General features: G+C 39.9%; 2 protein-coding genes and 1 pseudogene across 4 annotated transcripts; 1 reads left to right on the forward strand and 2 right to left on the reverse strand.

Moving 5' to 3' along the window:
* Window positions 1-256: 256 nt before the first annotated feature.
* On the reverse strand, window positions 257-26,192 carry LOC144530001 (ubiquitin carboxyl-terminal hydrolase 22-like). 2 transcript variants are annotated; one of them, XM_078269400.1, is made up of 14 exons: window positions 25,718-26,192; window positions 24,759-24,791; window positions 12,796-12,928; window positions 10,651-10,764; window positions 10,449-10,550; window positions 9,041-9,207; window positions 7,305-7,464; window positions 6,608-6,713; window positions 5,357-5,515; window positions 4,368-4,494; window positions 2,738-2,829; window positions 2,222-2,284; window positions 1,637-1,786; window positions 257-1,538 (listed from the first exon to the last, which is right to left on the reverse strand). In XM_078269400.1, exons 1-14 carry the CDS (start codon window positions 25,835-25,837, stop codon window positions 1,496-1,498), a joined length of 1,569 nt encoding a protein of 522 aa, XP_078125526.1. In that variant the 5' UTR covers window positions 25,838-26,192; the 3' UTR covers window positions 257-1,495. The 2 variants fall into 2 exon arrangements, with proteins under 2 accessions (XP_078125526.1, XP_078125527.1); XM_078269401.1 differs by lacking the exon at window positions 24,759-24,791.
* Window positions 26,193-37,428: 11,236 nt separating this feature from the next.
* med9 (mediator complex subunit 9) lies at window positions 37,429-38,328 on the forward strand. The gene is made up of 2 exons (XM_078269226.1): window positions 37,429-37,547; window positions 37,774-38,328. The coding sequence occupies exons 1-2, from the start codon at window positions 37,429-37,431 to the stop codon at window positions 37,991-37,993; spliced, it is 339 nt and encodes a 112-aa protein (XP_078125352.1). The 3' UTR covers window positions 37,994-38,328.
* Window positions 38,329-39,936: 1,608 nt separating this feature from the next.
* LOC144529954 (dexamethasone-induced Ras-related protein 1-like) lies at window positions 39,937-41,362 on the reverse strand (annotated as a pseudogene). The gene is made up of 2 exons (XR_013503067.1): window positions 40,962-41,362; window positions 39,937-40,843 (listed from the first exon to the last, which is right to left on the reverse strand). The product of XR_013503067.1 is annotated as a dexamethasone-induced Ras-related protein 1-like (transcript).
* Window positions 41,363-72,089: the final 30,727 nt, after the last annotated feature.

Here is a 72,089-nt window from a genome sequence, read left to right on the forward strand (position 1 = left end):
TTTACTGCACTGCAGAGGCAAGACACCACGAACCACACCGGTCTACACCAGCCACACACACAGTTGCCATGGAGAAGATTAACACTGATGGATTCAGAACCAGGCTATGGTCGCACAGTGCCCATATACGTGCAATCTGTTTTACCCTCTATATAGCTCACGTCTTCCCATCCCCAAACTTCAGAAAAGAAATCATGATTGGCACCAGGCCTTGGAGGTGTTGCTGAGGGCAAATTTTCAAATAAGATCATGAGAGCCCAGTCGCATGCAGTGTTGTTAAATGGGCTTTTTTTTTTTTTTTTTTGCACGGAGCATTCAAGGTGTTACATGAGAGAACACAGCATTCTCACATATTATAGGACCTCATTTGGAGTTCATGTATCGAGTCTTCTCTTCAGAATGCCATACGAAACCCAAAGCTCACATTCAACATACAATTCATAAACAGCAAAAGGTTAGCCAATTTAACCATCACCATCATAATACCAACAATTCCACAAGAATGAAAGTATAATACGTCCAAAAACATTTCCAGTACTAGAACAGCGAGGGAAATATGACTGTACTGAAATGTAAAAAGAAATCAAAAAGACACCGAAAGGAACAGTAAACAAAAATTCAATGAGTTGCTAAAAAAATAGATATTCCCTGCCCTCAACCAGACTTAAAAATAAAACAATCAACACAGTAAATAATGGAACAGGAGCACACTCAGGTCCAAATCCACTTAGTTTCCATGGCAGCACATCCCCAGCAACTGGCAAAGGCAGCGTCTCTAAGCTCTCCCATGTTGTTTTTTTTGCTCTTAAACAATAGATGTATACTAGATTTATACAGTATGTCTTAACTAAATTCACAAATGATAAGAATCATAACCATACCTTAAAAAAATGTTCTTGCAAAGTTCATAATACGTTGATTCTATATATTTTTTTTTTTTGCGTTCAGTCCCATATGCATATGACAACAAATCAAGTTAAATGCTTGGTCAGCATAATCAAGTTAAATGCGTGGTCAGTTGAAATGATAGCACCATGGGAGAGAAATGGAGTGTGTGTGTGTGTGTGTGTGTGTGTGTGTGTGTGTAGTGGAGGGGGTCAGAATACTGTAAGAAAAATCCAGATGTGCCCAATCAACACTCAAGACAGCCCCTGTCCCCCTAGGGGAAGGGAGAGAGCGTGAGGGGTGTGGGGCCTCTTCACTCTGCCCAAGCCTGGAACTGGCGACGCCTGACTCTTCCTCCTCGTACACTCCTCTTCATTCAGTTTTGTCAAGTAGATGCCAAGAAGTAGCTCAGTGCTTGTTTGTTTTCGTTTTCTTTTGAAAGGTTGCATGATTTCACACGTCTTTTTATTTTTGTCCTCCAGAGCTGGAGGAGCAGACTGGTTAGTCAAAGAGTTTCAGGTAGGTTTGTGTAATTGTGTTTCATCCTGTCCCCAGTCCCTTGGCTCTCTCATTAGAAGCAGTGGTTCTTCATGGTCAGTGGTCACAAAGACTACTCATACTCAAGGAACTGTTTATGGTAGAATAAGAGATACCTGACGGAGGGAGGGAGGGGGGAGAAAGAGACATTTGATTCAAATTGCATACTGTATAACATTTTGTAGCGCTGCCAATGTCTTGTTTCCATTCTTACCCTTCACTATCGAGTACATCCTTAATGCTGGCCTTGGTGATTATGGCATCATCACATTTGAACCACTGGTCTTTGTGCTGGCGGATGAAGCTGGTGTAGTGGCCACTCTCTAATGTGCCTTGGTGGTTGACCACCGCAAACAAGGAATACCTGGAAATAAAAAGACAAAGAGACGGGAATCTGTCTTTGTTCTGTTATGTGACTTCACTTAAACACAAGTATCTCATAAAGGCCCCACTATTCTCCCAATATATGGACACCTTTATTTCTTTTAAACCCCATACTGATGCTCTTTCAGGTCTTTCTTGTGCATTAGAGGCCTCATCAGGGAACACCTTGCATACTAACTTCTTCTTAAGAATGTCTGGAAAATGAAAGCTATTGTAACTGTCATGGATGAAGAAAACTAAGCAGCTTTTAATAGGCTTCAAATTGATTTAATTTGGGGAAGTCACAGCCGGATGCTTCAGGTCATTAGCATGTGCTGCTATGCTAGATGAGAAATTTCTACTATGTCAGTACTGCTGTGAAGCAGCAGTGTTAATAAATCAGTTTGCTGTGGTACACGTTTTCCAAGGTACTCACTTATTGTCGTTGTTTAATACATCAACCGTCTGTTGATACTGCCCATTCATTCTGCTCTCTTTGCTGTGGGAGACAGAAAAAGAATAGCAAGACATTAGCATTTTTAAAGCTGCATGCATGCGTAAACATGCTACACTGACACATAAATCCACTAGGCGGCAGAATGATCCTATCTATAAATGATCTTCAGGTCGCTGAACAGAGCTGAATGGATGCTACAGCCAGGGGTGGGGCAGTACCGCTAGTGCATGCTTTACTGACATCAATATATATTTATAGGGAGCATTTAATAATGCTGTTTTGGTAGCGATGCCGATATGTGCAATTCCTGTGAGTACAAAGTATGTAGTGTATCATATAGTATGTACAAACATTAAAATGTAATAAACCACTTAAATAAGTGCTACAGGGTTTTTTTTTTTTTTTTTTAGAAACATCTGTATATTTATATCTGGATTTGAAGACTGGCGGGACAAGATCCATTATATGGGTAGAAAAGCTTAGATGGAGGCTTACCTGGATGCCATGAATGGCGTCATGTCCAACTCTAGGGGGAAGGAAACGTATGTAGTGATCTTCCTCCGCAGTTTGGCAGAGTGCTCAAACCGCTGGAGATGGCCAGAGAGGGAGGATGAGAGAGGAGAGAGGAGAGAGGGGGGGGGAGGGGCAGAAGCATGGTAAGAGAGAAAGTGAGAGAGTGGGGGGGAGGGGAGAGGACACATATTTAGAAATAACAGGCATCATCATTACAACATACAAAATAAAACACAGCTAGTGAAAATGCATGTTTTCCACCCTGTGTCACACATTTACACATTCATAACAAGATAATAACAGGCTTGGATTGATCTTAAACAATCTTCTTGAAGCATGTTCCTATGAATATCATAAATACATTATAGGCCCCCCAATACTGTTGATAAATAAAACATGGCCAGCGGAGGGCGGCACGAGTCACTGAAGTCATGGGTGTCCTGGGACACTCGGTGAAAGGGCTACACAGTAGGAGGTAATGCACCAACAACTGAATTGAATTATGAACACAGTGTACTAGAAAGCTAAAGCACTGCAAAATCTGAACTTTGCCTCCATCAGATGTAAGACTGCATACACACAGGACAGAATTGGCATATATTACAGTATATAAATATATTTATTTATTGGAATATGTAAGGATGCTGTTCTAAAAAAATAAATAAAAAAAAAAAGATATCAAAACTAAATAATAAAATTAAAATTCTGAAAAAATAAGCATCTAGATTTGAATCATCGTTTAAGCCACGTCACGCAACCCTATTTCAGGATTTCTGCAGGTTTCAACAAGTCAAATTTAAGACTTTTTAAAAAGACCTTTTTGAAACCATTACATCGTCGGAAACAATTCCCCGATTTCCTCATTCGCATTGTAGGACTGGTGTCTAGTCACCTTGTGGAGGACCCAGAATACCTCCGCTCTTAGTGCTGGCTCTGATCCAAAAGCGACACGTAGGACGCTTACGGGAGTTGCGGAGCTGCAGTGTGGGTCTCGCCTAGGCCGTGTGGAGGTAGTGCTGGGGCCGGGGCTGGAGCCGGCAGATACTTGGCAGAACTGGCTGATGGTTTGGCTCATTTGCTGGAGACCCTTCACAGCAGTTAAATGTTTCTCACTTTTTGCATGAGACTCCAGCGCCCGTACACCCAACGATCCCAGTTTAATTGCTTTCTTGCATAAGAAGCAGTAGGCTTCAAATATGTTGTTAGCAACTGGCTTTAACCAAGCCCTACATTCAGTTTTAAGCCAAGTATCGCTAAACTTGCACTTCCCCATAGCTAAAGAATAGAATCCGTTTTATATCTGTGGTACAATCCGAAAGAGACGTGCGCCAAATAAAGTTGCATCTTGGTTTCATCTGAGTCGTTAGTCAGCGAAACATCACGGAATTTAAAAAATAGCGCAGAAGGAGCATTTTATTGACCATTAGAGGTAGCGTTACATGGACATAGGAAATTGAAGACCTGTTTGAAATAATTTAAGACCTAGATGGCTTCAGTGAAGACTTTTTAAGACTTTTTTTTAATTTTGAAGCTCAGTGTAGCCTGAAATAATAAAAGTGACAGATATTGTAACAAGTGATAATTGGCAGTACTTTGTCACTGGCTGACTCACTTTAAGATGGAAACATGCTACGATGGGGAGCTTCTTCATTGTCAGCTGTTTGGTGGATTCCTGGTAACTATGGCAACCGCCACACTTGATTTTGGCACTGCTTCCTAGATGCTCTGGCCGCGTAAACCTGCAGAGGGAGGGTTGGAATAAAAGAGAAGAAGAGAGGGTGTGAACGAGCAGAGAACATGTGGGACAAACAAGAGACAGGAAGTGAAAACTGGGAAAAAGGGGAAGAAAACTATCATGGTTATATTTTCTTTGGCTATGTTACATAATCCCTTTGATCTCACCTAGTTCTATTCCTACAGATCTGAAGTGAATCTGAAGATGTTATGAGGGCTTGTGCATCATGTCTGCCTGCAGAGTTTTGGTGCAGCCACTCTGTATGTCAGTCCACCCAACCCAAAGCCCTGCTGGTAATGCCAACGCCTCTATCACCACGGCAACAGCACCAACCAGTTCTGTACCTTTAAGAGACTTGCTGCAGCAACTAAGGGTGTGTGAGGTGCTGCAGTAAAAAGTCTGAAGGAAAGGAGGCGAGAGAAAGAGAGGGGGAGGATGAGACGAATGTGAGAGGTAGAGTGAGGGCACGGGGGAAATGAATTAGGTGGAGAGGAAAGGGAATGAAATAAGATAAGAGAAGGAAAAGAAATTGCAAGAATGAAGAGGCAGTAGAGGAGATATGAGAGGTCACATCTGCCCTGCCAACCTGGTGATGACGGAAGATGAGATCCAGGGATAACAGGGTTGTTGTGCCTGAGCAGACACAATAAGTGACCCTTAGTGAAATTCATTTCAAGTGGAGACGATTGACATCCATAAATTTGGAGAGGTGGCAGAAGGGATACAGGAAAATAAGCCAATTGAAAAAAAACAAGTAGAAAATGGCAGTCCCTCCTTTCCTTGCCAAATGTTTTTCATATAAAAAGAGAAACCTGACCGGCAGAAAAGACAGACATCTGTCTGATGTCAACTGACTGAAGCTGTACCTGCGTAGGCAGTCTGTGAGAGTGGTGGACCCTGACAGGTGGCTCTCTCCATTGACTGTGCTGCCATCCCCTCCCGGGCTGAGGGGCCAGAAAGGCGTCGATGAGCCAGGAAGGTCAAGACTGATGTCCCAGAATGGATCTATCGTCGTGGAAACCCCGCTAGAGAAAAAAAAAAAAAAAAAATGTGATTTGGATTATGAAGTTGAATAAATACTGTGTGGTTGTGTGTCCTTTATTACAGGTCATGATAAAAGGATGATGACATAGACAGCAATACAAAAGCTTAAATTCATGCAGCCTCTGAAGATTCTGAACATGTTTTTGTTTAATCCTGCTGGAAGATTGAGTGTGTGCATTATACACACAGGTCCATTTGCAATTCAATGAAGTATTACATCAGAGAAAATTGGCCTTACATAAGGAATTTGTATTATTACAGCCCAATGACTATAATGGACTGCAGCCCGGGCAAAATGGAGGCTTCTAGTGTAGAATACATGCAGTACGCATTATCACTGTTGATAAGATGAGTCATGGTGCTGTAACACCCAGTGGTACCAGCAGGTGGCTATTAAAGCAAGTAGGCATGCATTTATGATGGGTGAGAGAGCAACCCTGCAGTAATGTGGCAAAAATTATGCTACCATTTTTGTTGAAAAAGCCTTGAGGAATGCATTTTCTGTTGCTTAAGGCCTTACCCATGAGTAATCTGTAGTCAACAGTAGAGTTGTTTAATGACTACAGATAGGTTCAATTTATAGCAGTCTCTCAGTTCACTGTGGAGGCAGGTAACATGGCACAGAGCTGCGCTCGGCTTGCCTGCTAGACTGGGCGAGGTGCATTGCAGTTCAGTGCAGCGTGCTAGTGTTAATGTGACAGGACAGCTCTAGGGGAATGGCAGCACTTGGGTTGTGATGCAGTCTAGACAACCGCCCTTACAGCAGCTCTGCAGGGCCCAGGACTTTTAATAAGAGCAGTGTAGAGGACACATCGAGTGGTTCACCCACTCTGGGAGGACAGGTGGTGTCCACATCGATCAGCCCAGCGGTGAGAGTAGACTACGCAATCGGATTGATAGATGGATGATGGATGAATGAGTATAAATGTAGGAAAAGGAGGGGAATAGGTGGTCATGTGATGCTCCATCAACATGAATGGGCAGCAAAGATCTTACATGGGGCTTTATTTCGGTAAATTGCATTTTTACACTGTTTAGTCGCAAACACACAGGATAGACACACACAAACATACTGGCAAACTTGACAGGTAACATCTGATTGCAGGCCCCCAGTGAAGATTTGGTCGATGATGCAGTTACAGTGGTTTGGATTGTTGGCCTTCTTCCCATTGTCGTCTCCTGTGGACCACAAAGAGCAGAAAGTATAAATAGACGCACAGATAACACCAACAACCTGTTTAGCACCTCTGAAAGACTCTGTCTGGCCCTCTTTCTCACTTATCCATTACCCTGCAGAGCAGCCTCTCTGCCACTTCACAACTCTCTGGATTCTAGCTAGTAGTAGTAAGCATTACTGCAAGGTCTGTGGGTGAGTCAGCCTGTCATTGCACTGCAGCAGGGCCTATTGACATTCCTCACACTGCTTGCTTCCTGTCCCTTTGGTACACACTATTGCCAGTCTCCTTCAGTATGCTTCCAGTAAAGTAAGGTACTGTGCTCTGTGGGTAGATCTGAGGTATAACTCCACATGATGGATCAGAGGCAGTAGGTGGCCCAGACACACTCCTCTCAATCTCAACTGACACTGCTCTTTGCTGCGTTTCCCATTTAGTCTGACTTGAACAAGCTGCCATCCTGGGCTGACAGAAAATATTGAAGAACGCACATGCAAAAAAAAAAAATATTCTATAGTAAACCCTTCAAACTTACTTACACTCTAAATGCAGTATGCACGCTGGGAATGACATATGGATTCATTATATAGCTTACTGATGGTGTCCCCTTTGCAGTGCCTATGTAGTACATCTAACGCTGCGATGAGGAATTCGTGGGCGTCTTGCTGCTCGTAGCCTGCGAGGTGACGTGCATGAGTCCACACCAGGTGCAGCAGCCGGAAGGGAATGTGGGGTGAACGGTGGCCCGAGTAGAACTGAGAGCAGGGAAGAAAAATGGGAGAGGTGGTGGGGGTGAAGAGGAGCGTTTGGTTAGTCTATTCTCCAGGTGTTACTGGGTGCATTATGTTTTATCACATCTTTGCCAATCTCATAGCTACATTGCTCACTGTGATCTATAATTCATGGCTGAACCAGTCTGTCAGTCAAGGTGATTTTCTGACTCTTTCAGCAGCTACTTTCTACAATTCTAATTTTAAACTAATTTCTCCATGTGTCACCTAACAGCACTAGCTCTAATGACAGCACATCCATAGAGCAGAGACGGAGAAGACGAAGAACTGGTTGGAAAGCGGGAGCATTTGGAGCAAAAACATTCATCTGTGAAGAGTTGCGGAGTCTGTGCGTTGTCATGGGAATTCGAGTGAGTGACAATCCAGGTCAAGGTCAGGAGATGTGGGTAAGAAAGTAACAGAGCTGAGCAGAGAGCAAGAGTTGGCAGGGTGCAAACATTACAATGAAGTTCCAACCAGACCTCATTAATGCCAGGGAGGGCTCTAATTTCTCAACACCAAAATGTTGCACACACCTTGCTTTATTCTCCACAGCTCTCTCTGAAATCTGATTGAGCTGTGAGAGGGGAAAACATGCCACGCTGACATGTCTTTTGAATCTTACAAACTCTGCTCCTTTTCGGCAGTTTAAAAAAAAAAAAAAGTGTGTGTACGATTTGAGGGTGGGTTAAAAACAGAACAAAGGTGGGGGATGAAAGTAAGCAATGGAATTAGAGATTTGAGACAAGGCGTGGAGGTAGAAAGACTTGGGATTGATTCTGTGTGTGTTTGGGAACATTTAAATAGATTAATTTTTCTTGTATGACTGACCCTGAATTTTCTGTCTCACACAAAGCTGAATACTCAATCAATGTCTGCCTCCCTGGGTGATAGAGGTGAGCGATTACTGCATTCATACGTTATATAGCTGAATGGTTAAGCCAACTGAGACCGGGTAGGGATATGTGTGTGTGTGTGTGTGTGTGTGTGTGTGTGTGTGTGTGTGTGTGTGTGAGAGAGAGGGGGGGTGGGGGGTTGATGACTCAACCCATTATAGCACCACTTGCCATCTGTGGGCCCATATATATACTGGGAAGTGAGAAATGTAAGAAAAAAGCGAGGCAGTGTGGGAGCAGACCAGGCAGATATTACATAACGTCCAGGGCCAATGAGTTTGTTAGATGTAAAATGCCAAACTTTTGTATCAAAGAGCTGAGATTAAGTGGCTATAAGTGGCTGTGCAACATAATTCACATTGACAGACCAAGTTCAATAAAAGTGTAAGTACTGCATTCTGCTTATTCATTTGCATGTGGCTCTGTACATTCCTTTCAGGCAGGATTTTTTCCTCCTCTCTGCCTTCCTCTTTGGACTCAACAAAAGAGCTCAACAGTGACTCAGCCTTCTGCAGTGGGTTACACTGCGGGAGTATGTTCTGTATTATGTGGTTCTCAATAAAACCATGGCTCAGTTTTAACCAAAATTATGAATTATTCTTTTCTTTGTGTGATTAAATAAACCTATGTAACAAGTTCATACACACACAAACTGTGCAACATACCTCTTGAAAGAGCTGCGACATCTCACACACCAGACAGGAGTTTGATTGCATCTCGCACTTGTGTCTGTCGGAGAGAAAGAAGTCTCGAAGCAGCGGTGTGTGTGTTAGGGCCTGAACAATACAGTTCATGAAACATGTGTTGCCCAGGTTTATTAACCCTCGTAAACCTGCAGGACAAGAAGAGACAAAGCAAAGTGTGAGAGCAACATGGCAACGAGACAGTGCTTCGCATTCATACTGCTGCCAACGGAGGGCATTCAAATCTATGCTAAAGGACCTGATCTGTTTCTCTGGACACAGAGGTTTAGCTGTGCTCAACTTGCTTATTAGAAATCATCAAAATTAGAGAATAGCCAATACTGATACTCCTTAACACTAACTATTTTTAATTACTAATTAAGCATTTAAGTCACTTATCAAGCAAAAATGACCAATACAACCTAGTTACAGATTATCAATTGTGAGAATTTGCAGCTGTGACAGTGGCCTGAATGCAGTATATTTGGGTTTAGGTTAATGGTCAGACTAAACAAGCATATGACGACGTTAGCTTGGGATTCAGGAAATTGATATTGTCATTTTTACCATTTTATTTGACAAACTATTACACAATCAATCCAAACAATTATTGGCAGCTTAATCGATAATGTAAATATTTGGTAGTTGCAGACGTATATGGGACCACACACACACACCTCAATTTGCCTGCATAGTTATTAAACATTAAAGCCACTGGCACTTTCAGATTCAGTATTTTTGTTGCCAGCAAAAACAGTGTGTATCCTGGAGCAGACCCTAAAGCTGTGAATGGATTCATTTAGAGTGAGAAAGTAAAGCTACAGTGATCCAATGATGCCCAGTAGAACAGGTGAGACACAGCAAGGTATTGGGTCTAATCCAATTGAGCAAGGTTTGGTTCTGGAAGAGAGCTCTCAGCGAGAGCTTTAATACTTCAGACTGGTCCTGGTGTGCGCACACAAATAGACACACAGTCATCAGAGCTACCAACCAAGCTCTTCAAAGATATAAGCGGGTGAAGGATGGTAAAAGACATTTGGCAAACCAAAACCAGCAAACGCACATGTACAAAATCCGAGCAACACAACACAGAAAGCAGGAAGAAAACAAAGCAACAGAACACTGAGAAAACAAGTTATGGGGAGACACAAACACAAATTCAGGTCCACTGTGGTGCGCAGTATCAGCGAGGGAACACTGTGTTCTGGCTTCACAGTGTACTGCCTGTGGGGCTGCCCGGTCCTGTTGACCTTGGGTATCACAATTAAATGCAAGAGTGACCCCAAATACACTTGCGCCATAGGCACATGTAGAGACACACACAGCTATAAAGAATACCCACAGCGCACACACTGTCAAGGAATGACAATCTGTGCAGACTATTGCTTACCTATGGTACAGTTTGTAGTGATTTTCCTCCGCTTTGGATTGTGTCGTAATAATTCTAGCTCCCTCTTGGTCGGCTCCCATGTTGTGTATTTCTCCCCTATGCCTGTGGATACAAAAGGAACACAAATGTGACGGCACTGAGATAACAAGTGGCCTTGTTTCAAAAGCTGGATTAAGTTCTCTGAGAAAACAAAATGCTCTACCTTGCAATTTCCAGGCTTTCCTCTGTTCCTCTTTGGCAATCTGCTCCATGTCTTTGTCGTATATGTAGTCTTGACACACAAAACAATAAATTCCCCCGTATAATAAGTCTATCGCTGGAAACGGGAAGGAGGGAAAGAGAGGGAGAAAGAGAGATTGCACCATAATTACAAATAGATTTTTCCACCACAGTAACACACGTTAGGTTTTATTTTACTGTCCAACCTCGCTGGCACAGCCAGCCTCAAGACAAGTGCTTTCGCCACCCTGCCTTTTCCCCTCACCGCACGTGTGATGTCATGTTTCCATTTCATTGCTTGCACTGAGCAATTATAAGAGATATGAGCGGAGTAGTGATGGAGTAGGTGCATTTGTTTCCCACCCCCACCCGGGCTTTCAAGTAACACACCATCCGCTTCCATTCTAAAACTCCACGGCAACAATACCTCAGCTCTGTTGCCGTGACAACCTATTTTTACCTTAACTAGACATTTGTTCTGTTTTTGGTGCTACCCACAGTGAGAAAGTGAGCCAACACATCATGTAGAAAACCTGACTGGTGTATATTACAGGGTTCATACGCATTTTAACCAATACTTTTCCGGCAAATTTCCATGACTATGTGTTCCTGAAAATGTCAGTCGGCATTATACAATAAGAATAAAAATCTGTGTTAAAGTTTACCCTCAGAGGTTTAACAATAAAATGAATGACAATTTATGTGGTTCATAGTGGGATTCGTAATATTGCGCCCTGAATAGAACGTTGAGGTTACGACGACCTGAAATACATTTATTAATCACATATTATTATGCTGTGTTAAAAAAAAAAAATAACCATGACTTTTCCAAAACTTTCTGGGTCTTTTTATGTTAACCAAAACCTTTCCAGGCCTGGAATTTGCATTTTTTTTAAATTCCATAACTTTTCCAGGTTTTTTCAAAACGTATGAACCCTGATATTATGTTGTTGTCCCAGTGCCGTGTTTTTTGTCTGTGTGTGTGTGTGTGTTTCTTTGTACGAGATAAGAGAACATACAAAGAAATAAATCACGCAGAAAGAAAGAAATTAATTTGAAAAAGTGTCATCATCGAGTGAGAGGAAGAAGATACAGACTGTGGAGTACTGCACAAGATACAGCTGGGCAGGGATTCATGAAGCTTATTCACTTAAACGAAGGATGAGAACAAAGAATGAGAGGATGAAGAGGTGGAAGAAAAGGAGAAGAGGTGAAATGCATCCAGAAAATGGACGTAGCTAGAAAAAAAAAGGACAGAAGATATTGAAGGAGTCCTGAGGAGTGAGGTTGTTAGGAAAAGGAGATGAAAGAGATGTAATAAGGTGTTCTGAGAAGAAGGGAGCTTGCTGTCTAGGAGACAGGGAGGTTGGATTAATTTGATTAGAGATGGAGAAGAACAGAGTGCCCGTGTCAGAGAGGCTCCTGTGGAAAGCTCAAAAGGTAATTAACACTGTGGCCGATCACTTGGGGTACGTGTGTAACCAAACTGTTGAAATGCATTAAATCAATTAAAACCATTCAGACAACTACCAAGCCACCCTACCGTATGCCTGATTTTCTATATTAAGTAGTCCTTGTCAAGGTAATATCAAAATCTTGCTCATAAGTGTCATTGTCTTACATAGCATAATTGGAATGTAATGCTGAAGCTAGGCTTTCTGGTAGCTGTGGATTAGCAATGTCTACCCGTCTCTTGCTGCAGTATGAAAGGGAGTGAAAACTTAAACCCATGACATTCGACTGGCTAAGGCGCACCCCCCAGAATGGTAATGTGCTGCGGTTAGGGTGAGGTTTAGCTCCCTGTCGGCTCAGAGGAGGAAGTTGCCCAAAGTAATGCTGTAATCCTTCGCTGATAATAGCTTATGCTGCAGTGGGCCACGGGGGTGCATGTGAATGTGAGGACTGACAGAATGGGACTGATCCTTGGATGTAGGCAGGGACAATATAGTGTATACTGATATAGTGCAATCATCATTTATCAACTATCATTTGAGCTTTATCGGGAGATTTCTTTTTTAAATACAGAATTATGAAACGCAATTTGTTGCTTAAATAATACTACAACGCAATCAGAATCAGATTTGCTTCAGAATGATGTCTTAAATAGTGGGGTGAGTGTGTGGCTTACCTAGATTGTGTCTCTTGTTTTTTGCGTGCTCGTGGATGTGTTTCTTCGTAAAACAGCCGAAAAATACGCAGTAGAGACAAGAGTGGAGTCGGTTCAGGTGGGCGCCACACATGTGACAGATACACGACTTGGCCTGGAAAGAAAGACCCAAAGGAGAAAGGGGGTTGGAGGAGGGAAAGGAATTGGGAGCAAAAAAGGAGAGGACAGTCAGTGTGGTGAGAAAATCCTCTGCAGCAGGACAGAGCCCTGAGCTATACTGTAGAGTGGCATAGGCAGGCAGAGTGGAACATTCTGCCAGCTGAATCAGATTTCTGTGTTCCAGTCAGACACACAAACACTTTGGATGACACGGTGATTGAATAGACCTGATATGAAGACAAACTAAAGATTGCTGGGCCTGTTGACAAATTCAACGCAGTTGAATAACAACATAATTCCACACTGAATCTTTCGCTCGCTAACACATGCAGGGCATGATGGGATTTATTGCTTGGCAGGCACATTGGAGAAGGCAAGCAGAATTTGTCTGAAGCACACACTAACAGTAGCTGGAGTGTGTGTAATTGGTTTGACTACAGCACCCAGAGGTAACCCAGAGAAACTGAACATTAAGAGTGCCTGACATCTTCTGCAAACCTGCAATAAATGAGCCCTGCAGGGGTTGAACAGTTGCACAGGTTCTCGTCTTATGCACAATTCAAATTAGGTTTGGTGGTTACACTGCATATATGTGAAAGTTGTATAACAACTGCATGAAAGGGGAGCACAGAGAAGGGTTGTTGGTCTAGCCTGAGTGGCCATGACCAAGTCCGAGTAGTGAAATGCAGTGTGATAAAGGGAGAGGAAAGATGAACTGAACAAAGTGTGGTAGACAAGTGTGATGAAGATTGTCACAATTCTTTGGGCAGAAATGTGATACAGATGCTGTGTGTGTGCACAGGCGCACATGTACATGAGTTTGGATCTTCGTTTGGAACTGCATTATGAAGACCACAGATGTCTAAGTGCTCTCACATTGAACACACACAAATCCCAAACCCTCTCCAACAGGTGTCACTGTTAGAGCATCCAACACTAGTCAAGCTAATAAACAACATAGCAACATAGGCCTCACAGACATACAGGCTATATGGCTGAATACCTGTGTAGCTAAGCCTGGAGCCTTAATTGTGGTGGAGCTGCTTCAGGTGACTCTGGCCAAACAAGCTGCATTTGAAGATGTGATAAGGTATGACAAATACTCCCAATTCCATTTCACTTCTGCCGCCTTAAAAATGTAGCCTATAACATGCAGATTGTGTACTAAAATGCTATCATTTCACAATAAGTACTTTAGCAAATGCATTTTTAGCAGTGATTACACTCAATGCTTTCTCTATACAGTTCTGTTGGTAATGTGAGTGAAAGCACAGCAACATGTAGTCTGCAAGCCTGCTTTGAGAGGGAGAAATTGAATAAGAGAGAAAAGAGAGTGATCTAATCAAAGCCTTTCAGGGTGCAGACCATGCCGCAATGAGTCGCCCACTCAGAGAGAGAGAAGACAGAGGGAAAGTAGGTTTGAAGCAAAGGTGAAGAGAAACAAAATGAGAAAGAAACTATTGGCTGGTGAGATTTACCAGTTTTCAGTTTCTGGTACACTGTGTGAAACTAGCTTGGAAGAAAGACTCACACTCTTACACACCTTGCTTAAGCTATTAGACAGAAACGTAAGGGCCCTTTACAGGATTGTCTGCCTACTGCTATATTTTGACTAGAGATACAATAGCATAACCTGAAACCATATGAACAACATTGACGCATATTGTTGAAGAGAAATAAAAGAAGTTTGCTAGACAGTTTCACTTCCTTCTCTCTGGATGACACATAACATAGAACGGTCTGTTCAATGGGATAACTACACAACTAAAACCTAAACCACTTGTGTGGTATAATAAAGCATCGACTAGCCCACTTAACTCAAAGGATGACTTAAAACCTCAACATCCAAGGCCACAACATTTTTGTTTTATTTTATCATGAAACTTTAACCAATACAAATGGTGCGAACAAAGGCTTTTCAGTATATAATATGGTTGGAAGTGGGCAGTCAGTATAATGAGGCCAATATTAGGATGGTAAATGGCCAGGATCTATATAGCGCTTTACTACCTTCCCGGACAAAGAGCTTGACAGTTTGCCTCTCATTTTCCCATTCACTAGGGGTGTTGATGGACGATTCTGCATCGATGCAGTGACAGACCATAATCGATTATTGCCTACCGATGTTACTTGTTAATGTTCCGGTTGATGCTTTTCTTGTTTTTGCCTTTTTTCTGCTGTGTTCAGACTCCGCTACATTCAGGAAGTCTTTAAGTCTTTTTTTAAGAGCAGATACAATAGAAAGAAGAGTTCAGATATAGCTGACTGCTTGAATTTGTTGATGAAAACAATGTGTAGCAATATATAATAATATTGATGAGGTGACGCATTGTGATGCATCGGGATATCGAATCGATGACAGGGTATTCGTGATCGAATCAAATCGTGAGACCAGTGAAGATTCACATACATATTCATACACGGATGGTGGTGGATATTGGTCTTGACTATGCAGAAATGCTTTGTGTTCCAATAAACTATGTGCATCCAAATGCCTTGCCAGATACAGTTCCGTTTCACTCTCGCTCTCTAGTCAAGATGTACATTTTTGTTTAATAGTCGAAATGTCACACAAACCTTCCATTCCTAATCCACATCTCATTTATATATATTAACAATAACACTAATACTGCTGCTGCTCTGAATCTTGATCTGATGAACAAAAAATGTATCCATTTTTCTAGCTACTATACTACCTGAAGATCTTTTATTTTGAAAAAAACGGTATAATAAAGCTCTTTTAAATACGGCTTAATAAACAGTTAAGTAACTCCATGTGCATTTCTTTAAATAAAAAAAATAGATACGTTATATGTGTGATAAGACAGACAGGTTTTCAACAACAAAAATGTTGTCATGGTAGAGATCTGAATATATGCAAAACTGGTAAAGCTCATATGTGGGAGAGTGTGGAAATGATCGGAGCAGGTGGGTGCAAGACTGAAATAGCAGTCCTGCACAAACATCTATTTGTATGGAGAAGTTGTCAGAGGGTACCAGAAGTAATTGAATATTAATCTGCTCATATCATGGTAGGCTAGGGATAGGGGTGTTACATGAAACACCAGACAAATGCTACTATGCATTGCTGCAGAGACAGACCACAAAACTCACAGTCAGGTCTGTGTTTTGGCAGAGCATTAGTGGGCGTGGGCTGGATTGTGATGACATTGCAGTGGAGGGGATATTCAGGGTCACAGACACTAAGCTCTGTTTGTATTCATATTGGTCTATTAGCCACCCAGCTCTGAATGAGTGTATAGGAGGGGGCAGAAACAAATCAGCGAGGGGTGCTTTGCCAAGAGGGATGTATGGTGAGTAAAGGGAAGGAACAAAGTGTTGACTGCCACTTAAACTGAACACATCTACAGCAGACTCTCTGAACTTTTGAGGTAGAGCTTGTGTCATTGTCACGCTAAGAGCAAAAGAGGGCACAGATGAGATTAAAGGCACAGAGTGAAGCAGGACAGGGGTTTTTAAATTATAAATGAAACTCTACATGCACGAGCAGCAGTGATGTTGTTGATCCCCACTGCACCAGGACTCCAATTCAAAAATGCCACGCACCCCCTCACCCTCCCCTGCCTCAACACCCCTATAGCCGGTCTCTGTGCTCTCTCCCTCTCACCATGGTTCATCTACTCCTCAGTGTCTGCAGAACTGCCTCTCTCTGCACCCAGGGCTTTTAATGTTCTATTAGATCAGCTATTGATCCACCCCTGGCACAGACAACTGGAACAAGGGTTGGACAGGTAACAAGCTCACGTTCATGCTGTGCTAGGCTGCATCTCACATCTGGATGCGCCCTTTGAGGCAAGTTAGGCTGGGCTCAGTTTCCAGGGGAATCACCCACTAATGTACAAGGCTGTTGATTGGTGCAGAAAGGCATTGACTGGATGAATATGTCTCCAGTACATCTTCAACTTGAGGATAAGATAGCATTACATGCTCTGTGGGTCCATTGAGGAGCCGTCAGATAACAATGACACAAGCCCAACAACTACAGTACTGTATGAATCGTCCGATGTTCTACATCTATCTGCATACATATAAATCTAAATAAAGTAACATCCATACTCAGCTTCTCAATCTCCTCCTGCTTTATTTTAATCTGACTGCATTATTCCTACCTCAGCATTTAGGTTAATGCATTCATATATTCCAGGGATGCACCGAATCCAGGATTCGGCTTCGGCCGAATATTGGGCTTTTTGACGGGGTTCGGTTTCTGCCGAACATTAGAATTTTTTCCACCGAACCCTATGCGCGCTACGCTGATGGACGTAATGACGTTGATTACGGAAAGGTGTTTACATAGGTGGACTGTTCAATGCTGTAGGCTGTGAGAAAGTGAAAATGGAACTCGTGAGCAGAAAAAGTGTTGTTTGGCAGTACTTTCAGTCAAAAGAATGTGATTCAAGTCAAGCTACATGTTCAATTTGCAATGCCGATTTGTCTCGTGTGTGCAAGGACCCTAAACAATACACAACATCGCCGCTGTTAAAACATTGCGTATGAAACATCCGAAAGAATACAAGTTGTGCATGAAGGAATCTACAAACAGAACCCAAAATGCAGCAACTTCAGGTACGGCAAAGGAAGGACAGAAAAGGACAAAAATACACTGCTGCGGACGTTGTTTACTTCATTAATGTGTTTACTGTGTTAATGGACTGAGGATGGGAGTAGGATTTGGTATTCGGTTTCGGCAGAATCTTAACCAGTGGATTTGGTATTCGGCCGAATCCCAAAATTCTGGATTTGGTGCATCCCTAATATACTCAAACAGAGCCAGTAATGTGATGAGCTATAACTGAGGAGGAGAGAAACGGACGACGACGATTATGATGTGGACAAAGGTCTGGCTCTACTGAGCATGCTCATGCTGCAAAGAACAGACTGGGGAGAGAGAGTCAATACGGGGTAGAGAGCACAGCTGTATGAGAGCAGTGACTCACCAAGCTGCTTCACACTCATAAGCCTGTGCATGCTTACACACACACACACACACACACTAAATATGCACAAAAGGGATACACAAAATTTCTCCAGAACCAGCCCCCCCCCCACCCCTTCACTTCCCACTATCCCCACATGACAATGCCTGGCCTGCAAAATACAGTCTTAGCAGACACACAGAATACAGAATACAAATCTTACTCTATTCTCATCTTAGTTCCGTCCTTCAGCTCATTGTAACCTCTGTTGAGAATGACATGCTATATGGCATTTGCGTGAGAATGTATTCCCACCTCATCCAAATGAATCCGAGTTGTGGGAGGCACGAAGGATTGGTGGAGTGTGAAGTTTAGAAGCCGATATTGTCACACACTGCTATAAGGACATTATAGTTAAACCATGAGCACCAGTGTATGGAGTCTAGCTTCTTGCAATCTCGAGGACAAGAAATAAAACGGAATAAAATGAGGATGGAGTGGAACTAAGCTAAGATACAACTTCTACTACTACTGAACAAGGCTGCAAAAAAAAAAAAAAAAAAAAAAAAACAGACAAACATGTATGGCAAAAGGGAGGACCATGCCGACAGCATTGTGTTTGTCTGCACAGATGGTTAACAGTCTTGCTCCAGCTTAACAAAAGGGTGTGTGATCACTTGTCAAACCCTGCAGCTACCAGATGCCCACAAACGCCCTGCTCCACCAAAAGAAAACACGCTTTGAGGAGAGACCCCTGATGTGACTGAATGGTCCCCTTGGACTCAAACCTCATTAGATCACAGGTAGTTGATTTCTTTTTTATTCTCATGGCACCAATCGGGATTCACAGAGCCTTGAACATTACCTCCAGGAAAATCTATAAGTACTGTCTGCAGAAAACAGGCACAGTGGGGATATTAGTGTACTGCAGTCTTTAAAAGTAAATCTATATTGAGCAGAACTAAGTAATAAATTATCTTGCAAGTGTCTAATGCCACAATCTTCACCTTTTTCACAAGGACAGAGAACCATTTCCAGACAAAATGCCTAGTCCGAAGAAAAGCTGTCACTTAGGCCCAAGGTTTTAACAATAGGGAATAACTGAGTGTCCACACAGGAAGAGATTGATTGCCTCTTGGTTTTGGGCTTGGCCAGCCCCTGGGGAGTGACTGACAGTACCACCATCTGGCTAATGAGCTAAGTGAGGGCTGGACAGCAGCCTCATTGGCTGGTTCTGGCCATCACCAGCGTGCTTTGAAGCAGTCATGTATTACCAGAGCCTGTTGGACAGTCAAATGAGGGGTACCATCTCTAGTTAAAGGGAGGGCAAAGAAGCGAATTGGTCAGAAGGAGAGATGGAAGAGAAAATCAGTCAAAGTGAACTTGTCTAGCGAGGAGGGGCTGAGAAGAGAGCTGGACATAGCTTAAAGAGAGAGGAGCTTAATCAAAATGCAAAGTCATGCTCGTCCTCCAGACAAACATTTTCAAATTAAAGACTAACCCTCACTAAGCCTTATAAGCATATATACATGGTCAATGCACATAGTATATGAAGCTACAATACCTATATTAAAAAAAAAACACTGCTTTTTTGTTTACCATGGATCACTTTTGTGCCTATGTAAGCATTGCATCTTCCTGACCAGGATTGTTCCCTAGCGGACGACTGCTAATGCATAGTAGGAGACCAAGCTCTTAGTCAATCGCAGTTTCCTTTAACATATCTGAATTAAAATAAACAGCAAGGATGAAAGCACTGTGGTAGAGCACATTGTCATAGTACTGACTGTGCTCAAAGACTTCAAGTGCATTATAGTGCCTTCATACTTTTAAATAAGATGCTGAATATCTGTGGGAGGCTAGATTCTTTGAGGCTGAAAAATTGGGAGGCAATAGCATGTGAAAGGGACACCACAAGGCGACACACCAGGCCCATTACTATTGGAAGTTACAGACGTCGTGCCATTTGTTTAGTCTGAGTCACTGAGCCACAGCCACAGTGACTGACAGACCAAAAGCCACATTAGACAAGACCTGGGACCAGGCTGGGAGTGACAGAAAGCACACAGACATGCAAGAAATAGGTCTGGAAGGGGGCCAGAAACCAACATCTGATATATATAAACCCACTGAGTGTTGACTATGAAGCAGAGGGATGAAGGAAAAGGACAGGATGGGAAGAAAAGGAAAATGAGAGGATTAGAGTCTTTGCTATGAATTTCACAGAATCCAATTATTTAAATGAAAAAAATAAGCTGTGAACAGAAAACTATATTTTAGTATGGCAGTTTAACAACGCAGTGTATACTTTATGTAATCTTAGAACTATAACAACTACGTAAGGGATAATGTAGAGCGAGTCAGTCATTATTGCGTATTAGAACCCCGACAGGATGATGCAGGCGGAGGGGTCTTGAATCAGCCTGAAGAGGTTCAAAAATAAAACCGTAGAATGCCGAATCAGAATTGAGTATTCAACAAGGCTGTGTAATAACAAAGATAAACAATACAAGTGGTTTATTTTGCAAAAATGTAATGGGATAATCAAGAGGCAATGAGAATCGTGGGCTGAACTAGGTTTTCAAGTAGGCAAATAAAAGCAAAAGCAAGGAAAATGAGGAAGAAAAAGTGTGGGAGGGAGCAGAGAAGCAGAACATGCAAGGGCTAAGAAGAGGTTGGAGGAATAGATCCTGCTGCTACAAACGTATGCTGATGAGTCAGAGAACAGGCCTGTGATGTGATGGAGTCAGATCTGACAAAGAGATCTGCTCTCAGCACAGGAATCAGTCGCTCTCTGGGATTGGCTGAGCCTCAGTGCATTGTGTGTGTGTGTGTGTGTGTGTGTGTGTGGAAAGAACAGGAGGGAGAAAAGAGTGACACAAGGAAGTAAATGTGTCATCCGTGGAAAAAAAAATGTATACATTCATTTTCCTACCTCTGAAATTCCCAGCAACATCTAGCAAACACTTTCTCTCTCATCTTCCATCATCACAAGCAGAAAGAGGGTTTTCATATGTGGAAAAAGGAGGGGGGGTTATGGTTCCTCTGATCATATATGATTTATTAAAACTAGAAGATAAAAAAGCTGACTTCAGTCAGCTCTCTAATCACCACCCTTAGCCCTTTAATCAAAGTGACAGCAAATTCTTCAAAGAAGTTATGGCTGTAAAATTCCATGAACCCCACCCACCCTGCATTCATCTCATCCAATTTCTACTCAACCTAAGATAATAGCTCTGATTTAACTACATGACAGATTCCTTCATGGTGGCCGTGTTTTTTGTAGACATAGAACCTTGTCTTATAGATAGTGAATAGAGTATTCTGTTGGATGGGGCAGCACACAAAATACATAACCATGACCTTCATTAATATTCACACTATCCCTTCACCACCATAGCCATTCACAAACCATAAATTATAAGTATGACTAGAGTTGGGCCTAAAGAGGAATATATGCAACTGTTAAAGCAAGGGCAGGTTTCTATCTCCAAGCTGTGCCAACATCCTGCTGTGCAAGTCTGCTTAAATGGCACATGGCAATCTGGTGTAACATGAATCTCAATTAAGAGAGGAAACATAAGAAATCTGTGCAGACAAAGGCTCGTGTGCCGTACTCAATCACAATCACTCACTAGACCCACTAAACATAAGAAGATAGAAGGGAAAGTACATCAGAACAATAGTTCCTCCTCTGCAATCTGAAGTGGAGCCATTTTTTGTTGCATGACACATACTGACAGTCTACGGTGGGTGTAGCCCCTCTGGCTACATGGCATGCAGCACACCTCGACCAGAACAGAATTTAATGAAGCACAGATGCACAAAAGAAAATCATGTATGATTGAATGTCCATTAAAACCAAAGAGAAAACACTTTTGCATACTCGTTTATTCTTGCCATCTCCCTTAGTTGGACATCTTTAATACACTGCTCAATAGGCATTTCATGTTTTCTCCATGGAGCATTTGTGTCAAATACAACAGCTCCATCGTGCAGACTCTCGTACACTGTGTTAGCGTAAACACATAAGCACATCCCAAGCTAATGGGGCATTTCATCTAGGACCAACTTGCCAAAAGAATTATTATTAATTAAGCTTTCCTAATTAAGGATAGCAGATCCCAAGCCACTATAATGTTCCTGCACACTGCCTGGGAATTGATTTTAGCTTGAGGTAGAGAGGATGACAGCTTGCAGGGAGGCTGCTGAGGACAGACTACAGGAAAAGGAAAAAAGAAATGAGGAAGGTGGAAGGGAAGAGGAGATGAAAAACTGCAATTAAGGATAAAAGGCATTCGCTAATGAAACCAAGTCTAAATACAATGTCAAAATGCTTCTTTGATATCCTGGTCTCTGAATGGCAATGACTTTCAACTTCCCTCTATGCTGCATAAGGTGTCTCTTTTACTACAGTGCTTGCAGTGTATTTGCTATTGTTGTACTCTTGTGAGACAAATATGCCGTAAGCAGTGCAGTGATAAGTTTTTTTTTTTTTTCAAGCATGCTAACAAGCATACCTCTCATTGCCACATCTATTCAAATAACCATTTCCACATAGCACGGACAGATGCAGGATTTCTACGTGTATTTTTATTCCACAAAGTTAAGAAAGCAGGATGTGATGTTAAAGGCACCTAGTCTTCTAGCTCATAATTCAGAGCTAAACAAAATCAAAGACTGCCTCACCTCAGGAGAATGCCCTGCCTGTGTACCACTGGAGTAGCACTACACCTGCTCTGCATGTCAAGAGTCGTTAGGTGGTAAAGAGCCTTGGTGATGGTGGTGTGAGTGAGACACAAGACTCATACTCCCATATAGCCATCCTGGAGTGCAATTAAGCATTAGAGAGAACCCTTAATTCAGGAACCAATCTCCTTTCTCTCTGTATCAGTAACCTGTACCATCAGTGTCTGTTTACAGATGGGCAGAGCAAAAACAATGGGTACAAACACTGACAGATGTGAGACAGAATCCATCGCAAAGCTAAAAGGATGGCTCGTGTAAGCAAAACTGAGATATAATGCTATTTGTCAATCAACTTTAATTGTAGACAACTGTATTCAGTAAAGCAAAAAAAAAAAAAAAAAACACATAGCTGCATTGCTAATATAAATAAATAAAAACAGAGGCTTGCCCTTCTCTTTTTACTTACATCACACCTGTAAAAGTAATTATATATCTAAAATTTCACAATTGGATACAGTACTGGTATTACACAGCCATAGTTCAATGACAGAAAAACAGCAAAGCCTATTGTCAGTTATGTAAGATTACTTCAAGATTCCAAGGCCACGGGTGTACTGCGACGCAGTGGCATGTGAGAGGTACTATCTGGTGCTGCACTGACAGATGACATGGACTGATGGAGGACAGCGCATACAAATACAATGCAATCAAGTCTAAAACTACCAATGACAGCTTTAAAGTGTACAGCAACCTGCTCACGACAGCTCAACCTACATAGTGTGAATGCTAAATTGTCTCTGAATGCCATCTAACCTTGAGGACTATGACCGTTAGCAAGCTGGTTTTCATGCAGCATGCCACCACGGGCATGGTAGAAAAACAGGGAAGAGAGATTTCCCCATATACATACATACATACATATATATATACACATACATACACACATACATACATATATATATATATATATATATATATATATATATATATATATATATATATATACATATATATAAACATACATATATATATATACATACATACATACATATATAAACATACATATATATATACATACATACATACATACATATATATACATATATACATATATATACATATATACATACATATATATATACATACATATACATATATATACATACATATACATATATATACACACATACACATATATATACACACATACACATATATATACACACATACACATATATATATACATATATATACATATACATATATATACATACACATATATATATATACATACACATATACACACATATATACATATACATATATATATATAGTCATTGTTTCTCTAAAAATGGCAGAGACAAAGTGTTTTTGTCAGATGTAAACCTTAGGAGAAAAGTGGTGGATGCTGCTGAAGCACTGGTCATGGTGGTCATTGTTAAAAAAAAAGGTAGCAGTAAGGGTGCTGAGACAGTGAGGCTTTCCAAAGTGATACAGAAATGGTTCTCCAAAAATTAAGCGACAAGGAAGGTTTGCAACAGCTAAACATGCCTACTGGGGGTTGGGCAGAACACTGAATTGCTAAGGAGTGAGCAATAGAAAGCTGACCAGTTTTATTTCTGTGATAGACTGACTGAGCTCCTGTTGATTGCATTCCTGTCAGGTAGAGTGTGAGGAAAAAAAACAAGACAGTCAATATTAACATTTATCAAATGCTGGTAAAAGTGTTGCAGTGTCCCCCACCACACTGCCTGATAACCTTTTAGGGCTGTCTCAGACATTTTCAGATGCTCTCTAGTTCTCTCATTCTGATGCGCACCAGGGTTTAAAAATAATTATTAAAAACGATGTGAAAGCTGTGCTCAAACCAAAGCATGTCACAACACTGTATAAACAAAAGGGTCATCGACCATTTTGCACTAGCTATTTGTTTCGACATGCCTGCAATGTAACTGAGCTATGCTTTTGGCCGTTTTGCCGTTTTTGGCCAGTAATCTCACTGGCTGTAACTGTGTATCACAGCAGATACAGCGATGGGGCTGAATTCTTCCGCTACGTAGGTTTACATCTAATATTCAGTCCATTAAATGAAAAGGCACTGAGGCACACAGATAGGTGAGCAAGAGAAGAGAAAGCAAGCCAGCTCGTGAACTACAGTATGTCAGTGAAGAGATGAGGAGGGGATAAGCATCAACTCACCAGCTCTGTCCATCCTGCATCACTCTGAAGCACCTATTTTATCACAACGACATAAAAATGTATGACATATATAAGAGAAGCATGGATTTATTTTTATTTTTTATTTTATAACAGTCAAGCAACCTAGAAATAAATGTTGGTAATCCACAATAAAAATGTAAGAGTCTGTTTGTTTTTTGTTTTTAAATCAACATCATGGCACAAAAACAAAACAAGTTTTGGTTGACAAAAAAGGAAGAGAAATGGTGGTAAAGTGAAATAAACTGCAACACAGTCCGGTGATGACATCACATTACAGAGAGCTATTCGGAGCAGTGTAGGCCGAGCAGGTGTTGGGATAAGCCCAAATAGAAATTGGCAATGAAGTTATCAGCTGACGTCCCAGCATCCAAACTCTTGACTGAACGACCAGTGCAGGAAAAAAAAACACTGACCTAGGATGCCCAAGAGAGAACCGCTAATATGTGGCCTTAATGCGTGCGTGTGAAGAGACAATGGGTACATTTGGTGTGGTAATGTTAGCCCATGGCCACTACTCTCCTCAAACCCAAGTTTAACCATGCAGCTAACAGTTCAGCATCTATCAGACAAAACCGCTAAGCTAACCTAGCCGATTGACTCACGAAAAAAAAGGTTGAATAAACATTGCTCGAGCTAGTAAAAAGGAAATTAAACGTTGCGGTTAAAATAGCAAATAAGCCACCAGACTCCGCAGCTCACCAAGCAGAGTCTTGCTAGCTAACTTACCGGTGATAACCTAGCTAGCTGCCTAACCCTACTATTAGCAACATTACTGCTGCAGGAGTACTTTCACTAAACCCGTAATTTTGTTCAACGCGTTCAGTGATTGTGCTTCACGTGGGACATAATTTGCACTCCAGTTCTGTGTCGGTCTGTGCCACATTAAAATTATTTCACTTTTGTTTCTGAAGCTAACGTTGCAGTTCCTGTGTTTTTACCTTGCGTCTCCTGGTCTCAGCAGTACCACTCCAAACAAAGCATTGGTATATGACTCGAAGATTTTGTTTCCAATTATCCACCTTATAACCGTTCACATGGGAGCACCCGGCCGGACTCATGACAGACAAAACATTCAGGTTGGGTTTGTAGGTGACAATGAAAAGTCTCCTGGATGATTCAGCTAGCTGGCTAGCTAGCTACGAACTGTTTGTCCAGAAATGGTTTCCGTTTGGAAATGGGACAATCGATGTAGTATCCAAAATGCTCCTCGGGCATCTGACAAACACGGTCTCTGATTAACTAGCTAGCTACACATCTGTTCATGTAGCTAGTCATCTAACGGAATTATCACTTCATTAATACTGCTCCCCTTGCTGTTTTGACAGTTGCCTTTATCGTTAGCTCCACTCTCACGATTAGTTAGCTTTCTTTCTCTAGTTAGCCTGCTAACACTCAACTACAGCATCACAATGCCCGCCCAGCGTTCACCGTGATTTGCCAACACAAAGACGTTACGTCACTACGCTGGTTTTAGAGCACGTTGGGTGCGCTTGGTTTGGACCCCAGTGAGTTCCGTATGGGGGAATTTTATGATTTTAACCATAGGATGCATCGATGACGTTGCCTTAAGAAAAACACCTCCCATTCAGGGAAGTGTGGAATCTATAACCGACCCCAAAACTTAACGTCATTCTAAATGGTGCAAAGCGGATCTTTTTCTGAAATAGGCCAAATTGACAGCAGGGAGCCAATTGTTATTGACCCCGCTTTATGTCAGTCATTATTGATTGCTATGTTGGACAGATGCTTCTTCTGTCTCATGGATGCATGTATTTGATAGTCACTTTTCACCTACGCAATGTCAAATCATGCATGCAATTTAGTGTGTGACATCTAAAAAGTATAAACTAAATATTTTAATCTGAACGCAGTATCAGTAAAAATCCCCTGCTTTTATAATAGTAAACGTTCAACCCTTTTAGTATCATCAACTAAAGTCTACCACCTTGTGGTTACATGGTGTATGTGTGTAGTCACTGATATAAAGCGAACTCAACTGCAAAGGCAACTTAGTTTCATGAATATATGTGGTGTCCATGTGAATGTCAACATGCAGGCTTCTCTGACCATATGGGCCTCGCATGTCTCTATTGGGATCTCAGCTTTGATTGACATGGAGGCAAAACCTTGGCACAGGGCTGATGCTGCTAGTGCAACAAGCTCATTTCAACAGTTAAAAAACAATACAGGCCCAAAGCCCTGAGTTACTCAAGTTCAGATTTGGCAAGAGCTTTCCTCATCTAATGAGGGTGTTTTCTAACATGCATTTTTTCACAAAATAAATAAGTAAATAAAATGAACAGTTCTACTTATATATACTATTTTTTTAGGAAGATAAAACATAGTCATAGTAAGTCAGAGTTTAACTACAAGGGTCATAATGGGGTGCAGACCTATGAATACAACCATAACACGGTATTGGGGTGCTGTTTGGCCTTTAACAATTTGCGTTGTGTTGGAAAGTAACACCAATGAGTCCTTTTCCAATGAAGATGTACAGGTGTATATTATTACTCACTTTTGTCTGGTTTGTATTATGGTCAATTGATTATGTCTTCAATTGGGATTGTTAAATGACCAGTAAAGACACGTATCACTATTCCCAGGGGTCGCCTCATATTCATTTTTGGCTGGTAGAGGGAAAGGTGGTGGAGATAGTTGTAATGGACTAGATCTGCACCTGAGAGGAAGATGACCCACAGCAACCAGCTGGCCTGAGTATATTCTACATTTTCTTGTCAGGGGTACCCTACTCCGCAGCACTGTGGAGATAGGTCTTACAATGTGAGAGAGGTGTACCTTTACTCCATCCCAACTTCATACTGTAATTACCATCTTTACACATTGTGAACTACATACAGGCTGACTGCCGGGTATCTGGGTCTGGCTAGCATGATTTACAACCCTAATTTTGCTTATATTCTTTTTTTTTTTTAATGGCTATTCAACCTTGTTTGTGAAATTGTGAAAAAAAAGTAAATTCCCTCAGTTGTTCATTTGGGGGCAGTGCAGGTCTAGTTATCCTCACAGGTAAACTTAGCTTTCAGGAGAAAACGTTGCCATTATAATTTACTGTATACTACTACTAATACTATAATAATACTAGTAATGAAAATATGTTGTCTCTTCCTTCCTTCTTCATCCCTTATGAATAATAATTGATGCAATTTTTAAATCTTAAAAGAAACACATACACTAATTACATATGAGCTTTTTATTTCTATGCTTTCCTGCGTAAATAAATGAAGGCTGAGCATTCTGCTTTGAGTAAGGTATGTCCAGTTCTGGGTGTCTAGACTGGCACTGGGTGTCTGGTATTAACAGGGAAGAAAAATAAAGTCATAATTGGGACTGTATGTATAGGGAAGCACATGAATATATAATTTGTGTATACAGTATTAGGTTAAAAATCAAACTTGACACTACTAAAGCCAGACTGGCACAACAGGTTTTAAGCTTCAGTCAGCTACCATCTTAACAGAAAAAAATGTGTCTGTTTTTTCCAGATAATTCTGTTAATCATGGAGAACTGACACTCTTGACAGTTGGAGAGGTTTTAGGGACAGGCCCTCAGCATATTGGTAGATCTCACAAACAAGATCCTCCCAGCAAAGAGAACAGCATGTCACATCTCATCGTCTATTTCCATGGAGTCCCTTCACAGTTGAATATTAACTATGGTGTTCAGAAAAATCTTCTCAATAACTTCTAACTTACAGTCAGGTCCATAAATATTGGGACATCGACACAATTCTAATCTTTTTGGCTCTATACACCATCACAATGGAGTTGAAATGAAACGAACAAGATGTGCTTTAACTGCAGACTTTCAGCTTTAATTTGAGGGTATTTACATCCAAATCAGGTGAACGGTGTAGGAATTACAACAGTTTGTATATGTGCCTCCCACTTTTTAAGGGACCAAAAGTAATGGGACAGATTAACAATCATAAATCAAACTTTCACTTTTTAATACTTGGTTGCAAATCCTTTGCAATCAATTACAGCCTGAAGTCTGGAACGCATAGACATCACCAGACGCTGGGTTTCATCTCTGGTGATGCTCTGCCAGGCCTCTACTGCAACTGTCTTCAGTTCCTGCTTGTTCTTGGGGCATTTTCCCTTCAGTTTTGTCTTCAGCAAGTGAAATGCATGCTCAATCGGATTCAGGTCAGGTGATTGACTTGGCCATTGCATAACATACCACTTCTTTCCCTTAAAAAAACTCTTTGGTTGCTTTCGCAGTATGCTTCGGGTCATTGTCCATCTGCACTGTGAAGCGCCGTCCAATGAGTTCTGAAGCATTTGGCTGAATATGAGCAGATAATATTGCCCGAAACACTTCAGAATTCATCCTGCTGCTTTTGTCTGCAGTCACATCATCAATAAATACAAGAGAACCAGTTCCATTGGCAGCCATACATGCCCACGCCATGACACTACCACCACCACCATACTTCACTGATGAGGTGGTATGCTTTGGATCATGAGCAGTTCCTTTCCTTCGCCATACTCTTCTCTTCCCATCACTCTGGTACAAGTTGATCTTTGTCTCATCTGTCCATAGGATGTTGTTCCAGAAATGTGAAGGCTTTTTTATATGTTGTTTGGCAAACTCTAATCTGGCCTTCCTGTTTTTGAGGCTCACCAATGGTTTACATCTTGTAGTGAACCCTCTGTATTCACTCTGGTGAAGTCTTCTCTTGATTGTTGACTTTGACACACATACACCTACCTCCTAGAGAGTGTTCTTGATCTGGCCAACTGTTGTGAAGGGTGTTTTCTTCACCAGGGAAAGTACTTTTCTTCGGTCATCCACCACAGTTGTTTTCCGTGGTCTTCCGGGTCTTTTGGTGTTGCTGAGCTCACCGGTGAGTTCATTCTTTTTAAGAATGTTCCAAATAGTTGATTTGGCCACACCTAATGTTTTTGCTATCTCTCTGATGGGTTTGTTTAGATTTTTCAGCCTAATGATGGCTTGCTTCACTGATAGTGACAGCTCTTTGGATCTCATATTGAGAGTTGACAGCAACAGATTCCAAATGCAAATAGCACACTTGAAATGAACTCTGGACCTTTTATCTGCTCCTTGTAAATGGGATAATGAGGGAATAACACACACCTGGCCATGGAACAGCTGAGCAGCCAATTGTCCCATTACTTTTGGTCCCTTAAAAAGTGGGAGGCACAGATACAAACTGTTGTAATTCCTACACCGTTCACCTGATTTGGATGTAAATACCCTCAAATTAAAGCTGAAAGTCTGCAGTTAAAGCACATCTTGTTCGTTTCATTTCAACTCCATTGTGGTGGTGTATAGAGCCAAAAAGATTAGAATTGTGTCGATGTCCCAATATTTATGGACCTGACTGTATATTTTACAAGGTATGTAGGAATAAGTTAAACATATTTAAAGAGTACATTTATTAAAAACAATAGAATGACATTTCTTAAGAAAATTGCAGTGGGAATGCTGGCGATGCACTGTTGGCTAGGCCGCCAGGAGCTTAACGGCATTGCTTGAAAAAATGTAAACTTCACTGCTTGAGAGTTTTACTGTTTTATGAATCAAAGATTTACAGCATTTAATGGATGGGTGCTTATCCTGCAAACAGTCCTTTTGCCTGCAGTGCTTAATAGATTGATTTGAACAGGCACTGTTTGTGTAGACTACACTGTTTGTGGAGCTGTGCTAAAAACCAGTAGATTATCAAGGCTCCATGGAACTCAGCCTCTGCTTTCTAGGAAATCTGAGTACCCAAAAGACACTGATGAGTAAGGACTAGTTCTATAATCTAGCAGTGGTAGAGTCAGTTCTGAGTAACATGAAGCACATGCAATCATTCAGTTTGCACTGAATTATTCCATTTATTCATTTAAGGACCCTGTTGAGACTCTTGACCGATTCCATAGGATTTCATGACCAAATTACCCCAAATATGCATGACTAGGAAGCATTGTTTATTCAACTAAATGTGACTTTGGAAGGAATAACGATCAGTAGCTGACCGGCTACTTTATTTTTGGTACTCATTAAGACAGCTGGTGAATGTTTTTTTCCAAGAAGCGTATCTCAGGACTCATATGAAGGGAAAACATGTCCTGTTAAACGAAACTTCTGCTTTGCACAGGCAATCTGACTGTAAATGTATGTCCCCAATGCTCAGTATTTATTCAATTTAATAAAGTCATAGTGTTTAATAAGAAAACTATAAATGGCAATGCCGTTCAGCGTCACTGACTGACTGTGTTAGATTATCCTGCATATGGAGAAGCATGCTAATATTAGAGCACAGATCAGCAGACAGGACATCTGTATCCTGCCGAGCTCTCTGCCAGAGATGCTTAGAGGTGACACATCTGTTAGAAGCTGTCAGCAGCTCTTTCACGTCATTACAGAGGCTGGGTGGGGCAAGGCAAGCCACTTGGGGAGTGCTATGGAGGGGTTCAACTAGAAGAGGCCTGAAGTCACCCAGGTCAAAAAGTTAGTCAGAACTCCCTTGATAGTCATACTCTGAGCTGCACGTGGCTATTTTCCAGAAAGATGCTAGTGTTTCATCTCTACTGTTCATGGGAATTTCTGTTAGGAGCCAGAGTTTATACAAACCCCTGTGCCTTGGCCTTTCTCACTGATTGCAGCTTATAATTTTCATGTTAAGCAATCTTCAGTTGTTGTTGTTGTATATATATTTTTGTTAATAATTTTCCATTGAAATTTGTTAGAAGCGTAGAAGAATTCAGTTTTATTTATAGTATCAAATCATAACAAGAGTTATCTCGAGACATTTACAGATAGAGTAGGACTAGACCACACTCTATTATTTACAAAGCCCCAACAAGTACAATAATTCCCTCAAGAGCAAGCATTAGCGGTAGCTATTGCAACAGTGGCGAGGAAAAACTCCCTTTTGGAAAGAAACCTCAGACAGACCCAGAGTCTTGGTAAGCGGTGTCTGACGGTGCCGGTTGGGGGTGTGATGGTAGTAATAGTCACAATAAAGATAATGGAACAGTGACTACAATGGTAGTCGTAGTAGTTCATGTCTTAGTAGGGCACAGCAGGGCGTTACGGGGTGTAATGTGGGACAGCACAGCATGGGTGGACGCGGTAGGACGCAGCAGGACGCAGCCGGACACTGCAGGGAATCGCAGAGCGTAGCAGGGTGTAGCAGGTCCCTAGCGACAGCTGCACCCAAGACCCAGGTCTTGGTGCCACCCTAATCCAAGGCGATATTCTGGGTGAAGAAGAAACATAAGGACTCCGGGGAGTAAACTCCCCAGAGCTAGGTTAGTAACAAGCATTTCTGGGAGAAGGATGCACATAAAAGGAACAAATGAAAAGAGAGATGAAAGAGCAGCTCATTGTGTCATAGGGAGGAAGGAAATTCCCCAGCAGTCTAGAATTAGATTCTTTTTGTTTTTGTAAATTATTTTTATTGGCTTCATTTTCAAGCAGATAGTATACAATGACAATACCAATGCACAGAATGTCTTACTAATGACACTATTAGAACCATAAGACCCAAAAAGCATAACTCAATGAAACTCATTGTCTAAATTCTGGGTCAAATTTTAGGACTTGAATACACTTACACACGCATACACACTTATAGACACATTATAGATTACAATTAAAGACTCACACATGGAAAAGAAAAACACAAAATACAAAATACAAAACAAAACAAAGCAAAAACAAACAAAAAGAGGCCTTTGTGAATGACACGATCCTGCAGGAAGTGTACATTAAATGTTATTTCAATTTACTTATAGCACACATAAACGACACACATCTAGAATTTTACAGTACAGATTACAGATTGGCAGAGGGGAACTGAATTGATTTCAGATGTTCAAGAAAAGGATTCCATATTCTGTAGAATTTAGTGGTGGAACCTTGCAATGTAACCCTCATCTTCTCTTCTTGGAGTAGGACAAAAGATCTCTCAGCCAGTGAAAAACTGTGGGAGGAGTGTTAGATGGAATATTTCTCAAAACAGCTAATGACATGCAGGCTTTTGTGTAAGTAGGCTTTCTTAAAAACCGGAGAACCAATTCAGACACTGACTTAAGATAAACGATATAGTCTACCTTGCACATGTTTGTGAATGGCCTTAACACTGTGCAGAGGGAATACATACTAATGAATTCAATGGTACTTCAATAAAAATAGTCAACCATATAGAAGGAAAAACTAATTTCTGCGCTCAACAATTGTTGCTGAGATTGGTTGTGAGAGGAGAGCCAGAATGTGTGAATAGAAGTTGTGTTGACTGAATGTACATTCATCAAGATTTCTAAAATTGCATTATATACCTACTGTTTCTATTTCAAACTAGTTCACTGACAAAGCTCTATGGCAGAATCATTGCTTTTTTAAACAATTATAATAATCTGCAGACTGTGTGCATTAAGGTCAAATCACAGTAAATCAGTCAAAGAGATATGAGTGATTCTGTCCAACAGTGAGTTAACAAGCTTCTTCCTGTCTCGTGACTGATTCCCCAGCTGTAAATGGGTCAAAGCAATTTAGGAATAAACAATATTCACAGTGAAAAATGTTGAAAGAAACAAACTCTTACATGCACATACACTAATGTAATACCTATCTTACCTGGGCAGGAAATTGCACAACCTTTAGCCTACTATTGGCAAACGCATAATTGTCTCGATGTCATCGCTGTTATGTTCTAATATCTGTCCAATTACAATAACTATGTGCATGTTATTCCAGTCAATACGTTATATATACAATTGTTTATGTGGGATGAAACTGTTGAGTCACGAAATGGCCCACTTTGTCAAAACACTTGGTCTAAATAATGCCCTACAAACTAATATCTGGGTCACAGAGTATACCATCTCTGTAAGTTTTATTTGTATAATGGCCCATGTCATACTAAAGATTTGCATTAGCACTGAATGACTGTGTCCGGTAAGATCACAACTACCACTCATTTGGAGGTGTGACCAAAGAAAATGTTAAATAAGCCTCACGTCTAAATGTGAAGTTCAAAGTCTCACTAAAGCTACTCTTAATTAGGTCTTCACTGCCTCTCTCTGATCAATCAATCAATCAATTTTATTTTTCATATGAAATTATATGAGGTTCCAGTGAAATGTTACCCCATCAGCTCCTTAAACTTGTGCATGATTCATCATAAAGTAGAATGAGGCAGTCATGCTAGCAGATTCATTAGGGGACTGGTGAGTTGATTTCCCTACCCTGGTGAGTGACTCATACTCATGACATGGCTGAGAAGCAAAGGGATTTCACTGTTGGATCTATCCTTTGAGAGCAGTGGGAATTAATGAATGTATGTCAGTGAGGTTTGAAAGATCAAGACAGAAAATCAAATCCCTTAAAAAAGGCAGTAAAGTTGTATTAGCCAACCCTAATGCTTCATGTAGTTTTGTGTTTTTAATAGGGCTGTCAGCCCTTAATTAAGGGCCTACGCAATGCGATTAATTTTTTTTACACTTCACTCGGCTTTGCGTCGTGCCTAACGGCTACTATTTTGACCCTTTGGCGCTGCCGTAATTCTTCATAACACATCTTCTGCTGCAGAATGCAGGCAGGCTGCCAGCATAGAGAAAGACAGCAGCAACACACTTCTGAATGGCGCTTTTCTTTTTAAAAAACTCCCGGACGGCTCAGTAGACAAGTCGAAAGCCATATGCACATTGTGTAAAGCCGAATTAAAATATCACCGAAGCACGTCAAGCTTGAGCTACCACCAAAGAGCTAAGCATATTAACGTGACGCAGTTTGATGCTAGCAGGCTCAGGCAAAGCAGTATTTTGGAGAGTGCTACTTGCCGACCTGTGGATGAAACCAAATCCAAAAAAATTACTACAGCTCTTGCAAAATGGGTGGCAACTAACTGCAGACCTGTCAGCATCGTAGAGGACTCGGGTCTTAAAGAAGTGCTACGGTTGGCATGTTCTGACCCGTCTTATACACTGCCATCGAGGGGGACAGTAGTTTCACCACACACAGCCTGTATGACACGGAGAAAGCAGCTAAACTGGAACTGCTGCCAAGTGCAAACGCTGTCTCATTAACCGGTGATCACTGGACGTCAGTGAGTAATCACAATTATTTAGGAGTTACTAAACACTATATTGACTCTGGCTGGACTTTGCACTCGTTTGCCTTAACGGTGGTTGTTAGTGTTACATCTCAGTCAATTATTCTCAATCCTTGTTAAAAATGTAAAGGTTAAATGTCCTGCTGTGGCATCTGGTTTTTGGACCATTTTGTTTGTACTGTATAAGCAAAGTGTTAGTGTTACATCTCAGTTAGGTTAGGTACTTGTAGGAATAATGACAGATTCACACATTTGTTTACAGTAAATAAATAATAGTCAAGTTCATAAAGTCACTTTCTTTGCATTCATTTGATTCCCAATCAAGATACACTGGTAAGAATGGCTTTCAATTGTTATGTACTTAAAAACAGTTCTGAAATGCAAACTAATAGAATTTTAATTGTGATAAAACATGTGATTAATCGCGATTAACTATAGAACTTCAGCGATTAATCGCGATTAAACATTTTTAATCGTTTGACAGCCCTAGTTTTTAAAATGACCAGATCTACACCTTTGATACTTTACAGATTAACTGCATCATATGTACAGTATGTAATCTGTGATGCTGTTCATCATGGGAAAATTTCGCTATCATTATTATTATTATTCTTTTATCACTTGTTTTCTGAATTTTCACTTGTGTGACTAGAACTATTGAACTATTGAACAATATAGTTATCATTTTAAATTGGCTAATTATTGGATAATATATGTCCTTGACAAGATTAGAGGTTTCAGCCGACACCTGAAGGGAGGATTTCTCGAGGCCTTAGGAGGTCTGAGAAAGCTAAGAAACTGATAATAATGTAACTGCCAGCTTATTAAAAGGTCCCATGACATGGTACTCTTTGGATGTTTTTACATAGACCTTAGTGGTCCCGTAATACTGTATCTGATGTCTCTTTCCCGAAATTCAGCCTTGGTGCAGAATTACAGCCATTAGAGCCAGTCTCACAATGAGCTTTCCTTAGGATGTGCCATTTCTGTGTCTGTAGCTATTGAAGAGGAGAGAGGGGGGGCAAGGTGGAGGGTGGGGGTATGGCCTTGACCAACTGCCACTTTGCTCGTTTGAAAGCCATGACGCCTCTCTCTCATGGGTGGGACAAATTCTCTGGGCGGGCAAAGCAGAGAAAGGGGAGGTAACCCTGCTCCTTATGACCTCATAAGGAGCAAGATTCCAGATCGGCCCATCTGAGCTTTCATTTTCTCAAAATGCAGAGCAGGATACCAAGGGCTCAGTTTACACCTATCGCCATTTCTAGCCACTGGGGGACCATAGGCAGGCTGGGGGAACTCATATTAATGTTAAAAAACCTCGTAAAGTGAAACTTTCATGCCATGGGACCTTTAAGAAACTCCTTATATGGTCAAAGGCAGTGATGTAATGAAACTGTTGGCTCATCTTCAATGTGTATGTCTTTTGTATAAAGTATCTGTGGGACTGCCCTGCAGATAGATTTTTTGCAGACTCTGACACTCTCAAACTGTCTCTTCACGTGCACGAGAATAAAATACCAACAAAGACAATTATTGACTAAAGATCTTTTATTGAACAAATCCTTGTTACCGAAATTTCCGTTACAAAAGCAACTCAATTAAGATGTTGCCATTACCAATATTTACTCAGTTTGATTTAGTTATCAGTAGTCAAACACTAGCTGAGCCTAATGTGAAATCATTCAAGTTGCCAGTCTAATGAGGCTTATGACTGGCACTGACCTGTGAATGATTGAGACCTGATATCACAGGAATATAGGTCAATGAAGGAGAGAAAAAGGTGGACAGGGGTAGGTTTCCATTTGTATTATGCTGATACTGCAAAGAGAAAATGCATATGTTCATGTTGCCAGCTGAATTTAAGAGGCATTTGGCTGTTGCTCAGAAATACAGTAGACAAGAAGCACTAGTGATGGTTACCTGTCCATATTTTGTTATTTTGTCCAGGTTTTCCCTGTTTATCCTGTGTCGTTAATCTAATTTCAATATGAAGATGCCATGTGTGCAAACAAGAAAAAAAATACCCAGATAGAAATACATGACTTGAATACACCTCTTCACTTATCTATAGAATAGACACATAGAGACCATTAGACCATATTTGTGCCTGTGATTGAATGTTTTACTCTACATGCACAGCACGTGCTGTGGCACACGTGTAGAGCTAGGTAGCGACAAGTGCCATTATTCCAGGTCAGGTTTGTTTGTTCTGTGCATCAATAGATTATCTGTGGCCTATTTCGAGGGAAATATACTAAAATATACATTTATGAGTCTTACATACACAGCACGATAACCTCCTAAACTGACAATGAATGTCATATGAGGCCTACCTCAGTACTTCTTCACACTTTCCTCAATATTTTTGACGGCCCTGCGCCCAAATAGGAAGAAAAAAAATCAGTAAGGCTGTAGCATGTTGTATCATAATTTACTAAAATGTTATAGGCCTATACCTGCTATATTTGCTAAAATATGTATTTATGAATATAAGACCTTGGGATCATTAGTTTTTTCAAGCAGTGCAATTCAAACTTTTTATGGGCTGACGTCATTATATGATGTGTGACGTGATCTATCTGCGCCGCGAAGCAGGGAGCGTGATGGCGGTGTCTCAACCAAAGCAAGCGAGCGATGATTGCTCTTTGCTGCCTTTAGTTCATGATATAATAAAATGGTAAGAGTTCCGGCAGATTCGTGTGGGTTTCATGTTTACTCTCGGCTTTGTGGAAACCACTTTACTTATTGTAAACCGTCGTTTTGGTGGAGTTGCTAAGATCGTTGACCTATTAGCTAAAGCTAACGTTAGCTATTATCGCTAGGCTAGCTAACTAGAAAAGGTAAATGTCCAAAATAACAACGTAGCAATGACATTTCCCCTTATGTACCTTACTTTCTTAAAGCATGGACAAGGACAGCCAGGATGTCCACCAAGAACTGGCCAAGCTGAAGATAAAGATCCAGGAGGCTCGGGAGCAGATATCCAACATGCCCGGGGTAGACAGCAGTCCGCTGGAGCAGCAGCTGCAGCTGGCTACGCTGCGGGAGCAGGTCCGCACCAAGAACCAGCTGCTGCAGAAATACAAAAGTCTGTGCATGTTTGACGTGCCGAAAGCGTCATGAAACTGAAGTCTGGATTACTGACTGGAGGAAGCTCACACACACACTCGAGGTGCATTAGGGACGTCACGTTTGTTTTCATCCTCACCCACGGACCAGATGTGGGATTCAAGAATACGGGATGGACGTTTAAATTGACAAGGACTTATGTTTCCTCAGTTGCATCGCAGTGATGTTTTTGAACCTCACATAATGTCCGGATTTTGTCCTTTTTTTGCGTTACAAACTTGGTTATGTAGACCTACTATTTGTATTGAATGTAGCTTTTCAGTGTATCGTGTTGTCTTGTGATATATTTCAATATTCCTATTTTGTAATAAAATTAATTGATTATGAGATACCGGTTTAAAGCCTTTTTTAATCAGCCTAGAGACTGTCTGTTATTTATTTAAGGGGCCACCGGAGGAGTTTCGGGACCTTTAGCCAAAAAAGACAACCCTCCAGTCGCCAGTAGAAAAAAATTCTATGACCCTACAAAATTATTTTGAAAAAAGGCACGACCCTTTCAAAGCAATTTATCAATACGTTCTGTACTGGTTTGCGTTTGGCAAATACATACGGATTTCCATTGGCTTTTTTTTACAGCTATGAGATACGAGCCTAAACCTCTGCATTCTGATCTGACGCATCACACTCCTCTGTTATGGTGTGGTGGCCATTTCAGTAGATTTACTCACTAACGTTGTGGAAACAAAATAAGCATGGCAACTAAATGCACACTTACTGCATTACTTCAAATACTAAGTTACTCCTCTAGTAAACTAGTATTCACATGAAATAAAACAATAAAATATTGAGACGATTCAGCAAGTCACTCTGGGTAATATTCAACACAAACTGGTTGCTATGGACTCGTCACTAGGCTTCCTCCACTTTGCCGTTTAAACAAAGTGGAATAAACGTATACAAGTCCAAATCTACACAAAACGCGCAATCAATTAGTAAGCTGACATCAAATGTGGCATTTAGGAAACCTTTATTGCAACCTTGGCACGGCAAGATGTCCAGACATAGTGCAACAGTCATTTGCGTTTTTTGTCATCAGCCAGGTAATATTTTTTTTTTACTAAAGCAGTATATGAAATCTGATGTATTACCTACCACCATTTAGTTGTTTTGTGTTATTTAAAATATTTATAAAATATCTGATCATGCCAGAATTATTCCACTCATTTTTTAAACAATGCAATTATCCGTTTCAGCCACCAGGGGGGCAGCTCCCCCTGCCCCCCAGCAAACTCATGGGTCAGACCCATCTGGTAGCTAAGGAGGGCAGAGACTGAGAGAGCTACATGGAGCTACATGGAAAAATATGCACCAAACAAGCCAATTTGAAATTTTGCTGTTTCATGAATACAAAAGTTGGGTGACCCCCCCCTCCGGACTGAAAAATGTTGGATGACCCTCGCCTCAGCAAAGAATAAAAAGACGAACGGATAAATACCGAACGGTCCCTTACTAGTCATAGACATTAATTTGAGCCTGTAGCTTCATCATTTATTATGCGTCTTTTTGACGCAATTAAGCTACTTTGTTTTACTTTGTTTACCATGTGTTTGTTGCTTTTCGACTTGAGGGGAATTTGGGCCCAATTATTTCATAGTGGAATATACTATGTAGGCTATCCACACTTATTAACAGCTGATGGCACCGGGCTAAAATACAGTGAGATGTGAGTGAAACTGCTTAAAAGCGTGTTTGGGGACTGGAGTGTGTGTGGGTCCCTAATGGACCCCCCAGCTCAGTGTGTTGCAGTTTTAGTTTATCTGTGTATGAAGTGGCAGGGTAAGCTATCAGGCAACATATGATGTGTATGTTAACAAATGGAGACTATTTTTTCCATTAGAGGGGAACTGCTGCACGAAATGTTTTACTGCAGTGTTTCATGTAACATCATTGTGTTTTGCTTGAAAAGAAAGAGAAGAGGAAGACAGACTATGAAAGTAACAAGTTGTTTTTAATTTTCTCTTATCCAAAAGTTGACGTAGACATAAATAGGCTACACATTCATATTTGTTCATAATGCAACAAACATTCAAGTTTGAAAAACAAGATAAATGTAAACATTGCCATCTCGGCAAGCTAATGTAGAGGCAGATTTTACAGCATTTTCGGAGCATCTACTACTGCATCATTCACTACACTGGTGATAGGCCTATGAGCTGAGCCACTTTCCCCATGTGTCTCATCACAGTTTAAATCATTGTGTCGCTGCCGCCTCTGGCGCTGAAGTCCAGAGTATTTGGGCATATGTTGCCCTGCAGAACGGCTCAGCTTCAGCTCTGGAAAGTCTCACAAAAAGTCTCTTTCACAAAGACAAATAAAATGTCAGCATATGATGCAGCCTTTTTCTTTGGTCTGCCTGCCTCCTATAGCTTTCTCCTTTATGTACATCAAATCACTGTGCACGCTGGGTCTCCGTGCAAACGGCGCCACACTCCCGTATGCATTTCCATCTTTGCACTTCTTGTTTCTGAAGGACTTCCTGTGAAGAACCTCGCAGTACTGCACGGAAACTTTGCAGTGCCGATCGGGGCTCATTTCGTTGGGCAGCTTGGCCATGGTAAAGAGCGTCTGAAACATTTGGTCCACGTTAGTGTTCTTCTTTGCTGAGACTTCAAAGTAAGCGCAACGCTGGTCTCCACCAACCAGCTGCTCGATCTCACCCTCCTGCACCTCACGGTAAAAGTCTCTGTCACATTTGTTGCCGCAGATGACCAGCGGGACCTCCACGTTCTCCTTGGTTTTGTTTCGCAGGCAGGACTTTGGTCTCATAAATCTGACGTTTCAGGCGCTGCACCTCCTGGAAGGAGTCTCTGTTGTCCAGGCTGAATACCAAGATGAACACATCACCTGGAAAACACAAGAGAAGATAGGTTCAATGCCAAATAGTAATACAATTTTAATAGAAGTCAATAAACTCTGCAAACATCAGCATGCTATGGGCTTTGGGTTTTAAAGCTCTACTCACCGGTAAGAATTGAAAGCCTCCTCATTGCAGGGAAGGGATGATTTCCAGATGTGTCCAAAATGTCCAGCTGGTAAACGTCTCCCCTGATACTGTAGAATTTCCTATGAAAGTCCTCAATAGTGGGTGTGTACTGATCTTCAACTCTCTCGTTCAGAAACCTAGAGATGATGGCTGTCTTCCCAACTTTAGTGGAGCCCAAAATCACCATCCTGTGGCAATTCTTGGCCGGTATGTAAAAGTCATTCTCAGGTGGTGACATTTTCTTAATCATGCAGCAGTTGCACCCGAAGGACGATGCAAAAGCAATATATGGTTTTAAAGTCCTTTTAGTGATGTGAGGGGTTTAACCTCGCTATCTCTCTGAAGCCGGAGGACAGCAGGTTGGGGATTTATGGGGAAAATAAGCCGCGCCTCCCAAATGTGTTATGCGTCATCCTCCAGCTTGGGGAGCTGGAGCAAGACCCGCTATTATAGCCTTACGGCTGTTTTGTGCGTCAGCTCTGTCCACCCCTTATCAACGGAAAAGGGAAAAGATAGCTTGTTTTCATATAGAATGCTTAAATGTTACAACATGTCACCATATCTGTGAGTAATTATCACACATTAACATCCTATATATATATATATATAATGACGATAATGTCATTTGACATTTTTAGAATTTTAAAATGACAAGATGCAGTTCATTGTAGGCCTACTGCGTGCATTACATTAAACCATGTCGTTTTAATGCATTAGAAAAAGACATGCACTATCTCACATTAACTTCTGTGCATGCATCTAAACAGCATGTTCTCTGTTTGTTGTCCCTTTAGAAGGCATCTTAACCAGAAGTCAAATTACATGCGAGCATCGGCTTCATCTGTTTGCTCAATCGCCACTAATTAGTAAACAGGCCTTGAGAAAGCAGCCGGAATACGTGAGGTTAGGAGAACGCAGGAGGCGCATTGGTACACAAGCACACAAGGCTTGTTAAAGGGAGCACAGTGTGTGTGCTTTTTTATCATCCTCATACTGCCAGTAGCCGCTGTTTTCCTACATGCATGAGTCTGATAGGATGTAGGCTACTGAAGGCTGTTCTTATATGTACATTTTTCATACTGTAGTCTCAACATCATATTCATGTTTTTAATTCCTCTTATCTATTTTATGCTATTGGTTTTTAAATATATTGCATTGCTTTTATATTTTTTTAATGATTTGTATTTCTATGTGCATTTGTCTTAAAGTGTTTTGATTCATCTCCAAAGCACTTCGAAATGCCCTAACCTGTATAAAAGGTGCTATGCAAATAATAATAATAATAATAATAATAATAATAATAATAATAATAATTACATATTAAATAAGGTTACTCTGATTTACTATTGCCAAATCAGCAGCATAAACACAATTTTTTGTTACAACAATAAATGCAATACAAACCACATAATCAGGCTGTTGTCTTGTTTCCAAAATCTAAACAATACATTTAGGAGCAGTGGCAGTGCAATTGTCCAGATCCTTAAAATACGTTTAGGGCTTAAGAAGATATTTGATGGATTTATAAAAATAAAAGCTTGTCTTCTCCATGAGGTTAGACAAAATGTCAGATCATCATGACTGCATGCAACAATGTACAAACGTCCAAATGAGGGGGGGAAAAGCTACAACTGCAGAACAGCCGTGTGTAACAGGTGCCTGGAAGTCATACAATCCAATTTGTATTGACTTCCTCGTATGTGGTAATCAAAGTACCCCACAGACTGTCTAAAGATAGAGACGGCTGTTTGTGACTCAAACTCTGCTCATCCACTTTGCCACCTTAACCACTTATCACGTTTTACTTATCTTCTCACCTGTGAATCAGTGTAAAGAGAACATTACTTCTAAAGTCTTGTGTGTGATGCCTGTCACTCGTAATGCCAATGTCAGCATCTACTATAATATTTACTGTGTAAACAATCTATTCTTCTTAATTTATTATTTCTGTAACTTTAATCATTTGATAAGCTACATGAGTTTCATATTACTTTATGCCTGAGCTTTTTTTTACGTGTACTTGTGTACTATGTGTACAAATACTAAAAACATAAAGCGATAATGCATTGATAATATCTATCAGATGTCCTTTAGGGCAAATAAAGAACATAAGCCAAACCATACAATTGTTGAACATTTTGGAAAGGCTAGCATGATCAAAATTCATAATAGATCATTCTCGTATGATCATTTAATTTAAGATAATCCTGTGCTATTAATGGCCATTCTGACAGCAGTTGGAACTTGATTGGTGTCAAGATTTCTTCAGTAGTAATACTACTACTACTACTACTACTACTACTACTACTACTACTAATAATAATAATAATAATAATACGGTGGCCTTCCATAGCACTCAATGACACCTTACAGTTAAAACAAGCAACAATACAGTTAAAAAGGCAAATATAATTAAAAACAAATACATTTAAAAGATTGAGATAGAAAATTAAAAGAATGGAATATATCCATGCATCCAATGGAGAGTGGAGGGTAGGCTTTTGAATAGGTGAGTTTTGAGGGAGGTAACAAACTCAAAACATCATCACTGGGTTATGATGAAGCAAGCAGCAAGATTCAGAAATTTGGTATTTAATCAATCAATCAAATTTTATTTAAAGTGTAAAATAACCATCAAACATGGTCTCAGTGCACATTACAGTTAAAGGAACACAAATAACAGACTGCAACAAAACATTTGAACAGCATTTAAAGCATGAATTGCTACCTCTCTACTTGTATCCTTCTCCTTGTGTTCTAACCATGCTTGAAATAAAATATAAAATAATTACATTTTACACAATGTCTAAAACAGGTTTAAGAAAACATATACATATACTAAAACATATAATCACAAATCTTGATATTTACCTTTATTTCTTTTGAAAATCTAAAACTTGCCATCACTGATGACCTTTTTAGCCTTTCTGTAGGGCTTAGGGGATGAAATCAGATAGGTGTACTTAAGCCTGGTTGCTCAAGACTTGAGAGATGGGTTTGTGAAACCAGGGTGGAGTGTACCAGTGCTACACCCTTTACTATTGGTCAGTAATTAAGCCAGTGTGTTCCTAACATTGCATATAACAGGACACATGCATATGGGCTTGTTCAGCAAGGCAGTACCACAAAGCTGCCTGCACAAAAACATGATGGAGAGAATAGCATGTATATTCTCACCCATGGGAAGCACATCCTCATTTATCTCTGTGCATTTTAGATAGTTGCTGTCAAGAGTTTTAATTCAAAAGTATATATATAGTTTTGTACTATACTTGCGAGTGATAGTAAATAATAAATATTTTAGGTTTTCATCTTAAAGCACGGATGTGCAAAACAGATACAAGCAGCTCTGTATCTTACATATGCCCAGAGGGGTTATACAATGAGTGGCATATTTAAAAAAATATCCAAAAATCTGCTTCGTAAAAAATGACATTACTGATTCCTAAGCATGTTTTTTTTTCTGGTAATAGCTTACACAGAACAGGTAATGGCAAGACCTTAGCCTGCCTAGTTTATTTATTTGTTTGGTCAGAGAAAGATCAACATTTTGACTGTGAGTTCTCTTGAACCTCAATGACAAATACACAGACCCTGGCTGCTCACCTGAGAACCAGCTCACGGTCAGTCTGAGAAAACACAAACATACAGTACCGTATGTGTCTTTTAGGCACAATCTTTTTGTCTGTGTGCATCCTAACTCTTGTCTTTAGTCTTAAACTGTGTTTGTGACCGAGCTTGTGTTGCAGCCTTTTCTGTTACATAGCTGGACCTTTACACATACACAGTCCTGGCAACTTGGCCCTCAAGCTGAGTAAGCACACCATCTGCAGCTCACTCAGGCCACGGCCAATCATACACATTAGTCTAATTTCCTTCTCAGCCATGTTTGCTATCATCAATTATTCAAGGGGACAGAAAAGACAGGAAAAGACTGCCAGGACACAGCGCTTCATTGCTGATGTGAAAACAAAATTGTGTTTTTTGATTGAAGCAGTTTTCAGTATAGGCACACCAAAGCTACGTTTTAGTGTAAAAGTCAGTGAAAATATCATTAAAGGCGGAAGACTTAGCTGCAGCAGACTGTGGAGAAGCAGACTGAGAGTCTTTTTATACTTGTTCAAGCCGGCATTTGGATGACCTGTATGCACCTGGTCTGTACTTTATGTATTACTGTGTAATTGTAATTGTGTAGCGTGTTCTCATTATGTATTGTGTTCTTAGTTTTGTACTTTTTCAACATGTGCTCACAGCAGCCAAATGTCTTATATTTTGTGTTATGCCCTGTAAAGCACTTTTTTTAAAAATTACTTTAGTTTTTATTGTACATTATAACAACTGAACACAGTCACCTCAATTATTGAGTGATATATGGAAAAAATAAAACAAAATAAATAAATAAAATAAAACAAGAGGTCCTGTGAGGAAAGGTGATGATAGCCACAAAAATAGAAATAAAATGTATACATTTCAAGTCGCTGCTTTATCCACTAATGAGTCCAAGCTGTGAACCAATGTCCTTATGCTTTATTTAAGTAAGATGTCCACTTCTGCCATCTTTTGGCATATAAACCTTCTGCCCTGTAAAGCACTTTATGTCTGTGAAAAGCAAATGTGGCTTACTTACTTACTTACTTCTATTAATTAAACATTACGTGGCTGAAGCACAAAAACAGCAGAAGAAACACACTGTGTGAGCTATGATGCAGATTGAGACCTAGATGCAGATTAACATTTCTATTTCTAATGGTATACGCCTCCAAAGTAGTTGACTCTCCTCCCAATATTCTCTCAGGTGCGTTAGCAAAAACCAAACATAGAATTTACCTGATTCAGCACATAATCACATTAGATGAGTACATGCTGACATAACAGACGGTAGGGATTGCAGGTGCCTTTTTCTTGATACCATTTTTCAGGCATGACAGAGGTCTGTGCTCCCTGGGGAATTTCGTGCAATGTACAGTAAGTTTTCTTTCTTGGTATGAACACTATAAGGTAAACTGTGGCAACGAGTATGTCCATCATCGTGGATTTGTTTTGTTCCCCTCCACCACTCAAAATCTGTGACCTCACAGGATGGCAGGTTACACAACTCCAGTAAATGAGCTGTGTTTATACCCATGTACATTTCTTACATGGCCCAATTTGCTTTCAACTATCTAAATACAAAAATGCAATAAAGTCAACTTCAGACTATATATGCAATTATGAGGTATCTGGTCTGCAAGTCTAGTCGACTGGAACAACCAAGAAAAGAAAAATCCAAGAAGTTTATGTTCCACAGATGGATAATGTGTTTAAATGATATTTTTTCTCTGCAGAATCACTACTCATCAGTTTAATTAAGCGAGATAATATCTGCCCGTATGGAGAGTAAAACTTGATTAATTCTGTCTTACTGGTGCAGGAGAGGCCATTTGATCTCGTATGCTGAAGGAAGGAGGGGTCATTTTGTATTTACATGTCGTGAGACTGTTGGGGCCGTTGCGTGTCAGACCAGGCCATGGTGCAGAGATAGTGCAGAAAAACTGTTGAATGAAGCATGAGCCTGTGGTTTCCAATACAAAGGTGTCAGGTTTCAGAGCCAATCAGAGCTCTGCCCTGACTTCAGGTTTAGTTTGCCGACTACCTGTATGTTTTCATAAACCGACAATCTATCAACTGTGTCATTATCTGTGACATGCAACCTCATGTCGGACTCCCTGCATGACGTACAACATATGAAGCAAAACATCACTGTGTGAATGCAAGGCAGCCAAGCACAAGTAGGGTGACACTTTACGATTTTATTTTCCTGACCCTTTTAGGACAGTGTGTTGGGCACCGATTTCATCCCACTCAGAGGGAAACAGAACCAGAAAATGATCGTAACCAATCCGTCAATGTCATTTTTGCCTTTTGAGAGATGATGGGGGTTAGAAATATCAGCAGAGTATTTTCAGATTTCTAGCCTTTTTGTGGCAGTTACAGAAATGATTTGGCACTGGTTGAGATCCACACATACACCAAATAGACGGTGATTCAGATGGTTCTCCTTATCTGACCTGACTGACCTTCGATTCTCCTGAACAGGTGGTCATTTTGCTAATGGACTGAAGAGCAGTGAACGCACAGACAAACACATTGGATAATGTGGACCTGGAGACCTGACCTGAACTCACCTTACAAAGTTGGAGGGATGTCAATCATATCAATATACATGCTGGTTTCATGATAAACGGAAAGATGGCTAATAGTGCGTTCCATTTACCTCGGAACTCGGAAGCCGAAGCTGGGAATGACGTCACACCGGAGTTGAATGTGTTCCATTTACAAGTCGGATTTTCATTGTTTTTATTAGCTCTAGCCAGGTTAGCCATTGTTAGCAATGCCAGTTTATAACAACGCATTAAGCTGTTTGTTTTCACAAAAAACAGCGTAGCAACATGTCCACAGATAGAAGATGGACAGGACTGTGTGTACGACTGATTTAGTGAGACACAAATAAGACAGAAGTGCTTATAACTGTCTGTTACTACAGCTTTCACAACTGTTGATGCACGGGGCATCCATGTTGGATTTTTAGCTTGGGGTACTCGGTGGTTGCCCGAGTTCCGAGCTCGGAAAGGCGAGGTCAGGGGGCGTGTTTCTGACTTTGACCTTTGAAAATCTGACTTCCAAGTACAAATGGAACGCACTATAATCCTCAACAATTATCAACCATCAATCAGCAAGTCAACCTTAGAGGAAAAGTTTGACATTTTGGGAAATACCCTTTGCTTTCTTGCTGAGAGTCAGATAAGACAATTGATTATTTTGAAATCTTTTCATTACATTTTTCAAAAAACTTTTTTAACTATCACAGTAGTTAACACCACAGGGAAAAGAAAAATACACTAGACAATGTAGCTAGCTGGGTTGTCTCAAAGTGGCCAAAAATCTGTTCATGGCTAGTTTAATTACACACTTTGTTGTTTAGTTGTAGCATGCACCAGTTATGAGTTTTAAAATATCAATAGTGACCTAAAATAGGAGGTTTGGGGGTGAGGGTGAACACTAACAAATTCAAACCTTTTAAGTTTTTTGTAAGAACAACCGAGAGAATGAGAATACGACTCGATATCTTGGATAAATAATGTTTCGTTTTTATCCAGTCATAATGAAATGTAATTTAAAAAAGGTTTTAAATTTAATAACCTCTGTAACTTTCATTACTTTTGTATTTTTTGTTGTTGTCAAAACTGCTTCTTTTTACACCTTAAATCACAGGTATGTGGTGAAAAAGAATAAAAAATGACAAAATGTGTAAAAAAAATCCTCCTAATTCCCAATTTGTCTTTGGTCGCTATATTTACAGATAGACTTGTTAAAAGTTTTTTACATGCATAATATTAAAGAATACAACATTTTAGAGGAAATGTCCACCCAGGTTCATTATTCTGTAGAATGTTAACATAGTAGTTCCTCCCCAGATTAGGCCTCCATTTCTACCTGTATCTATAGAAGTGGCATGATAACAAATATTAACAAAACGATCACGAAAGACCCCTTAAGGGACTGTTCGTTATTTATTTAAGGTGCCACTGGAGGAGCTTTGTGGCCTCTAACCTAAAAAGACTTGACCCTCCCCTCATCAGTAATAATTTTCCTATGACCCTCCAAAATGGTTTGAAAAAGAGGCATGACTCTACACTTGTGTGCAATTTTGCACCTAGCAAAGAAATACAAATATCATTTGATTTTTACAGCCCTGACATACAGGAGTTAATCTCTGCATTCTGATCTGACGCATCACACTCCTCTGTTATGGTGTGGTGGCCATTTCAGTAGATTTACTCACTAACATTGTTGTGGAAACACAGTAAGCATGGCAACTAAATGCACACTTCCTGCATTACTGCATTACTTCAAATACTAAGTTACTCCTCTAGTAAACTAGTATTCACATGAAATAAAACAATAAAATATTGAGACCATTCTGCAAAGGACACTGGGATATAACCAATTCAACACTGGTTGCTATGGACTTGTCACTAGGCTTCGTCATTGTATATTTTAGCACATAGGTAAAGCTGCCGAAGCTGAACATTAGGCTATATTCCAAAACACATATGTTTATTTTTAAAGCAGATTTTAAGTTACATTGTAACAATTTAACAATTCGCCCTTATAAAATCCAATCGCGGCACGGCTGTTTTGGAACGCAATAGACAGACGCTTAAATTCAAGTAAAATGTAACGGTGAGCAGTCAGTGTTGGACCTACAGTCTGTTGAGATGCCTCTCCAAACGCAGAAACGAAGCGCAGTCACACCATAAAACGTTAAGACACGTTGAGAAAAAAAGATCCGTAGGCTATTTTGCCGTAATCCAATGACACAGGAAAAAAAAGTAATCCACACAACAGTAGATCCACAAAAAGGTAAATGACACGGTGTATCCAGCAAGGCCTACACGAGCGTCACATTCACCAGCCAGCTCCAACCAGGTGAACGAGGCCTCTCCACTTCGCCGTTTAAACAAAGTGGAATAAACGTATAAAAGTCCAAATCTACACAAAACCCGCAATCAATTAGTAAGCTGACATCACATTTATATACATGGCATTTAGGAAACCTTTATTGCAACCTTGGCACGGCAAGATGTCCAGACTAGTGCAACAGTAACTTTCGTTTTTTGCGTCCTGCTGCTCCCATCGTCAGCCAGGTAATATTTTTTTTACTAAAGCAGTATATGAAATCTGATGTATTACCTACCACCATTTAGTTGTTTTGTGTTATTTAAAATATTTATAAAATATCTGGTCATGCCAGATGTAATTATTCCACTCATTTTTTAAACAATGCAAATACCTGTTTGAGCCACCGGGGGGGGGGGCAAACTCCGCGTATGCGGTCAGACCCATCTGGTAGGGGGCCGAGACTGAGAGCTACATGGATAAATATGCACCAAACAAGCCACTTTGAAATTTTGCTCTTTTCATGAATAAAAAATGTTGGATGACCCTCCCCTCAGCAAAAAATAAAAAGACACGACCCTCCGCTATTTTCCTCCGGTGGTCCATTGCATAAATACCGAATGGTCCCTAAGTAATGCAGGTTAAATGTTGTTTTAAGGTGGATATCCAGCCTGTCATCCAGAGCTGTATGTAACATAAGATCACTTGTTTCCTTGTGAGTCTGCGGACAAAGGAGCTCAGTGAAGAGCACCTTTGGAAAATTTTGCATCATTTGCGCTTTACTGTTTCCATGAGGCATTCTGCAGACTTGTATCAGAGGTAATGGTCAATTCAAAACCTGGGTTACTTCAGCGAACAGTGTAGTTGGTAAATGTGACGACCACTGAGTGATCTTATAAATGCTTAACCTTAGACGTCAGTGAGCTGGTGCCCTTTTGCAGCACTGTTTACGTAACTCTAATAGCTTCACGCAGAGACAAAAACGAGAAGAAGGATGGGGGAGGAAAGGAAAAAATTAATGGAGCAAGTCTTTGGCGAGGAGCGATATATTTAATTTCACCTCACACACGTACACACACCTTTAATATCAAACATTATTTAACATTGAACCGCCCTCCAGGCACTTATGTCAACATTTGAAATCTACACCAACACACTCTCCCACCCTCCAACAAATATTACATAAACTCCCCACCTGGTACCTACGCTTGTGTATGCAACATCTAACCTGGGCTGTGTGTAAAATTTAAACTATGACTAAGTATTTTTAGCTAAATGTAGGAACAATGTAATTTGTTTAAAAAAATCTATTCATGAATTTAAGTTACAGCAAGTCTACCTTCTCAAGTGCTCACTGCAATGACACCTAGTTGACACCCAAAATGCTCTCCCTCTAATGCTGAATTACCTGATGGCAGGTCTACAAAGGTTGTGCGCCAGGGCTGCATCACAATTCATCATGGTTTATTGCACACCTTGTCATTGGGATTAATGCCACTAAAAGCCCACTCATCACTCAGTGTATCTAACAGGCATTTTTTGAGTTATATGAAGATATTTTTTATATTAATCCCTATACAACTTTTATTATTGATTATTATTATGGAACTTTTTTAATTTTCACATTCAATCCTTGTATAAGAGAATATCTCTCTAGGTGCTGCAAGTCAAATCAGCAAAACAGGATTTGATAACACAGTAAATCATATGCACCCACACATGGCCTGTACTGCCCATTTCCTCTGTTTTTGTTTACATCTATGCCCGTTCTGACTCAGTGTGATGCCAATCCCACCAACTGCTGGGAGGGTTAGCACTCAGTGTCCAGCACGGACATTTCTACTGTTCGACTAATATGGCGCATGTGCATGTTCCTTTCAAATAATTACACAGGCAACATGCATAGGCATGCTTACTGCACCGGTACAGTGGGCTTCAAGTTGGACACGTGATAGCCCTCTTAATGAAGTCTGATGAGTGTGTGTGTGTGTGTGTGTGTGTGTGTGTGTGTCCTGCTCTGCTTTGACTAGTTTTTCCTCTTTTTGAACAGATATCTATTCCATGGATCAAAAACCACATATAGATATTAGAAACACACACACACCCCACTGATAAAAAAAAACTGTTATTTGAATATATAAAGAAACGTCATTTGGTAGACTGAAACATCCATTTATAGTAGACTTCACATTTTGCTGCTTGAAATTGCTATGATAAAAACAACATCATGACCTTTACCAAATATTAGGGAAAAGCCTGTGACCGGTGTTTTGAATCTGTTATGATTGACTTATTTTGGTCAAATGGCCAATATGTAAACATCTTGCATCATGGAAACTGCTTGAAAATCTGCTCCTGAACTATAAAAAAAATACTGGAGGATTGTGAAAGCTACTGAATATTCATTTATCAAATATTTGATATCTTGAGCCCCTTCAGGAAGTTTTGAGTGGGCTAAAACAAAGCTGATGGGTAAACAGTCTCAGGTAATCTTACATATGTGTAACTGCAGGCCCCACTGTTTATGTGGTTACTGTAACAAATTCACCCTGCACGTTTACTGTGCTGACAAGACTCTAATAATGGAAGATCTATATCAAAATCATGTAATGTATAAAATGTCAATTATTCAGGACACTAAGTGCGGGTACCAGAGGCTTTTGTGCTTTCTTCATACATGGAAAGTATTATTATTTTAGCTAATATGGAATATGGATTACAGGTATTGTGCTCAACACTACTTGAGACCACATAAAGAAGAGCCAACAATGACTTGATGTATGCTTAACCATTTCATTCAGCACCCAACTCCATATGTCCAAATAAAATGATCTTTCAATGTTTTTCACTTTTCAATACCTTGAAGCCTTTTCATACTTTACATGTTATTATGTTGTGTGTAAAACAAGAATCAAATCCAAAATATGACTCTCTTTAAGAGTAAAACGTTCTAATTATCTCATTAACATAATGACCTGTGAATGTGATCATAACATAGGAATCAAAAAGTTAAGTAAATAATTTTATGCTGGAGAGACTGATATGTCACTTTTACAGGGAGAAAAAGACATAAAATGTATTGAATTTGAATATGGATCTGCTTTAAATATCAAGGTGTCATTTTGCAGAAGCATAGCATTTTTACCATTAAAGATGGTGATGCTAACAGGAACACCCTCAGCTCTCAGTTGCTAGCCAGCTAATTAGTCCACAGCAAGACAAGCTTGTCTCCTGCTGTTCAGACTCTTCCTTTTTGTACCTCCCTTTGTACCACCAGTAGTGGAAGGCCTCCGGTGAGGCAGTATTGCTTCCTTAGCCGATTTAGTCTGTTCCCCATCCAGCCACTGGGTTCCTGCCAAACATCATTCAATAAATCATTTCATGTTCATTCACTCGCGTGTGGGTGCGGTCAAAATAGGAGAAGTTCAGGTGTTACTAATAACATTAACAATTGCTCTGTTGTAATAGTGTCCCAGTAAGCTATGATGGTGTAACGATGAGCTAGGATAAAGGAACCTGAACCTGAAGCAGCTAAATACAATTCAGCCATTATTCTTTTTTGTTATCATTAAGACCTGAAGTTTTCCTACTAGTACATGTAAAAATATGTTCTGTGATAAAGACCATAACATACAATAACAAAAAAAATATTAGAGTAACATTTTGTGAATACATTTTTGAAATGCCCTATTTTTTAAATTGTCCTCTTTTACCCACCTAATGATCCCTGGTTGTTTTCTTCCTAATTAAAATGATTCATAGGAGCCTATGTAGAGCCATTCCACACTTGCATCTCTGATTCCAAAATGTGCAGTAAATGGATTAAAGCTTGTATACAAAGACGTTAAGAACAGAAAAGTTAAGATCAATCGCTGAGAGGGCTGAGTGTTCTTATTTGCCCTCAGTCTAATTTGAAAATAGGAAATAGAAAGACAAGCTGTTAATGGGTGAACATAATGGGAATAGACCATCTATTCTGTTGTAGAAGTTGCATCTATGATCAGATGTCCTGTATAGCCAGGGGTTGACTGAGTACAAAAAAACAGAAACATGTCACAGAGTACAAAAATGACAGGCTACGGTTTTAAGGAAATAGTCGGTCCAGGTGAATTCATGTAACAAAAATCTCAGTGGTTGTGATTGCACTTAAATACGCTGCAATTATAAAGGAGAACTTTCAACCATTTTTCCTGGAGACACAGGTCCACTTTTTAGGAATTAGATAAGTGACTGCAATTTGAAGATTTCATTCAGTCTGGCAAGTGGCATTTAAAAGCTGCTTGTTTCACCTACTAGGATTGTGCCCCAAATATCAGTAGGTTACTAATAGTGAGTGGAGGATGTTGAAGGCATGAGCTTAGTGATAAGAAGACATGGTCATCTCTGCCTCTCTGTCTCTCTGCTCTTCCACTGACCCATACTTCACTCAGTGTGCTGATGAATGGAAGGACAACTCATACCAGCAGTGCACTTACCAAGGCATATTCAGGGAAAAAGAGGGAGGGAATGAGGTGAGAGTCAATAGTGGAAATGACCAAAATAGAATCTCCTCTCGTGTTCCTGTTGCTACGTGTGGCAGGCGGTAATGTCTATTGGTTCTCTGACACAATGTGAAGAGATGAGAGAACACAAGGCCATTCCCTGCAATTTGTGTGTCACCACCAAACTGCAACTTGTGGGCACGGAACAGTCATTACCAACAGCAGGAGCACATGAGAGCTGACTAAATGACAGACTGGGTCAATACTGGCTGCCCGTTAGCCTAGCCATTGCACCAAGCTAATTGTGTATAATTGCAGCTCTGTGTGCATTAGTGGTTCTGAGTCCACCGTGACCCTATGGATGAACCTCATGGAGGAACTAATGTTCTGTAATGTCAGAATGGAGGCAGAGGTGAACAGGTGGTGCAAACATATACAGCTGATGTACATAACATACGTACACATGCCCATAAGGATCTGTACGAACTCATGCACACATGCAAATACTGAACCTTGGTGCACTCTCTTATCTGAGCTCTCACCTGAACCCATAAGCCATCTCAGTTCACTCTGCATCATGGCAGCTTTTGTGTTCGGAATAACCCTCATATCTTTATTTGGCCAACCATGTTTATGAAGCATGATAGTGATCAAAATCCCCGATGAACAACCCTGTGCACCCAGTGTTTCTCTGACCTCAGGGAACCTGGGTAGTTAAGCCTTACTAAGTACAAAGTGAAACGGTGTGTATCTCATTGCACTGTGTATTACCTGGGAATACTCAATGTTGCTGCCAAGAGGATTTCATTATTTAGATAAATAAAAATGAAGATTTGCAGGCATCAATTAAACAAGGGTTTCTCAACCACTTTTAGTTTCCAAAGTTCTCATGACCCCAGCAAATTGTAAACATTGTCACCGTCTAGAGAAGAAACAGACAATGACAAAGAGTATAGAGAGTAGTCACCATTTTCTTGGCCTTGTGGAGTATTTATTTCAAATAGACTGTGGCCACTGACAGAAGTGGGGAGCTTATTACCTTGGAGGCTGGCTGTATGCGCCATGTTTTACTCTCTGAATAAAAAAAATTGTTATCTTCCACTTTGTAGATTTCCCAAAGTAAATATCTCTTTGGGCGCAAAGGTCAACAATCTGTCTTGAATGCTGGACTTTTATAAAGAACTATATAGCAGAAGGCCACTATCGTTTTGCATATTTGCATCATCTGAGTTATGAAACAGAAGTTATACTGTATATTTATCTATATTTTCAGTTTCATTGCATGTCCTACTTTTTAAATTGGGTCATTTTTACATAGAAAAGATATTTTTCAAGCTAAACTGTATGTTATGCGATATTAAACCTTTTGTCACAAGCACATTGGATACAGACAGTGACAGGAAGTCAGGTGATGTAAAGCAGATGGGGAATTTTTAATAATCCAGTGTTCCCTTATTGCATTGAGTGTGGCTACCATGTTGACATTCTTACATGAAGTATGCATGCATGGTCATATAGTTGATTTTATGGTTAAGAGCTAGGTGACCGCCATGCCTGTGTCGGTTTTTAGCGGGATGTCGGGAGCTGTGGTGTGGGGAGCTGATGGGATAGCATTTTATTGTACAAAGTAATTACACCCTGTATGGTTTTATGTGACAACTAAAAATGTATTAATTGATTGACTGATTGATTGATTGAATGATTGTAAAACATGAATGGACAGCGGTCTAAATGTATAGTATATGGCATTGAATTGGTCTCCCACAGTCACTCTGGACCCTGCTCACAGATTAAATGGTTTATTGACGTCTGTCAGTCCACTTATAATGTGCCAGATGATATGTAATCGAAGTGGAGAAGAGGTGGGAGGAGCTACATTCAGCATTTTTGTGTTACAGTGGCAACAGTGGCTTTGTAACGCCAAGAAAGTTTGTGGATTAGATGCAAGGATGTAGAGAGACTGAAAGTAGAGTGTGTTTGATGTTACTCTTGAATTTGATTAGCGTGGCTCTCCTGTAATGGTTAATCAAAACTAGCTGTGTCGCGCCTCGATCCGCTTTCATTTTTCATGGATTTTCTTGGAGCCTTTGAATATCAAAGAAGAGCTGAGTCTATGTCTTTTTGTGTATCTGCTATTTAGTGATACTTTTAGAAGAAACTACTACTACTTGTCTGGAGTTTGCACCTTCAAGGTTGAAAGCACTTAATTGGAAGTCGCTTTGGATAAAAGCGTCAGCTAAATGAAATGTAATGTAATGTGTAATATCTATTATCTAAAAGAACATCCCCTAATGCTATATTGTACTACAAAGTTAAATAACACTCCCATCACGCATAATGGGAACATTTTTATTTTTTATCTTTCTTGGTGTGTGTTACTAATATCTCTCAGGAGTTGTGTTTATGTGCTCTAATACATTCACAGTTTTACACGCAAAATGTATCAACATGTAATGTACGGTATATTGCTGTGTCCCTGGTAGCTTAGTTCTCACAGCTTGTTGCTCTGACCCTGAGTGGAAACTATGTCCAGTGACTGTACACTGCTAAGCAGGCACAGACTGGACAATTTCAGCATTGTTGGTCAAAACCTTTTCAGCTTATTGTAATTCAAGTGGTCTGAAAGGAAACTAGACTTCTGCACCTCTTGGCTCTGTATTCACAAAATCTGGTCAAGCACAGGACATTTCAGAAAGAGAGAGCATTCCTTATGGCTGTTCTGCGCATGCATTGCCTGTGTGACAGAGAGGGGTGAGGGAAAGCTGCAGGACTTTTTTTTTTACATATACCTACTGCTACTACTTTACCTCCACAAGGTGGAACAAGAAGGTTCTGTCATTGTCGGAGAAGTTCTACACATGACAACTTTTAGAAAGAGAATGAATACTAGTTGCAGTTTAGACCTACAGATGTATGTGATTGTTGCCACCTACAGGCAAATAAAGCAATTCCTGCTGCAAATGTAACGCCACCTGCAGGCAATGAGAAGCACAACAAAATACGTAGTTTGTCCCTCTAGAATGACACAGAGAAGCAATTTCTGATCTCACGCCTCTATCGACAAGACAACATAACTGTTGAAAAATATCTCACCATGACCATAATAAAAAGTGACCCATAGTATTAATATCATCCAAATCTTACTATTTTTGGCCACTGCATTCCCCACTGTTTTTCTTTCAGGAAGATACATTTTTCTTTTTTTATTTAACCTTTATTTATACAGGTAATCTCATTGATACACGGGGTATCATTCTCATTCAAGAGAGACCAGGAAGATACATAGTAATAGTGTGAACTCAGTGTGTTCCCCCTCAGTAAGCAGATAATGGGATGTGGTTAACAAACATCTTACTTTTATATTCAAAGACATGCCGATTTAATTTATTTCCATCTGAATTGTGTTTAAATATTTAATTTTTAAAGTGATACACATGCTGCATGTGCACTAACATTCATTCCTATTTATGGTATTCATACAAAGCAGAACAATCAGAATCTTCAATCAATAAAAATTGTGAAACAATGCTCACTGTCCAAGCTAATTATACAAGCAAAAACACAACATTTTGGTGTCGTTATTAACATTAACACGGACTAGGACAATGCAGTGCCTGGAACATGAGTATGACCAGCAGCAGCAGCAGCTGTGAGGGAGGGCTGTTATCCAAGACATCCAAGACATGTACTCCCTCAGTACAGATAGAGACAAGGACACACCTGCCCTCATTTAGACCTCCATTGGTCAATTTCTTATTGTTGGACCCAGTGACTCATAACAACTGCAGAAAGGTGCACTTAAAAGGATGGTTTGGGATTGTTTTGGTTGTATAAGGTACTTATCCATAGTCAGTGTATTACCTAGATGGTGGTCGGCACACCCTCAGTTTGTAGAAGCAGCCAGGAGTACTGACACAGAGGCTAAGCAATATATTGCTGTGGATGTGGGCAGCAGCAAATGTAGACACCTAAAAAAAAGGCCTACCTAAAAAAAATCAATATCAGTTAAAACTACAGTTGTTGACTTTCATACCAATATTTTTTTTTTCTTCATATTTGCACCTTTCACTATATCCTGACAGTACTGGTACTACATTATGTCCTCTGCCTCCTCCTGGTGTGTCACAAGGAAAACCAATCAGAGCAAAGGAGTCAATGTCTGCTCGTGAACTGCGGTCAAACTAGGCAGCACTAATTAAATATGAATGAAGATTATGTTACTGCATTGCCTATTTCTCCTGTGTTTTCAGAAACATATCTTAGTATACTGCCTGCTTCTCCAAACACGGATAAGTACCTTATACAACCCCACTAAAAAAAAAAGCCGAACTATCCCTTTAAGTCATAAAGGATTAGTAGTAGTTGGATGCATATTCTTGATTAAAGCCAGAAATGTTATGTACACAATGTTTCACCTTACTGTTACAAAAGCTTGATAAATGCTGTAAGAATGTTTACCTCAGCTGCTGACAGCTGGCTGGATTTACTCATGTCATTTAACATGAACCCTCTACTCCAATAAAAACAGAACAGGAGCAGAAATGTATTATTAGTGTGCTGTATATCTGTGTGACTGCTTGCATGTGTCTGTCAAAGTTGAAGAGACGTGTGAAGAGACAAACTTTAACTCCTTTCATGCATGAATGGCTGCTTTATCCACATCAATCAGGAACAGACTGTTCTCACTCTTTTTCTCATTATTCAGTAGGTTATTTACTGTGTATCAAGCTTCCACAGGATGAAACAGTTTGAAGCAGACTCTCATAATGAAACTCTTTTCATAGCTGGTGCAATAGAGAGAAGAAATGACCACCTAAGTCACCTTGAACATAACACTCTCAATGAGAAAAGTGCTGACTTTCATAAGCTCTGCAACATTAGCACAAGACCTTAATGCTAAGGCAATCGCAGACAAAGCACAATTTAAAGAGCAGAACATTAGCTGAGGTGCTTAGCCCGGCCTGGACCAAAAGTAGAACCTGTAGTGGAAAAGGTTAGAAGGAGAGGACAGCTAGATCTGGCTGGCTAACACACACACACATTGGACAAGCTGTTCTCTCTCCTGACTCAGTAGGCCACACACATCCTGACCTGTGTGTGTGCACGCACTCTTGTGCACATCTTTACACCTTGCTGATTCCTGTTCCAACTGACTTTTTTCCCATTTGTATCTCGCTATCAGACCAGCTGAGCCACACACACACACACACACACACACACACACACACACACACACACACACACACAGAGAGAGAACATACACATACTGTTCTTGTTTGCATTTGGCACAGACAGAATCCCTTTTTTCTATTATTTAGACAAAAAGGAAAACTGCGATGTCTCCCACTTCTGACATCCACATCCCCAGACTGCACGGTCAGATCTATTTTAATCCCCATCAGTAATATGCAAAGACAGGTACATCTTGAACAACCTTTCTGTCATTCAGATTAAGGAGCGAAAGAGAGTTGATGGACCACATGATAAAACGTTACGTCTATGTATGAGAACAGGCTATTCCTCGTCATCAGCGTTGGACACATTGGCTAATCCTGTTGAAGTGTAGATGAGTTAGTGGTGGGTGGCATGGAATAGAAAAACAGCTTATTTTGAAAGAAGCAGGGAGTTGTTCACAGAATATTTAGAACTACTGACAGACTCAGGTTGCATTGAAACTAATTCCTGAAACATGCTGTATAATGAAGTGGAAATCTGATGGAGGGTTGTTGTTTCAAATCCCCTGACGAATTAGAGAAATGCATTTGCTGCCGCTAGGGTAGAGTCTAGATTTCTAGGCTAGGGAACTGTGTCAGTTTGCCACAAGCTTTATTTCTTCTTCTTGGTATTTTTCAGAACATTGCAGATTCTTTAAAATATGAACCCTCAGTGATGTGACAAAAATTCCATAAATACTATTCCTATAAATGCATTTTCATCAGAGTTCAGACCATTTCGGAGAAACTAGCGTTCGTCCATTATAGACAAAGGAATTTTCACAGTGCTGTGAATGATTTGTCATACACGTGAACAATATGAAGCTGCTTGGGGTTTTTCAGGTTTGGTGAAATGCCAAATTGTTCAAACAATATTCAAGTTTTTTTTCAGCAAAGAACATCTTACAAAAACATTTAACAGTTAAGTATTTCCACATGGTAATCATCAACAAGGACTAACAGATTGACTTGTGCCTTTATTCCATGGCTATGCTGAATGATGAATAGTGTCAGCCGATTTAAAGGAGAATTCCGGCCAATTTTTACGTTAATCTTAATCGCTATAGCTACGCGAGTACTTTCGATAGAAAAAACCCCGACCCGAATCAGTGCAGGTAACACGGAGAAGCTGCAGCTACGTACTACAAGCGTCCCCTGAGCTAAAACAGCAGTGATCGGAGCAAGTTTTAGAGTGCCTTTGTGCCTCTTAACAGACACAAAATGCAATTAATATGTCTGTGCCACATGAACAGGGCCCTTACGTGTCAACAAGATGCGTTTTCAACTCAGACATTGATTGAATTCACCTACCCTGGTCTCTGTCTCGATCCTGCCAGTAGCTAGCTTGCCCTGCTAGCTGATAAACACAGCTTAAACACATCGAATAACTTAAACACATAGTCAACTTTGCACTTTGTTTGCAATTCTTTAACACACTTATTGCGAAACACTACACACGTTTTCTTACATTAGACACTTTGTTCAAAAATGAAATCTCCTGTTGTCATTGGGAAAACACTCTGTTCAAAATGCAAAACTCATCTGGCAATTGTAGGAACTTACATACAGACCTGAAAACAGAACACCAATCGGTCTGAGCCTTAGCACTACAGATAGGCCTCAGGTAAACCATTTTGAGAACTTTGCAAGCATGGAGGCAATGAGAGTCAGAGTAGGAGTTGGACGTGGAAGAGACATTTCCTGTGATGTTGACAAGCCCCTGCCCTGCAAAAACTGTAACGTGCGCTTGTTGCTCCATGTGTGCTGATGCGCTCATCTGTTGACATTTCTGAATGCCTTCCTACAGTTGCTTAATAAAAGCTTTCCACACAAACAAACGTACATGTGTCATTAATATGAGAAAAAAAATGAGATTTTAACGGTGCCGGGCTCGGGTCGGGCTTGGACATAAATCTCTTGATGCCTGTCGGATGCGGGCCGGGTTCGGACAGAAAAATTTGGCCCGATCCAGACTCTAATGTGAGCGCCTCTTTTTTTCTATATATTTTTTCTGCAATTTTCTTTTTCAGTTTACTGTTTGTTGTGAGCATATTTCTGTTCAGTCCTATGTAAATATATCTGCTGTGCATATGTTGCACTGACTTATTTGGTTAAAAATAAAAACATAAATGTTTCAACAGCATGTGTGTGTATCTGCAAATATTTAGATAGATAGATAGATAGATAGATAGATAGATAGATAGATAGATACTTTATTAATCCCGAAGGAAATTTTAGGATACAGTAGCTTAGACAACCTTACTGTAACACATCACACACATATACGCAAATATATCTACATATATATACACAGAAATGCAATGACCATGATAAGGTCTGTGCATGTGAACAATCTGACGAATTTTCTACAATTTGAACTATTTTAGTATTATGGCAAAGCATACTAAAGATGAGAGTGCTTTTCATAATGCCCAACAATGTGTAGCTGGTTAGACAAAAATCTGGTAATATGAATGAAGTGTGTGCCATGTGGTGCAAAAGTTTGATTTTGATAATGCTATATGTGGTTTTGGTTGCAGTGCTTCATTTTGCAGGATATATGAGGTATTGTGCAGTTTGGGTGTGTGGTTTTGTGAATTGTGTTGAGTATTTTGATAAAACCACACTAGTTTGCAAAATTGTGTTTTCGCAACTGGAAAAAACTGTAATAGCCCAAAAATAGTCTTTAAAAAAAGAAAAATCTTCAGTAGGTTTAAATGCTGTGGTCAAACTGACACCAAAGATAAAAGATGTTAGTACATTTGAGGATAACAGGTGGGTTAATGTGTCCTGTGCACCAGCACTGGCAGGTAAGACACTCATGCTCATTCTCTTTCAGGATTAAGACCTGATAATACAATAATACTTCTCCCAGTAGCATCAATATTATCACGGGACGGCTGAAGAGTAGCAAGTATTTTCTCAGTGGTTCATGGATCCTTTCTGGGAGAGCAGAAAGTGTTGTCAAAATCTATTCTTCTTCTTCTTCTTTCTTTTAACTCTGACATCCCAAGGTTCATTTAACTCCAATCCAGAATTATATACGCACCCGTTAATTACTATTACACAAAAATCACCCTGTCCTTGAGTCCACTTGAAGAGAAGAGAGATGGCCTATTCGTAGACACTGCCCCTAATTAATATGATGTCATCCAGGTACTGAACAAAATTACAAATATGCATAGGTAAAACTCCAATGCAATTAAGAAGTGTTTCTGTAAAGACAATGCTGCTTAGCAACAACTTGAAAACATTTGAATGTTCATCCAGGCTCAACTATACTACTAAAGAAACTACTAATACTAAGAAAAGGAATCATTCTGCTTTATAACACACATCCATAATATCACTACTTTAATCAGCACTGAAGGCAGTGGTGTCTACCAAAAGAATAGACATTCAAAATGAATTGTGTGTTTTCAGAACACAGGATGAAACCTTAAATGTTAACCCCTTTCCATTCTGACGGCCCGCTGGCGGGCATGGCCCACTTTTTGTCTTTTAGAAGCTGCAACAGGCTCAGATTTGAAGATCAAGGTTTGGTTGCCGTCCTGCCATATGGCCATTGAGAACATGCCAGTTTGGATTTTGATCTCAGTCTAGTTGGCGGTTTGGTGACAGAGCATGGGAGAACAAATACCTCCCAAGTAACAAATTCTATGCTCCCCACCAATAATCATTTTGTTTTTAATTTTCTATTTTTACCTTCTGATACAAAGTCAATAACCACAGGTGTTGTGACTGTCATCCTGGTCTGCTGTCTACATATTATCAAAATCCACTTTATTTTCTCTTCTTCTTCTTCTTCTTCTTCTTACTCTGATCCAGAAATACATCTATTATGTCACAAAAATCACCTTGTCCATGATGCCACCTGAACAGAAGAGAAATGCCTATTCTTAGACACTGTGTGTCATGTCCCTAATTAATATGATGTCATCCAGGTACTGAACAAAATTACAGCTACGTCTTAAAGAGAGAGCCAAAGTCCCTGCTAACTGCCCTCTCTTCCACTACCATCTAAAATTTTATGGGTTTTCACATAAAAAGGTTTTTTTTGACAACCTTTCTGACAATTCCTGAAAAAGATTATTCTCTTTTAAACATCGAGTAAAAGGGACTCTAGTATACCATGTGAGTTTTCTCCTTGAGAACATCTGTACATAGCTGTGTTTGTCAGAGAGAAGCCTCACTGGAGGAGGGCTAATTAGACACACTGGCAGGAGGAGATCATGTGGCCCTGGAGATAGATGTGACTAATCTAGACTGCTGTCATGGAACAAATTACCTCAATCACACTTGCTCAGGCACTGCACCTACATCTTTGCTCATTAAAAAACTTTTAGGCTATTGTATTTATGCAGCAGTATCACACATGGGCGTAAATCTGATCTAACAGTAGGGGGGGACAATAAACAAAATTTCTGAAGAGCAATTTTTGAAGGGGACACAAATAATACAGCCACAATTATACTCGTAGAGGACATGTGTACACAACCACAAAAATACTTTAAAACATAATGACTTATTTTTAAAAAGTGTCCCCATATAAAAGAAATACAATACTTTTGTACACTTGTTAAATTAGTTGATCATAATGTAAATTAGTGAGCCACTAGTAAAGCTCATCAAACATGAATTAGGTTCATAGGTTCACCACGCGGTCATATTATAATTATAAAATGATCTTGCATCCTCCGCATAAATATTAGGTTTCGTCTGGGACAGAGGATATATATTTAAGTGCAGCAAACCCACTGCTCAGCCACTTCAAACACAACTGTAGATCTTCAATATTAACCCTAATGTCAGTTCACACACATAACGTTAGGCTTATCGCCGTGGTAACGTTAGTTGTAGTGGGTGTATTTCTATCCAACAAGCTATTAAACAAGCTAGCTAACGTTACATTATATTACACTAACATAGCGAACTTTTTGTCATAATTAATTCATTAATTTCTCAGCATAATTTCTATTTGAGAAAAGAACAACTTCATCCGATGTTTAATGTGAATAAAACAGACTTGAACCAACTACTTACTACGTTCCTGTCACTACCCGATGTGCCTGTGTGAGTCGAGTGCAGATCCGACTCCTAACGTACAGCATGCAGTGGACCAAACCACTGTGAGGCAAGGGAGGGGGGACTCAAAATGCTTCTAAACTTAAAAAGCATTTTTTGGGGTTTGTATTGTTTTACTACTTAGACAGATATCTTACGGCAGTTGCTAGTTGTTTAAACTGCTACAGAGCTTCGTGAAGCCGGCTACAGACCTCCGTTGAATCAGCGGTAGTTGGTGGTTCAGTTACCCAGAAGTAGGTGACTTTGAGCCAAGTACAAAGCACCGCGAGCTGCTGGTCGTTTTGGCGGACATTACAAAATATGAGTGCTTTGCCGCAACAAAAGTTAAGATTAGGCACCAAAACGAGTAGTTAAGACTAGGAAAAAGATCGTGGTTTGGATTAAAACACTCCTAAGGAGCATGCATTTCCTGGGTGAAAGGCTTTAGTTTTCCCCCGGAAGTGAACTCCACTCTCTGGCTTGAAAGTCCTTTATGTATGTCAATGCCCACCCATCCACCCTGACCACCTCCAAATGCGGCCAACCGCTTTCTTATACAGCACAATGTAGTGAATACAGCACAAAAACGTGGAATGCTTAGGAATTACAGTGCTTAATTTTTCGTAGCTTAGTTGACCTGTGATGTAACAATTTGTGACAGCTGGATGCATCCTGGTAATAAAGGTGAATAATTAAATTAAAGCAGCAGCGGGGGGACAATGAGGATTTGTTGGATGACCTTATTAGAAGTTGATGACAAGACCTCCAATTAACGCCTATATAACTACAAATGACATATTGAGATCATTTTCAGGAAGTTTTTTAACTAGATGAAAACAGGATACACAGAAAATGACAACAACAATCTCAAATTGAAGTCCCATGAAGGATGTGTGCTGATGTCCTTAAGACCTAATTATATAGTTACTTGAGTGTTATCTCAGTTTTCTGGTTCCCTAGATAACCTGTAGCTTCAACCTGTTGTAGCCTATGTGAAAACAACGAGCACTATAAATCAGGATTTTCAAAGGAGATGAGGTCTCGTACTTTGGACATCAGGTTGGGGAGACTACTTCTTTTCATTGTCAGTGTGGCTTCTCAACTTGAGGTCTTGAGATAATACTTTATAAAATGTAGTGTGAAATTTTGTCAATTAAAAGGTCTCAAGGTGAGAAATTAAGTAAAACGCTGTAGAAAAGATTCTCTGCCATTTTGAACAGGCATCTAGTAACTTTGTGAACAGCAACTGCAAACACTTCTTATATATCCTTTTATTCATATCCATATCCATTTATTTTGTGCTTCTGTGTTCGGGGACATTCATTTGTTAAATACCCAAATTAATCTTTGAGAAGTTGCATTCAGTGGTGACTTTTACTGGTGATAACTTTTCCCTCAAATATCAGTTCTGGCTTTTTTTACAGTGCTGTTTTGTGATAACTTTTGTTAAGCTTCTTTAATTTAAACAATAAATAATCATTTTAAAAAAAAGGCGTGGAGTTCATCAAGTTGAAGTTGGCTGGACCACGTAGTTACCATTCCAGTTTCATTCATTTAAGCAGTTGAACACTTATTTACCTGTGGGCTACTGTTACTTTTCTTATATTTCCATGTATTGTTAACAGGTGGAATCCTTACTGGCGACATGAAGCCACATTGTTTGCCCTGCCTTCAATTACGCACTTAAAGCCATTAGTGTTTTTCTTCCTGCCCCATCAGCGCAAACAAACCGTGCTGCACACACTGCTCCCACTGCCCTCCTCTGGCACTTGGTTGTGTCTGGCAGAACCCACTAATTCAAAATATCTCGTCTGGGTTGTTTTGCTGAGGCATTAAGAGGAAATGAATTACTCTTTGGCACAGAAAATATTCAACTTTCCTTTGGGCTTTTTCTTTTCTTTTAAGATCAGTCAGGTGCACATCTGTCATGCAACTATTGACTGTGTCTTATTTATGAGAGGGCTGTCTGCGGCCTGTGTTCTTTTTCAGACACCATGAGGCAGCACTAGACACTATAACTGCCATACATATTATTTTACAAACATATATTTGTTATATTTATTTAATCCATTCATGAATATTGAGTCTTGAAGGTGCAATAGGAAAAACACACATTGGGTGAGAAGTTATTCTCCGTGTGTGCCATGGATGACGAGAGTTAATCGTGTTTTGAGCGAAGAAGTAAAGAAGGTGTTTTTCATTTTTGTTTTTTGAACCGGGTATTTTCAAGTGAACTCATTCCCTCTTGGTTATATGCAGCCAGCGAGTTTGATGGTGGATTGCCAATGAATGTGGATGTGATGGTGGTGAAAAGGATGACATGTGCAATAAATTCATCTGTAACCAGAACCATGGTGTCGTTTATTTCCCGGAGGGAGTGATGGACACTAAAAACAAAAACAGCATTCTAATAGTGACTGAGCCTTTTTGGGGGGAATGCTGCAGGTATCGAGCCCTCATTATTTCAAACAAATATGTTAGTTTCTCTTGGTTTCTGAATGATATAAAAAGAAGAAACAGCTGCTTCGGATTACATTTAACATTTAACGACTAAAGAAAACATCCCTACATACAGTACATTTATGTCTGTCTACTTTAAAGTAGAGATTTTCTGATGCATTTATTACAAAAGTTTATGTTCAAGCTTGAAAAGAAATGGTAACAAGCGCCAGAGAACCATAAGGTCACTGTGATTGTGTTTTGTCGCTCTAACTTTTTTTTGACTTGCAGCTACGGACATTGGGTCACAGGTAATACTATAAACTATTTAGTAGAGAGTATCATTGACTTAAAAAAGTCCACAGAGTGAAAATAAAACATTGGAATAGTGGTGCTGACAAAAGGAGCACATGAACAAAAAACAAGCCCCACACATGCCCTGCTCAGCTGCATTCTACATTATAAGGACCTGTAGGTATTTCCGTATATGAATCAGATGCATTATATCTCAAGTGATATATTCCAGTTTTTTTGTACATGCCCTCCATGTATAAATACAATCACAATCTCAGGCAACGGGATTTGAGTAGGAAATGCTATGCTATGCCTTTATATGTTGTGATATAAATATATATGCAATGTTAAGAGTGAATTTGTTCTAGTTGTTGATGCTACAGTAACTGAGTTACTGTAACATTTGTATAGAGTTACTGTAGCATTGTAGTTTCTAACATTAACTACAGCTTTATCACAGATTGAAAAGGTAAATGTCAGAATTATTGTGAGTGCTGTCTTGGAACTTTCTTTAATACATGTACAGGAAGAAGAAAATGTATTAGTAAGTTATTCAAAGAAATAACTGTGTATGACTAATGGTACAATATTCATTTATTCGTTGGCAGCTTTCATTATTCAAGATCAACCACTGAAAATACCAATCATACGACCACATAGGTTGTTTTACCCTCCAATATGACCCACAGGAGCGTTTCATAAATGAGCGCTCTAGCGGTGGCAGGAAATACAACCCACAGGAACGTTTTCTGTCTTCATACCTAAAACCTACCTATTAGAAAAAGATTGTGGTTTTAGTTCACAGTTTAACCCTGCCTATAAAACTGAATGGTAGGCTCTGCAAAATGTACACAACTTATGTCCACTACTTTTACACCAGGGTTAATGTTGATTATAGTGTGATGTTATTGTTATGGGGCAAAGGGGTCTTTTTTAACTCTCAGAACAACATGAGCTAAGAAAATTATGCTTTATCTTTGTATACTAGCATGTAAAAATGTAATGACACAGTTATGTCAGAGTTTACTGTGCAACACACTGTACCTACTCCAGGTGAAAGAAAACAACACTTCTCTACTGCAGCAGCTGTCATGAACACCCAGTCAGCTGCTGCATTAGTGAAGTGTTGTTTTCTTTCACCTGGAGTAGGTGCAGTGCCTTGCACTGTAAACTCTGACATAACCACTTTATTATATAAGAGTAAGCTGGTTTTGCTGTCCTGAAACCACCACTTCCAACTCTGAAAGTGGCAAATTGAAGGTATGGCCAGCTATGACTTGTGAGTCACCCACACCAAACTGCATCATGTTTGAGTGTTGGTTGTCTTCTCAGCTTTACTGTTGCGACTATTAATCCTTAAACCCACACCTCGGGTCTTAAGAGACTCCATCTATTCCCTAAACTGTTTGTTTTTTAGTTAGTTATTAGTTGAAATCATGTTTTTGTAACATTTATAAGGCCTTTAGAAATCTGAGGTATGTAAGAGTGTTTGTATTTCTTGTATTTCCACAAGGCAGTGACAGTGATTTGTGATTACCATGCTGTTTGGTACATGCAGGTCATTGAGCAATTATAGTAGGTTAGTTCATGTGTAGCACAGCACAAAATGTTTACAAGATTTTATAGGCTTCTAGGAACTATATAGAGACCTTTTGAAAATAGCATTTTTAGCATCCATAAGTAAAAAACAAAAACAAAAAAAGCGCAGCAATTTTCTAAAGACTTGATGTATGTATGGTTTGGTTTAATAATACTTAGATAAAACTGATTGTCAAACTCAACACAAATTGCTCTCTTCTTTCTTTTGACATGCACAGGAAATGCACAAATGCAGGACAAATGCACTAATTGTTTTGGCTCATACACGTCCCTGTCTCTCATTACTATTATGTGTCACAATCCAAGAAAAAAAATACACTGGAAAATGGTTTTGTGCAGTGGGATATGCTCAATACACAAACATTAAACCATGAGGACCACATGGCCCATGGAGGAAAGTGTGTTTTTTTAATATGCACATTTCTGCATCCTGTGCTTGTCTCCATGACAACAACTTTCATTATACAGTGGCCTAAGTGGCTGAATGAAACCTTCTCTGTTCATGCTTTTTTCTCAATTTTCGTCCTCCACCTTTTCTTCTCTTCTTCCTCCCTCCTGAGCTCTTCTTTTCTCTGACAATGAAGCTCAGAACAAGTACATGCTGGCAGCACACAGTCATTAACCTTACTGCTGTCATGTTTACATTTGTGGGCAGTATATGGACAGTACAGTGCAGTTTGAATTCAATTGTTATTGTATATTTTTTGTAAATTTGTAAATTCTATTGTATTGTTATACTGTATACTTTAACAGTATTCTTTTTATATTTCTTACTGTCCTTTCTGTTTTTCATTCTTTATATGTTAAGTGAGTGTTGTACTTTGAGAGCAAGGATTAACCGGAGTCAAATTCCTTGTTTGTTTACGCAAACCTGGCCAATAAAACTGATTCTGATTCTGAAGATTAAATGTTCTTAAATACAGCAATGACTTAATCATCTAGACATAATAATAAATAGTTTGATAATATATTTTTTTGTTTTTTTGCCTTCTGCAAGCTGGTAATAATTTTGCCTTTCTCCTGTTGTGTATTCTTCATTGTTCCTTTTTTCCTTGGTATATGTTTTCTTGTGTTGATTGTCTTGATTTGCAGTCCCAAAAAGTGTCTTTTTGCCTCTTCAACATTGTTAACTAGAACGCATTCTTCTGGATTGTCTTTTGGAAGAAAACTTTCCACATGTTGCTAATGTAAACAGCAATGTGCAAACAAGATGGGTTGCCAGGTTCCACAGTCGCTTATTGTGGACGCAGTTTGGAAAGATAAGAGTTTAATGAGGCATCATCTATCATTGCTGACATCATTTACAGAGCAAGGTAATTAATGGATACCATTTTTGTTTGGCATGCGCTACTGGATAATAAAGAGCTAATTGTGCATTAGACTGTTTGAGATTTCTCCGTTATAAAATAACAAAGTTCATATCTTCATTCTGTCTCGAGATCAACTTGATTTCTAACGTCCTCTGCATGTCTAGAGTCCAGTTTCATTGTTTTTGCAAATTGTGCAGTGAAAAAGAATCGTTTTCAGCTTGCATGCATTGTTTATGGTACTTCATTAAAATAAACCAACATTCATGCTCATTCACATTCATGAGATATAGAATGCAGTAATTTGCCATTTCTGCTGTGAGTGGTTAGTAAGGGGTTCACACAATATAAATACTCGCATTATCTATTAAATAACAGTTTTTGATTTGCTTTCTCATTCCTCAGGATTTGTGCACTTTATTGTAAAGATCATTGAGTTGTTACTATTTTTTGGATTTAAGTAATGAGGTAAAAGGTTTGATTACTAATATATCTTAGTTTATAGAAGTAAATAAGGAAAGTTTTGTGTAATGTGTTCTTCTGGACACTCGGTGGAGCAACACATGATCGAAAAAATGAATTGATTTGAAGTGCTGCAGTGCCATCTTGTGGTGAACTACTCAACATGTTTCCACAGTCCCCAGGCCTTTCTGAATGACACAACTCTTTATGGAAATACAAGAATCATATATATTATGTAACATGCCATATCCATAAGTACATATATTTCTGTCAGCATTAAGCCACAAATTTAAAACCATAACGATTTACAGCTTTGCTTCATATGGTAAGAGGGTCATGTTACTCAGCTGTAACTGGTTTCTGGGAGAACAGGTGAAACTTGGCCTCTTCTTTGGGGGAAATCTCCTTTATCCAGAGCAGCTTTAACCACCTGTGCGTCTTATGTTTACCAACGGAAAGTGAGGCTGACACACACATTCCCCACTTTGTTTGATTCCACTTTAGCTGTTACCAGAGGCCCTGCTTCTAGTTCCCTGTATTGTTTGAGGGTTGGGATGATGAGGAAGCTGTGAAATGGCATAAAGCACGTGGGGTTTCACTTAATTTTAACATGCTTCAGATCATTGTAGAATGGATGGATTGAATTATTTAAGGTGGAAGGGTAGTTAAAAAGTATTGTTTAGGAAAAATAAAAAAAGTAAAAGGCTGAACAAACATGTTTTACCAGTTTAAGGAGAGCTTTAGAGGGATATCTAAGATTATGTTGCCACTCGTGACATGGAGGTTGCTGCAAGGAAAGTGGTTGAGCTTCAGCTGTTGTTATGAACCAAGGACCTGGGTGACCGGACAGCCTTGCATCTGTTGGTCGACAGATGCAAAGTTATTACTGTGCTGAGCAGTTGTCCTGTGTTTTGCAACTAAGTGTTATTATAGCGGAAGGTGCAGAGCCCGCAATGAGAGTGATGTGTCCATTCACACATATGAACATAAGTGAACACAAACAACAAATATTTCAGACATAAAATAATAATAATAAAGCTAAATAATATTACTGTGTGTGTCTAAAGGGTGTATGCAGCAAACAAAACAGAAGAATAATGATGTAGGTTGATTTGTATTGCTAAGCAATATTTTATTAAAGCTATAGTGCCTAGTTTCTATTGCCCCCATGAGGAATTCTAAGTAATGACAACATACATAACAAAACTGTCGGTGCATCCACATGATACAAGCCTTACGTGATCTCACACGCGCCCCCACCCCTCCTCTACGCAGTTACTCGTAGCCAAGGAGGACACAATCAAAAAATAAAAAAACATGATGGACTCTTGAGAAGAGGTCATTATCTTCACTGCGCGGGAAAAAAAGTCACCGGACGACACAATCTTCTGAACATAGCCATACTGAGAAATACAGAGAGAGTTGTGTGGCGCTGATAATCTTATTAATGAATTAATGGCAATGGCTTGAATGTAACGGACGTGTATTAATATCAAAAAGTTAGGCATTAAAGCTTTAAACAGGCATGTGACATGCATGCACCTTTCCATCCTCTCAGATGCTATTTGATGTTATTAGACTGTGGGTTGTATTTTGTCAGGGACGCCAATGAAACTGTAGCCCACAATTTTAAGGGGAAACCCCCTCAACCTTCCTGCCAGAATGTGGCTTGTTTTGCCCGTCAAATCAGCTGCTCTTAAGATATTTTAGAGGACAATTGAGGACAAGAGAGAGGGAGGCGGGAGAAAAATTGGGATGACAAGCAAGTGATACCTTAGTCTAGTATAGTGGTGCCAACCTGCCTTGTGA

This window comes from Sander vitreus, chromosome 15 (assembly GCF_031162955.1).
Source record: "Sander vitreus isolate 19-12246 chromosome 15, sanVit1, whole genome shotgun sequence".
NCBI lineage: Eukaryota > Metazoa > Chordata > Actinopteri > Perciformes > Percidae > Sander > Sander vitreus.

Bases quoted from the DNA above. Each gene is read 5' to 3' on its own strand.
- LOC144530001 (XM_078269400.1), bottom strand. From the start codon at position 25,837: ATGAGTCCGGCCGGGTGCTCCCATGTGAACGGTTATAAGGTGGATAAT. The intron at 9,208-10,448 runs GTAAGCAATAGT...CTTGTCCTGCAG, and splicing joins CACTACAAACTGTACCATAG to GTTTACGAGGGTTAATAAAC. The intron at 1,539-1,636 runs GTAAGAATGGAA...TCCCTCCGTCAG, and splicing joins GATGTACTCGATAGTGAAGG to GTATCTCTTATTCTACCATA.
- med9 (XM_078269226.1), top strand. From the start codon at position 37,429: ATGATGTGTGACGTGATCTATCTGCGCCGCGAAGCAGGGAGCGTGATG. The intron at 37,548-37,773 runs GTAAGAGTTCCG...ACTTTCTTAAAG, and splicing joins GTTCATGATATAATAAAATG to CATGGACAAGGACAGCCAGG.